Here is a 72,089-nt window from a genome sequence, read left to right on the forward strand (position 1 = left end):
CGTTTTTCACAGTAAGGGGCGGTGTTGCTATGAGTGAGACCCAGAGTGTGGTGCAGTGATTCCCGTGTAGCCGGGCCGCCCTGTTTCCTCTCCTCCCGTGAATCGTAATGAGGGGGACAGTTTGGCTAAATAGGCAACAAGCGACGCTTGATTTCAAAGTGTTTTACTGGTAGGAACCTCCTGGTTACACCAGCCCACAGGGGATTATTGTGTCCGTCCGTCCGTCGTGCATCCAAAAATGGGAGGGGTGAGGCTGGGTGGAGAGGGGAGGGTGGGGAGGGGCTGGGTGGGAGGGGCTGGGTGGGAGTGGGAGGGGTGGGGCTGGATGGGGAGGGGCTGGTCACCCCGCGGTGCCCTTATAAAACTCAACGTTTAACCTACTCACGCCGGCTTGTGCCCGCCCTCACAGTCGGCCATATTTACTGCGGAATACACCACGCCGCCGTTGACCCTGGCCATTGACCGAGCAACCCAACGTTCCTACCAGCTCCCTCCGCAGGAATGTGTTTCCGATGAGCATTAATTATGTTGCTACTTTCTATACGCATGCTGTTGATAATATCCCCATGAACATTGTTGGTATGTCATTGTTGTTGTTCACATGAACAGCAATCTTAATGTTAATGTTGTTCATGTTGTTAATATGTTAAATCGTTGTTGCTGTTGATATTGTCATAATATTGTTAATGTCGATGGTGTCAATTGAAAGTAGGCTGCCAGCGAGTGTCTTTGGGAAACGAATAGCAAGGAATCCACATCGCTTGCAATTCACTTAAGGTATATGCCGCGCATATGGCGTGGGCAGTGCTTGCCAATGATAAGAATGGGATTTAGTTGAATACAATTGTTGTGTGGTGCAGGACGACTCGTAGACTTAACTCTTAGTAAGGGCTTGCGCCGGATCATTAACACATGGGTAACAAAACACACCAGAGGTAGGTGTCCCTACACTGGGTCCTTCACGCGGACCTCAGGCTCTATCGGTCCCTAGCCTGGGCGATCTCTTGGGCTTTCTCACTCGAGTCGGGACGGGGGTTCAGCCAACACCGCCTGACCGAGGAGAGCAGCACCCCACGTAATCTTAGTCGGCTCTTGCAGGCTTCTCTGAGCCCTACCCCTGGCTATATCTTCGGCTCTCCTACTTGTAGAACCCGGACGGGGGATCAGCCAACACCGCCTGGTCATGAGCAGGAGAGACCTCCTTCAGACGCTCTCCTTTCCGGGCTCCCACAACTACCCCCTTTCGTCACGGGGTCCGCCTTAAGTATATCCCGTGACATGACGTCATCGCGCCTCTCAGCGCTCATGACGTCACGTCGTCATACTCCTCTACTCAATTTTCAGACAAGCTGCAAGAGGGAAGTGTGTGGCTGCCATCTCTCTCTGTACCTCCACGCGCCGGTAGTCACCCCAAAGCGCCCGTGTCCGTGACGCCGCCGTGTTCCTCTTCTTACCTCTTATCGTCTTCTCAAGTCTGAGCTCCTCTTGCGTGGGGTAGACATACGCGGTGCTCACCACTACCATTTGTGGATCATTCATAGATCACCATCCATTGCCATGATTTTTCTGCACACGTCTACATTGATGTACTAACTCTTACCACTATTTTATCCTGATTGCACTGTCCGTGTAATGTCTTGAGAAGAAGAATGCAATTCGAAATTCCGTAGAGCAGTGCAATACCCTCTGTTATATAACAGTCGATAAATAAATCACTTATATTCTACAATATTTCTGAAACCTCTGGGTATAACAGCTGCTCACCCGCCTCACGTAATTAAATTAATATTTAGAAATGTCATACAAAATGTATTTCCCCGAGTAAAGCTCTTTGAGCCAAGATACTATTTTTCAAGGGCGACTTGGCCGGCAGGTAACATCAAAGAATTCCACTATTACATCCACTCACGCACTCACTGGCAAACTCACACACACACTCATGCACTCACCCACCCATACACTCACTCGCCCACTCACCCACTAACTCATCCACCCACGCCACGATTCACATCCCCACTTTCCCACTCGCCCACTTACACACACACACTTCAGAATCAGAATAATCAGAAGTTTATTTTCCGAGTAAAGCCCTTTGAGCTAAGAAGCTATTTTTACGCGTGACTCGGGCGGCAGACGTCGTCATTCTTTTGCCGTTGGCACAAGAGACCTGGGTATTGCCTCTAACTCCAGTTAGGTGTTGGGGTTTGTCACTGACCAGATAGATCTTCCACTCAGGCGACAGCGGGTGGAATGCGTTGTGCATATTTTGTAGGAGTGGTAGAACCAGCGAAACCTGTATTTTTTTCCTAATAGGTTGATGGGCTGCATTTTGATGGCATATTTTGATTCTCCATGAATTTTTTTTTTGCTGTGTGTGAATTGACACCCTGCACACCCTTGCAAATGTGATGTCCCATCTTGGGGAATTTTCCAGGTGAAATATTTGAATATATTACCTTAGCTATCCTCACTGGTGTGGATTCGGTGGTCATACAACCCACGTAGGGGCCAAAAACAAGTTGACTCAGCTTGTGCAAAATCACACAACATTCTAAAGGAACACAAAACTATACGATGGGAGCAAATGCCATTCCAACATAGATAGCTTGCCCACCACTCGCACGGCGAGATGAGTTGATGGCAGGGTTTGCCACTTGTTTCAGAGGTTCACGGTTTCAGTTCATGACTGCAGGTGCGATCACCGTGCGTTTCCGCCTACCGCACAGTCGACGTTAATGATCCTCGCACGTCATTAACAAGAGTAGACCCATTGAGTGGCAGTATCATTTTCCAAATGCAAATAATAACATCACAAATTACTCAATTGGGATACACACAACAGCGGCAATCATCGTCCCTTATTGGCAGACTCATTCGCCATTTTAAACTTGCATATGAGACTCATTCTGGTCTCTCCAGTTCTCGCCTGATTACATTTTTATTACCTATTCATGCACCCATCTTTTGACGAACAGAGAGCAATCAAGGGGGTTACCAAAGTAGAGTTGAAGTGGGTGGTAACCGCAAGATTTTAGACAGGGGACCGGTGAAGTTGCCTGGAGAGGCCTAGACGCAATGAGAGTGCCCACCAACCCAGAGTAACGTAGAGACCCACACGTGTACAGACCCATAGAACAGAACGAGTATGCAAAACCCACTCAGAGGAACCTCCATAGACTTGTAAAGACACATTGACAAACACTGTTGTGGAGCTGCAGCGGATCCTCGGATCAAAGGAGTTCTTGGAGTAGAAGAAGCGGACTGGATGCAAGGGTTGTTGGATCACAAACTTAAAACGTCATTACCTGTGGGCATCGAGATGACAATCGCTTGGCTTACCAGGTTATGCCAGTACAGCAAGTGAAATGTATGTCATTGATACAGGGATTTTTGTCTCCCTAAGTGGCGGTCACGTCACTATGGCGATTGTGCCAGGCTAAGTAGATTTTGAGACCACGTGAAGTGGCGAAGGCTCGCTGGTAGGTCACGGGACAGACCCAGGTGCCATGAATTGACTGATTGGGATGACTGGCATATGCACCACTTACTGTGCCAACTGGCTTTGTTTAAGCCACCTAGCGCTCCACTCATTGTTGTGAGCGTCGCTCCTCTGACATTTACTGTTGTTGGAGGGTGACTTCCGCCAACTGCGCAGCAGTGTCCTTCACGTGCCTCCTCCACAGAGCCGACCTTGACACCAAGTTAATTAAGCTCCATATCCTCCTGTACCACATTAGTCCATCTCTTTTTTATCTCGTGTTGTGCCCATTAAGCCCCCTCTATTAAGCCAAACAAAGCCGTTCTACCATACGGTTTCTGGGCATCCGGGCTACATGACCCAGCCAACGTAGCCTTGCCTACCAGAGGAGCTCTCCAATGGGACTGTGTCCAGATCTTTCAAGGATTTGTGAGCTCCTCACACAATCCAGCCTGGTTAAACCCAGGATGGATCGTAGGCAGGCCAGCCTGATGTTTCTCACCAGCGCAGATGTTCTATTAGGGGGGGGGCTCATATTGTGCAAGCATACAGAAGGCAAGGCATGACTGTGGCAGAGAAGACCCGAAGCTTCATGTGAAGCGTGTTGTGTATATGCCCCCCTTTTTAATATTTAAAATTAAATTTTTTTAAGAATTATTCTGCCAACATAGATAATATCATTTTTTTTAATAGACGCGGCAACGTGGGAACGAACACGCCCCCACACTCCCACAGAGGCCCCCACACACTAACACAGATGTGCGCACACCTCATTTCAAAGGAAAGAGGGCATGAAAGAAGGGTAATCAAGATCATAAAAACTCCCCGAATTTCACACAGGAGGAACAAGGGAGGGGGGGATGGCAGGCAGAGGGTCGAAATGACACCCTCTCGTAAAAAAAAACCTTGCAGGGCCGGGCACCGCGGAGGAAGAGATGGTTATGTTTTTAACAAAGAAACAGCATTGACGACAAAAAGCACACACGGGTCTTTGAACCATGTTAGATGCACAAGTAAACTTAGCCATGAAGATTAAGCAAACAGTATCCATCCTCACTCCAATTGGAAAGCAGACTACAGTCTGCACCAAAATCGCGACTCACCATTGTTAATTAAATACTGACATTATTTACCTTTAAAGAATTTCTACACGGCCGGGCCGAAGCATCGAAGAACAATTATGGCATCTATTTCGCTCCAAAACAAAATTCCTAGCCGGGATAGCAGATTAAATAATCACAAGAAGTAAAATAATAAGTACGGAATTAAAGTGAATATCCTAGGAGCTAATGGCGAATAAGGCTCTCAAAATTAACCAAACACAACGACCCAGGGGAAGCAGCAACACGACCGTCTTTGTCTTTCCGAGAGGATCTCCACACGCAGGCACAAAAGCAAGGAAATGAGACCAATAAAACTCCCGGGCAATGGCTCAAAGGAAATTAACACGCTCTGGGAAATAAATAAATAAGTGCATGCGCCGGGTGCTTCCACCGTGGAAACAACCGTCTTTGTCTTCCCACAACACGGACAGCAAAAAATTGCACACGCAAGGAATAACATCTCCATGAGAGATCGGGTCACGATGAAACATCGGGAACACGGTTTCGGCAGAACTGGGGCATAATGGAATAAGTCGCATTTCAACTTCCAAACCAAAACAACTTAAGCTGTGTGAGACAAAAGATATGATCCCCGAGCGAGGGCGGAAATAATTAAGCTCGCTTAACGCGTAGGTTGTCGCGACAAATATTATTCAGTAACAAAAACATGGATTCGAATATCTCTTTTATATATATAGAACTCGACGCGAATCATCGGTCTGGCTAATGGATATCTGCGTTGGCGCCGTCACGAGCCCCCTCCCCCTTCCAGAACGACACACAGCTGTGTCTTCAAAGCTAATAAACACACGGACAAACACGCACGCGAAACACACGGACGGACACACACAAACACGGATGCAGATGGCCCCACCCACAAGAAGGTTTTATGACAGACTTTGAACAACTCGGGAAACTGAGTGGATATTCTCGATATAAGGCAAAAAAAAATCCATTCAACACAGATCGTCAGGGCCTCTGGCCCCACCACAGATCGTCAGGGCCTCTGGCCCCACCACAGATCGTCAGGGCCTCTGGCCCCATCACACATCGTCAGGGCCTCTGGCCCCATCACAGATCGTCAGGGCCTCTGGCCCCATCACATATCGTCAGGGCCTCTGGCCTCATCACTTCGTCCGGGCCACGGGCCCCACCAAACAGATCCTCACCGGGGCTCCGGCCTCCATCTCTCTCACCGGGGCTCAGGCCCCCCATTTCATCTCGTCGCCAACAACGAATGAGCTCTTCCGTCATCCAGAATGACGATGTTCGCGGGGTAGCGACGTGCATTGACAAGCTGAGGTCTGCACCACCTAAGAAGAATTACTACACTGAGCCGCCGAGCTGCGAGTGAAACGGACGGAGATTCCAGCTATCACTCTCGAGCCAACAACTTCAACCCAACGTCAATACCAGCAACGAACGAAAGCATCGTTCATCGCCAGAGCAACAACCAACGGGAACCGACTCGTCATCCAGCAGTGGAGAGAAAGAGCGAGCCACCGCGCCGTCAGCTACAAGAGCGCGCCACCGCGCCATCAGCTACCGAGATCGCGCCACCGCGCCGTCAGCTACAAGAGCGCGCCACCGCGCCGTCAGCTACCGAGAGCGCGACACCGCGCCGTCAGCTACAAAGAACGCGCCACCGCGCCGTCAGCTACCGAGGGCCGCCAAGCGCCGCCAAGCGCCGCCGCTCACCTCCCTGCGGAGAAAGTCGCGGCTGCAACCTGCACGGGCGAGAGGAATCTGCGAACCAGGGTCGTATCACCTCCCCCACTCACAACCTCCAGGAAGCACATACACACACACGCACACACCTACTTCCCGCGGGGCATGCAAGAATTTATCCAAGAGACAATCCACCTCTCTCACAATGGGACCAACCCTAGACAATCATCAGAAGACTAATTATAAAGTTTGAACACCAGCTGGCCGTAAGGAATCGTGGCCCTCTGAGTAATTAAGAATCCGTCGGTTGTAAGAGGGTGAAGTTTTTTGTTTCTCTTATCGCATAAACGACCAATAGATTCGTCGATGCAAACTAAAACCTCCCGAAATTCTCATTACAAATCGACCGTGCACAGAGAGAGAAAATCTTGTCAAACCAGTTCCCCTTTGTCAGAGAATCTCGCCGAAGAATTAATTAAAAAAATCAGACTCGCTCTCCCCACACCCGCCCTCACATAGACCTTCGCCTCTGGGATACAATAAGTGCTGTTTATTACCGCAAAATGAAGTGTGTCATGCTTGTTTTCAAACTCGGCCAGTCGCCGATTGTGATCGATACAAAAACGAACTAATGAGATGCCTGGTGGAGAGGTAGAGGTTACGATTGCATAATAATTTTTGGTCATTCAGTTCGTTAAATGCACAATATCGAAAATGCATAAGAGTTTTGAGTTATTCAATTTAGTAAATGCATAAGTGTTCATTCATTCATTTTAGTCAATGCTTAATCTCGTAATTGCATAAGAATTTTAGTTATCCATATTAGTCGAATGCACAATATCGAAAATGCATAAGAGTTTTGAGTTATTCAATTTAGTAAATGCATAAGTGTTTATTCATTCATTTTAGTCAATGCTTAATCTCGTAATCGCATAAGAATTTTAGTTATCCATAGTAGTCGAATGCACAATATCGAAAATGCATAAGAGTTTTGAGTTATTCAATTTAGTAAATGCATAAGTGTTTATTCATTCATTTTAGTCAATGCTTAATCTCGTAATTGCATAAGAATTTTAGTTATTCATATTAATCGAATGCATGTTATCGCAAATGCATAAGTGTTTGGTTATTCATGAATTATTGACGCATGTTTGACCTGCATGATAGAATGTCACATGCTTGTTAGAATAAAATTGCTTAACACCAACTGTTCGAGTGCTTCTTTCCAAGTCCATGCAAAACCATCTTATTCTTGATAACTGTATCCTGTGATGAGATATGAAAATGGAGACCTAAATATCATAACACACACTAGGATAATCGGTAAACGTTCAATCATTGATCATCGTGTTATCCTGATTGACATAACTCTGGATAAACGAAGCTGAGCCTAATTACCACAACTGCTCACATTAACATCATCGCATAAATTACTACGATTATCTCCGCGATTATCATAATTTATGCATACAATTACTCACACCATCATAATGTATGCATATCATTACACGCATTATCATAACTTATGCATGTTAATACACACATTAACATAATTAATGCGATTTGCGCATTTTTCGGAAAATTATTAATTTTTATTATTTTCATCAAAATTTCATAACCCGACACATACAACAAGCGACAGACCAGGTAGTTTCCACACAGTGTTGCACAGCCGATGGAAAGATAATGCCACCTGACTCGTTCAGAGTGAGACCTTTGCTGTCAAACTGGAACTGGTCATTAGTACACTGCCCAAGTATGGAAACCTCTGCACTCTCTTCAAAACTGCTCCATTACCAATAGGGAAATTTAGATTTAAAGCTTTCGTGACTGCAGGAATTCATCTTCTTGGTTCTTTCGGTAAAGTCACGTAGAAGGGAAGTAATAAAATAATAAAAATAAAACATAATAAAATTATTATGTTTATTTTTAATAAAATTATGATGTTTATTTTTATTATTTTATTACCTCCCTTCTACGTGACTTTACCAAAAGAACCAAGAAGATACCAATAGGGAGTTGAGTGGGTGGAGTGTTTGATGACAAAAAATACCCAGGCGGATGCTGAGTTTTAGTAGAACTGATTGTAAGGCCCCATGTCTTAGTAGCATGCTCTAGATCAAGCAGCAGTGACTCCAAATCCTTCTCTGAGTGAGTAGCAATCACCAGATCATCAGAATACTCAACATAGTTAACTGATAAGGAGCCATCCCTCGACTGCAACCTCACATTTTATTTGTACCAAATGAAAATTGCTCTGATACAGTCATGGAAAGCTTATCAAACTACTTGGTATAAAAATATATTAAGTATTTATATTATATTTTGGATGTAAAAAGGGGCTTTCACCAAGGTGCTTGACAATGCTTACCAACTATGACACAAAATGGCAAGATAAGGAATGGGGATTGAGTAGTGACGAGGGTGGAGGGAGCGAGGTGGAGGCTGCTGCAGTGAAGGCGTTAGGGTGTTAGGTGGTGCTGGTAGGGGTTACGGAAGAGAAAGGGAAAGGCAAGAGAAAAAATATAGGATCTGACGGGAGTGCGAAAGAGGAAAGTGAGGGGGAGAGTCGGAGGTGGAGAGGGAGTTTATTCCAGTGTAAGGGGGCAAGCAGAGAGAAGGAGCGAAAGTGAGATTGGGCGCAGGGTGGAGGAGGGATAGCAAAAATATAGGCAGCTTGTGACCAGAGCAGGCGTGATGAGACATTTGAACCTTATGGCAGGACCCCGAGGTCCCATACGCCCCCGGCTCTCGCATGCACTGCATTGCGACGTAATTTTATGTCCGTTGAAGGCGAACGATACGGCAATCTATTTCTCTCGACGAGCTCTACGCGATGCGCTAATCAAAGTTTCGTTTGTGACTACAGCAATTTTGGCAACGACGGGTGCTTGGTGAAGAACGAGAGGATTGATTTCTGGTGGGTTGCAGCATTTATGTGCGCGGTGGGATGAAGTCGCCAAAAATAAATATAATTAATTAATTGCGCATTTTTCTTTTTCTATCTTTTTTTCGTTTATTCGGGACCCCGGCGCAAATGCGCAGTTTTAAATCCCATTCGAGACGATGTTGAAAGAAAAGGTAAAATAACGGAAGTGGGCGGGCGGACGTGGCGCTGTGGACTAGAGCTGCACCAGTGCGAATTTCGGAAGGCCGTACCACGGCACCGTGGTTTTTTTCCGGGTGAGCGAGCGTGTGAGGGAAGTGCTGCTACCAGTTAGGGGTGCTGACTCGCCTGGTAGACAGGAGGTCATGGGTTCGATTCCGATACCCTGACGCTTGCATATTTAGAGTCTGCGTGTTCTCCCCGTGGTCGTGTGGATTTTTTCCGAGTCCTACGGGTTTTCCTTCCACATTTAGATTCAACGTGCATTTAGAGTATATTTGGCTGCTATACATTTGCACGGGATAAGCCACTTTGTTGAGCTATCATTTGTGATAACCAGGTCGCTTCTAAAAAGAGCTCAGTATACCTTACCACACACCCCTTCACCCATCCACTCAGCCACTCACCCACCCACTCACTCAAAATCACAATCGTCAGGAGTTTTTTTCAGTCAGTTAGGATTGTAATTCCCTAGTAAATAGCATCAAAGTATGCCACACAATTTACAGATTCACAAAAACTAACTTAATTTTAATAACGTTGTACGATAAGTCATCGACTTACGAACACCGGACTTACGAACACCCGACTCACAAACACCGGCACTTACGAACCCGCTTCCATGATTTTTTTTACATTGACTTAAAACGCGAATTCGCACTTGCAAACTGAACCATTGAACTATTTTGTTCAGCAGAGTAATTTTCCGCGAGATGTAATGAGTAAGCCTCGCGCTGGGAGTGTGTGTGTGTGCACACGTGTGTTTGTGAATGTGTGTGTGAAAGTGAGTGTCGACTCAGCCTCAAATGAGTACCTGGTATCTATAGTAGTGTCGTGTATAGTAGTGTATAGTAGTGTATATTGTAGTGTATAGTAGTGTATGGTAGTGTATAATGTAGTGTATAGTGTAGTGTATAGTAGTGTATAGTGTAGTGTATAGTAGTGTGTAATGCAGTGTATAGTGTAGTGTATAGTGTAGTGTATAGTGTCGTGTATAGTGTAGTAGTGGGGAGCAGTGGCGCAGTGGATAGCGCGGTGACGCTACGAACCTGGCGACCTGAGTTCGATTCCGGTCACGGCCAACGCCGGAGACGATTATCTGAACCGGTCCGAGGGTCTCCCCTAGGTCGACTCAGCCTCAAATGAGTACCTGGTGCAGTGTGTAAACATCGCCACTGGAGAGTCAAAAGCGCTACTCACCCCCTTGTGTGCTATGCCGGCCTTCATAAGCACTGCTCTTCAACGGTTTGTTATGGGGGATCGATGTCGTTGGAGTGTGTGTTTGTGTGCGTGCTCGCGTGCCCAGTGTGTCCGTGTGTCTTTGTGTCTGTGTGTCTGTATTTGCACGCATGCCCCGTGTGTGTGTTCACGTGTCTGTGGGTGTGTGCAATTGTCGTGACTCACTGCACCCCTTCCGACAAGCAAGCCAGCATCAGGACTCAAGGTAAGAAAGTAAAACGGATTTTTTTCAATGTTACTTTATTTTATGTTGTATTTACTAAATAGTATCTTTCACAGTGTTAATGCAAATGTACAATATTTCTTATTTATGAGTTTAACAATGCTTTATTTTGTTGAACCGTAAAACATTCAATAACAGTGACCGTATGAGCATTTAAATACCGTACATTGCTGTGTTCCGACTTACGAAGCGTTCCACTTACGAGCGGGTCTCAGAAACGAATAATGATCGTAAGTCAAGGACCGACAAAAAAATGACATTCGCACTTTTGGACTTTTTTTGACATTTTAATGATAAGAGTGAGTTTAAATGGGGGTGCCAAGGTGTATATATTGTGATTTTAAAAATGTTAATTAAATATGTTGTCTAGGGGTAGGTATGTGCGATTATGTGTGTGTGATCTCGTGTCTAGAGGTATGTATATGTGATTGTGTGTTTGTGTGTGTGCAGTTATTATGTGGTGCGATTATAATTATTAATGGCTCTCTCGTTGTCTATGGGTATGTATCACCAATCGTGATAATGTCAATGATTCTTGCTTCAACATGTATGATTCTCACTTTAACAATTGTGTTTAATTATGTCAGGTCTCTGGATGCAGATCTCACCGCAGGATACAGTTCGTCATTACGGCAATGAAGCACGGATTTAAGTAACTTTCATCTCAACTTACCCTAACATCAAATTCTTATAAAAATAGCGACTACAGTACCCATGCAAAAATACGTACTTATCATTCCGTACTTGATTATAAAAGCATCAATGGTCAAATCTCACGATCACGTGGTTAAACCAGAACAATAGGCAGAAGCTCAAAGTGTCAATATTAGCACAGAATGCGTTGTCATCGAATACGTATCAAATAGTTAGAAAACATCAACGATCGTAGCTCACAATCACGTGATTCAGATAAAACAATAGGCTGTCTCGTGGTAATGCGACCATACACAATTCCCTCGTTATGGTGTGTGAGGCATGCAAGCTGAGATTCTTATTGGCCCACAATCTGTACAAGTTACCGTTAAAATAGTGAGTGTAAAGTTAATGTTTCTCCTTCTTTCTTCTTTCTGAACAATACCTCAAGTCCCACAACGATGTGTAGAACAGCAAGCTTGGTCCACAGTTATAGTGCGCTCGTGGCCCTGCTGCTCGCTGCTCCTTCACACTCTTGTCTGTGCATCGTGCTCGATCCACAGCTGGAGGGTGCTCGGGGTTCCCGAGTCAGCTCGCTCGTGGTCAGCCGTTAGCTGCTGCTCTGCACGTTTGCAGGTTATCTGTACGCCAGGCTCGATCCGCAGTTGGAGTGCTCTGTGGCCACGCTGCTAATTTCTTGTCAGCAGCTGCCTGCTTAGCACGAGCACCCTTGGTGCCCCCCCCCCTCCTCAGGAGGTCTCCTGCTCCTCCCTCACTCTCCAAAACTCATTAGGCTCATAGAACATCAGTCACTTGGACAATACAACTTTTCCAGCCTTGGACAATATTTCATGCTCATTCAATGTTGGTGTATAACTCAAATCTTCACTTAACTTCTCACACGTATTAGCTGATCACAGTATTATATTAAATTACATTCGCATACGTCTTAGCTTCTCACAACTCTTAGCTAAAACTTATCGAAGTCCTTGACTCTGCAAGTGACGCAAAACATAAGGAAAAACGCCAGCGCAGAACTCTACACTGAACGACACAGAGCCTTTGCCTCTGCAAAACTCTTGACACTTGGCTGGTTACGGGAGCCCCCGGGGTTTGCCTCTGCAAGACTCGAGACTCTGGTTGCTTATGAGGACCATACCCCGGAGTTTGCCTCTGCAAGACTGACTTGTATGATTTTGGGTGCTGTTTATATAGAATGTGTAGCTCATGTGATTAATTACCTAAGACACATTACGGGTCAAAGTTCTCCTCCCATCTTTGCGCACGTGGTGCATCCATCGGATCACCCTGAGTTCATTCCTGCTTCTGGCTCCATAGGCATTCTGGGACCTGATGTCATAACCCCGATCAAACTTCCCCCTCTGGAGGTCATCCCACGACTTGTGTCGGCACACACCCACTTCATCGCCCCTAGGCGTGGTGTGTGTCTGTTGCCTTGTTTATTGTGAAACGGCCTTCCTCCCTCTTTAGGTCGACTTATCCTTAATCTGTATTTTTGCAGCAGTATGTAATGACAGTTACAGGGAAGGCAAAGGCGGTCGGGCAGTCTCTGGTTATACTCCTGGATTACATATTATTTTGGTCGTGTAGATTTTAGATAATTCGTATTATGTATATTTTCTGAATTATCCTTTGGTTCAATACTTTAATACAAAACTTCCATAATTCGTTATCAAGTTTATATGCTTCACCCAGATCTCATGGCACTCATTTATGTGTAGTGACATCGGGGATGTCACTGTACGGTGCAGGGCCGGAAGGGCCGTGCCGTTCGATGTTCCTACATCGTGGACAGCACCGTGGGTGGCGGTGTGTAATACCAGCCCTAGCGGGGCTTGGCGAGCACTGGGATAGTGCGGGCACCACACGCAGCGTGTGGTGGGGGCTCCCCCGAGGAGGACGGGGGTGAGTGTTAGCCCAGGGGTAGGGTTGCCCCGGGCCATGGCACTCTGGTTGACCCCATAGACACGTGATCCAGTGTCCACACAGGGGGTCCAGGTGGGGGGGGCTAGTGGGTGATCAGGTGTCCGGGGGGCGCTCTTGAGGGGTATCGAGAGGGAACGAGAATGCTCGAGAAGGCGGGCGGGGCCGAGGGCGGAGCGGCCCCGACCGTAGGGGGATATAAGGTGAGTCCCTGAGAGGGACCGGGGTCGCTGCATTATACAAGCTGGAAGCTCAACATCTACAAGCTGGAAGATCAACATCTACAAGCTGGAAGCTCAACACCTACAGTGGGAAGCCTTACGTCTCAAGCTGAAGCTCTTCGTCTTACGAAGCAACCGCGTGGTTAGAGACCCGAGTGAGGGTTCGACCCTTTGTAGCTGCAAATCCTCCGTGTAGGGTGTATTCTGGAAGAGGGGCAGTTACCCCTTTCTATTACGGTGTTACAATAAAAGTGTTGCCTCTAAAAGGAACAACGTCTATGACTCAGTTGGACCCACTACATATGGATGTTAATAAAACATGCAACTAGTCGTATTCAAAACCCCTGACTATGTGCTGTATTGTCCTGTAAGAATGTATCCTATCACAAAAGTTAACGTTTAATATCGCAATGTTTAAGAATATTCATATGCAGTGGTTGACATTTGACCGTTTCAACTTTCCCGGCACCGGGTTTGTTAATTCAGAGAGTGAAATGGCAAGGGACATTCTTGTCTCTTTGCCCTGTATTTGCTCTCTCAGAAATCCCCTGGGTCACTCCTTGCCCATGCAAGGGTCATTCCTGTATTGCCGGTCATGAACGTGTTCCTCCTTTGCTACATGAGTGAGGTTAATTTCTGGGGAAGCAAATATACTTAAGCTTCAAGGTCCTCATCAGCTCTAGTTATTCTCATCATGCACATCTGATCGATGTCTCTTGTATTCTGTTTACCTACTGCTCATTCTAGTGCTGGTTTGGCTTCATCATCTGTTTTTCCGACTTTCGGCATCGGACCCATATTTGTCTCCCTGGAGCCATGACATTTAAAATAGATAATATAATACTTAATATATATATATCTTTTAAAGGCATATATACAACGTATCTCCCTTGCCTGGTATACAGGAGGACCATGGGTTCGATCCCGACCCTGACGACACCTGTTGTATATTTGAAGTTTGCATGTTTTCTCTATCTCTCTCCCCGTGGTGGTCAAGTGGATTTTTCTCCGAGTCCTCCGATTTTTCCCTCCACACTTAGAATCGAGGTCACGCATTTCGAGCACAGTAAACCCTCTCTATCAACGAGGGCTACATTCTTGAAAATGCTTGCGAATACAGAATTCGCAAATGCAGAAACCTAATGGTAAAACATTGGTTACGTTCCTGGTATGAGTGAACATAGGTGGGAAATGGCAAACGTTTAATAACATAGACTACAATAAATAATACATTGTTCGCAACAATGTTTTTTAATTAGCTGTGATGATAATGATGATGATTTGACTATGGAGGTATTGGCGATGGTGAGGAATTCAGGACAACTCCTCAGGAGATACAGGCACTTGATAACAACGCCGCGCAGCTGTTATCATTATAGCACTGTGGGGAGCGCTCGCCGCGACACTTTCCCCGATTGCATTCACGCTCTTATTAATGGACCTCGCAGTCGACTCATTGATACCAAAGCGTATAAACGAGTCGACTGTCGTAAGTACGTGTAAAGTAACAATCTATATATAAACTTTATCTGTGATGAATGCTGCACTTCCCGTCCTTATCATGCAGGGGCACGTAGGTTTGAACGACAGCGGCACATGGACAGACGTTCGATTACGTTGGAATCGATCTGCAGAACGAGGCGATTCGGTGTTGATTTACTTGTTCGGAGGCACCCCCGAACAACTAGTGCACAATAAGCGAGTTGAGAGCGGGATTACTGTGAGACTGAGGACAAAACGTTCTGGTCTGGCACTACGTACGCTCGCGAATACTGGAGTACGGCGAGTTGCGAATAAGGAATTAGTATACTGTACCGTTTAGCAGCTCGCGAATATAAGAAACTCACGAATTCAGAACTTGCGGATAGAAAGGAGAGGGATTACTGAATTTGGCTGTTATGCATTTGTAGTGACATCGCAGGATGTCACTGTGTATGCCGGCCCTAGAGAAGCACGGCGTGCGGTGTCTTGACATCGCGGACACCACTATGATGTGGGTGCAGTACCGGCCCTAGAGGGGCTCGGTCAGCGCTGATTGACAGCGCTGGATGCCATCACGCCTGGCGTGCAATGCCAGCCCTAGAGGATCAGGTGTGCGAGTGCTGGCCATAGGGAAGGGGTTACTGGAGGTCGTGCACTCTGGTTGACCCAAGAGGACACGTGACCGGTCAAGTCTACAGAGGGGCCCAAAGTGGGGGCTGGGTGGTGGTCACGTGGTCTGGGCCGAGATTCTGCTAGAGGGTTCTGGAAGGTGGTCGTGGCCAGGGGCGGAGCCGGCCCCGCCGCAGAGGATGTCAGCCGAGTCCCCCTGAGGGACCGGCTGGTGTTGTTCATCCTGAAGAAACCTTCCTCTACGTTCTACGTCCTACAGAGTCTCCAACACGAGGACCTGGACCCAAGCTGCGGTCCGGTCCGTTGTAGCTAGTTACGTTATAATTAGTGTAGTTAGCCTGGTGGTCACCACCATACATTATTATTCTTATTCATTATTATTCTGTTAAGGGGCAGTTACCCCGTGCGTTGGTATTAAGAAATGTGTTGCCTCCAAAGAGTACGTCTGCGACTCGGTTGAACTCACTACACATTCGCACACGATGATGATAGCCACTTCGTCGAGCTATCATATCTGATAACCAATTCGCTGAAATAGAGCTACATAGCTCAGTGGGTCTTACCTGGTCAAATAAACAAAGTTAATAGTTTGTTTTAGTTTAGATTGCAGAATGATGGAGATGTCAAGAGAGGGAACATCGTAGGCGTTCCAATCACTTTGGGGAAGCAAAATTTACTGTTTTTGATCCCAAATTGTGCGTTAAATCTGGCGAACTGTTAGCAATCAGTGAATGAGTGGATGGGTGACTGAGTAGGTGAGTGAGTTGGTGGCCTCTAGTAGGGTTGTAGGGGCAGGTTCTGTGAGTAGCAAGTAGCAGCACACAGACAAATATGCCCTGGATAGCCTCTAGCGGGCTGTACGGGCAAGCACTGTGAGTGGGTTGGTAAGTGGTTGGATGGGTGAGTAAGTGGGTCAGTGGATGGCTGGGTGGGTGAGTGGGTGGGTTAGTGCGTGAGTGAGTGGGTGGGTCAGTGAGTGAATTAATGAGTGGGTGAGTGAGCGGGTGAGTAGGTCATTGGGTGGATGCGAATATTAATGAGTGAATGAGTGGGTAGGTGAGTGAGTGGGTACATGAGTTAGTGAGTGGGTAGTTGAGTGAGCGAGTATATTAATGAATGAGTAGGTGGTGAGCAGGTGAGGAGTGAGTCAGGGCGCTCGCCGCGGTCGTACGGTGAGCAGCGCGGTGAGCGCGGTAAGCGAGGCCAGGCAGATGCACGCGCTGCTCACCAGGGCTAATGCCATCACTGACACTGTGCAGTAGGGGTCCGCCCTGTGGATTTTGGAGGGCTGACTCCGTGGATTGTGGGGGGCTGACCCCTTGGATTGTGGGGGGCTAATTTTGTAGATTGTGGGGGGTTGACTGCGTGGGTTGTGGGGGGCTGACTCCGGGGATTGTGGGGGGCTTGTCCTGTGAAGTGGGGGTTGCGGGGGGAGGGGAGGGGTGTGGGGGGAGGGGACACACGTGACATAGGTAAAGGTTAAAGTTCGCCCCCTCGCTGTGGCACCGATCTCTCCCCTTCAGTCGAAACCACGCTGTGGGGCCTGACACCTGTGGTTCTGATTATTTTGACCAAATTGGAAAGACCACGAACTGTCCCCTCGTGGAAACAGTGGCATAGCTCCCTCCTCGTCCTTGCAAACATCGAACACTTAAGCCACGAGCTTCAATACAGAGGGCGGAGAGTTCGAAGCCTAATATGCGGTGTGCCCAACTCGCCCCTATCCACCAAACCCTGCCATGCTGTCGATCTCGAGACTTTTGCTTGCAGGATTTATGCCCCACACCTCCTTCTTGTTCTGTGATGGGTGCTGTGTGCCGGGCTCGAGCTGAGTTGAAATAAAAACAATAAAAACGTTCCCTTCTTTCCTAAATAGGGTCTCATAGGCTGGTGGGGCAAGTGCTGTGAGTAGCGAGTAGTAGCAGCAGCACCTGTACACACTCACTCACACACTCATTGACTCATCAACTCATCAACTCACTCAATCTCTCACCCACTCATATATGCACACACTTACCTACTCATATATACACACTCACCCACACACCCACTCAGTCACCCACTCATATATACACACTTACAGAGTCGCCTGCAGATCTGCCTAACAACTTGTTATTGAGTCTCGCAAATTGTTCTATGGCTCTGCGCATCAATCATTCGGCTCGTGCACCCCTTGCTCTGTGGTGCGTCGTGAAGGGTCCTGTTGCACTCCAACCACCCATCAGCGAGTCAACCCGGTCTGTGCACAGCACTTGCGACGTTCATTGCCAATAAAATAGTAACGATTAAGACGGCAGTTTTCAACTTGAAGGAAACGGATTCTCCCGGTCTGCCATCTGAGTTCTATCAACATGGAATTGATGCAAAACTCGAGACCCTGGCACTAATGTCGGTGGTATAAGTGTCGATGTTCATCCAACGGCTGCCAAATTAAACATCGCCGCTCGACTACATCCACACATTGATTCTCAAATCATGCTCAGATGCACTTGCGCCACTGACTGTTTCCCAGACACCACTCCTGAAAATAATTGGTTTGAGCGATAGTGATCCTGGAGACTATCGCACAATCTCAAACCTGAGTATGATTTCAAAGCACCTGTGTCCGAGGCGGTGGCTTCTCCACATCGCTACAACGGGCAGATTCAGCATATTGAAGTCGGCATACTGGAAGACCCACAGCACTGCGACAGCTCTATTAGAAATCACTGATGACCTCTACAAGATCATGTCGCAGTGTTGGTTGGCTGCGATCTCTCAGATGCCTTCGACAATATCGACCATGATATACATATTGGGCAGCTAAGGTCAAGGTTCAGTGTATGGGGTTCGGCACATGAAGTGGATTCAGGCATACCTACATGGTCGATCACAGTTCGTCAAGCTGGGCGACGAACACTCATTGCCGATGCCATGCCTAGTTGGCGTACCACAAGGGTCCGTCATCAGGTCCTTCCTATTTTCAAAATACGTCTCTCCCATCACCAATGTCATCCCATAAATATGCAGATGATACACAAGTGTACGCTGCAGTGAAGGGAAAGTTAGATATGGAGAGACTCGGTACCTCAAAGATTGCACGCGAGTGGTGCACGTGTGGTTTGCACGAAGCAAAATGTTACTTAATCCAGAAAAATCGGAGGTCCTGTTGGTTGGTGTGTGGAAGGAACAGGTGTGGTGGTTGCAGACTCCATGATTCAGTTTACTACTCATCTTGAGCATCGGCACCATACTCAACCAGAATATGCCATCTGATCACCAGGGGAAAAATCTCGTCAGGTCCTGCAATTTTCATTTCAGGGCTCTAAGACACATTCAACCACTTTTGAGCCGTGAAATAGCCAACACGGTGGCGTGTAGTGTAGTATCGACAAGGCTTGATTATTGCAACTAACTATGGGACGTCTGGAAAAAGCATTCCCAAGCTGCAGCGTCTGCAAAATTCGCTGGCACGATTGCATGATCCGACGATGTCCATCCAGTGCTCGCCGAGCTGCTTTGGCTTCCAGTTGATGAACGAACGAATACATTATAAGGTCACACTCATTACACAGAAAATGTTTGTCACAAATGAACCACAATAACTTGCTGATCTCATCAAGGAGCATAAACCATGACGCAAACTCATCATTGCAGTAGCTTTTGGCTAACAGAGCAAAAACGATAATTGCATCGCGTGCTTTCAGAATTGCTTTTGCAGCCGTCTGGAATGCTCTTTCTTTTCCTATCAGGACACCACTGGAGTTATCCACTTTAAATCGTCCAGATTGAAAACTCCTTTCTTTAGAACTGCTTGTTGTGTTTAGTTTTGTCCTTCTCCCGCACCTCTGATTAGCATGGGTGACTACATACAGTGCCAAAGAAGTTCAAATAGTTACATACATATACACACCCACTCATATATATACACACATTCACCCACTCACCGACACACACAGTCACCAACTCACGCCGATTAGCAAGGTTCGCCTCGTACGGTGCGAAAGAAGTTCAACATACATACAAACACACTCACCCACTCACCCACCCACTTACTCACCCACTCACTCAATCACGATGTGGTGGGTAGGTGGATGAGTGAGTGAGTGAGCCAGGCGAGGGTGATGGATAAAAGTGAAGGGTTAGGAGGAGGCTCACCGCACCCCAGAGTTGTCTTTCGCAGGCAGCCAGATGTCCCCTGCGGTACCTAGTGGTAGAAGAGAAGTGAGTTGGTGAGTGGACGAGTAGGTGGGTGAGTGAGTGTGTGGGTGAATGGGTGGGTAAGTGGGTGGGCGGTTGAGTGGTTGAGTGAGTGAGTATGTGAGTGGGCGGGTAGTTCAGTGGGTGAGTGAATGGGTGAGTGGGTGAGTGGGTTGGTGGGTTGATGGGCGGGTGAGTGGGTGGGTGAGTGGGTTTGTGGATGGATGAGTGAGTGGATGGGTGGGTGAGTGGGTGGGTGAGTGGGTTGGTGGATGGATGAGTGAGTGGATGGGTGGGTGAGTGGGTGGGAGACTCAATGAGCTAAGCTACAGCTCCTCCTGCACGCTCACTCACCCACCCACTCCAGCCACCTGCTCACCCACACACTCGCCAGACCTCACCTGGGGCTTCAGCGTGATGGGGGTGTTGCCATAGACCCAGCAATTGCACGGGAACTCAACGGTGACTCCAGGAGATTCATCAACCTCCACCCGTTCGAGGTGCCATGCTGAGTAATATCCAGAGCCGTCGTGCCAAACTGTGACGTCAAAGAGGGGCCCCACGTGGTCCCCAGTCACGTGGAACTCGTCTGTCTGAGTAGGAAAAGGCGATTACGGGTGGGTGAATGAGTGCGTGGGTGTGAGTGGATGGGTGGATGAGTGAGTGGTTGATCTACACAACTTAATAATATAAATGAGATAAAAATTTGACTTTTTATTCATACACAAAAGTTAAATTAAACATAATTTATTAAGAATTACAATTGCAATAATTATATATTTTTCTGAAAATATTTTTTCCAGGTAAGGCCCACTGAGCTATATAGATGTTTTTCAAAAGCGACCAGGCTATCACAAATACAAGCTCAACCAGGTGGCTGATATGATCATCATCGTGTAGGAATGTATAGCGGCCAAATAATCTAAACATCTTCTTGGTTCTTTCAGTAAATTCACGTGAGGACGGCTGCTTGCGTTGTGGCCGAAACGTCGTGAGATTTTTTTTTTATTATGTTTTATTTATTTTATTTTATTATTTTCATTCTACGTGACTTTACCGAAAGAACCAAGAAGATGAATCCCTGCAGTCACGAAAGCTATGAATCGAAATTTAATCTAAACATGTTTCTACACTCACAGAGACCAACTGAGACCCATTCTATCAGAGATCCATAGACCCACATAAACCCATACTCATAGAAACCCACAGAGACCCTTACAGACCCATTCTCATAAGAGACCCATAGACCCCCAGAGACCCATAGACCAATAGGGACCCATAGAGTCCCATACTCATAGAGACCCATAGAATCATACTCACAGAGACCTACACACCATAGTGCCCATAGATCTATATAAAGCCTGAGGCCTAGTCAAGACCTTGCCTCCACCCAAGCCACAGTAGTCTCATAACACATACAAACATACACCACTACAAAAGACTAAGCTGCCCTGTGTAGCCTTAACAGACTGTTGGGGTAAGCACTGTTAGCGAGTAGCGCCTATGAAGGCCGGAACAACAGACGAGGGGGGGAGGCGGTCAGCATCATGTCCGATCGCCTTCATCTCCCCAATGGCGATATTTACGATACACCACACCAGGTACTCATTTGAGTCTGAGTCTACCAAGGCAGGCACAAGGCCGGTTCAGATAACCGTCACTGGTGGTGTTGGTCGTGAGAGGGACTCGAACTTCGGTTGCCGGGATCATAGCGCAGCGTGCTAACCGCTGGGCCACCACTCCCCACTCACACACACTCACTTATGGACTTACAGACTCACACAGACACAGACTCACGCACGGGCTCACAGACTCACTCACATGCTGACTCACACACAAAGACTCATAGATTCACGGACTCACATTTATTCACACGGACTCACAGTCTCACTCACGGACTCACTCACGGACTAACATACACAAGGACTCACATTCATACACACGGACTCACACTCATACACACGGACTCACAAACTCACTCGCCGACATGGAGTGACACTTGGTACCTGTCCGTATAGGAAGGGGGTGAGTCCTGTGGTAGATGAGGAGAGGGTGGCACTTAGGGTGTCGCACGCTCCTCTAATCTTCACGCTGATCTCAGCGCCGGTCCCAGCACCCATCCAGTCGCTCGTGAGAGTCCTCACCTTGTACCTAGAACTCACCACTGGCCCCCCTGGGGGTGGTGAGTGGGGGGGGGGGGGTGAGTAGGCAGGTGAGTGAGTGGGTGAGGTTCTTTACCTTATACATAGCCTCCACCACTGGTTCCCAGGAGCGTGGTGAGTGGGGGAGTGAGTGGGCTTTGTGAGTGGATTAGTGGGTTGGTTAATGGGTGAGTGAGTGAATGAGTGGGTGGATGTGTGAGTGGGTAGGTTTTTATTAACCTTACCTGGGTAGATGGACGCCAATGCTAGTAACATAATGGCTTGCACCAAAATCACCTCCATTTCCCCAACTTTAGTGCTGTTGAGACACTGAATTTGGAAACCACTCCTGGACTATTATATGGTTGTGATTACAATAGCTATATATATAGGCCTGGTACATTTGGTGAATAAAATAAATATTTAATTCAAATGTTCCGTGATTATAATATTTTTTATTATATTCATATTAAATATATATTTAAGATAGTGCTGAGTTGCATAAGTAACATGTAATTTCCTGGAAATACTAAACCACAATTTGGGGAAGTTGTAGAATGTGGTGTACTGTGGATGGGTGAGTAAATTGGTGAGTAAATGAGCGAGTGGATGATTAGGTGAGTGTGAGTGTGAGGATGAGTGTCTCCATTAGTGGGTGAGTGGGTGAACAATTGGGTGAGTGGGTAGGTAAGTGGCGGAGTGGGTGAGTTCGTGGCGGAATGGGTGAATTATTAGGTGAGTGAGTGGTGGGTGAGTGGTTTGGTGGGTGGCCGAGTGGTTGGGTGGGTGGGCGAGTAGTTGGGTGGTTGGGCGAGTGGTTGGGTGGGTGGGCGAGTGGTTGGGTGGGTGAGCGAGTGGTTGGGTGGGTGAGCAGGTGAATGAGTCGGTGAGTCGTCATATACCCAGGTTTTGGAAACGGCCAATGTCGAGTCCACAATCATAGATCAGATCCTGGATCAACCTTGATCAATTAAACGTTAAGGTCCAGGGTATGGCTCGATACCCGATATTAGCAACAGTATGGCAATTAAGGTGTTCTTACATGATCGTCTGGATGTAGGGCAGAGGAAGAACTGAAAAAATCTGCAAAACAACTGGTCGGGTAGGGTCGGCATTTCCGCAGCAGATTGTAGCACAGCCGGCCGATCAGCACTCCCTTCTGGACGTTGGATGCTGGGCCAAGGCTGCTGGCGAGTCCCACCACAGTATCGGCGATGTTTAGACGAGATAGAATTGGTTTGTCGATCCAGACCAAGATAAATTCTGGGTATGGCCCCCCCATTGTCCGGGGAAGAGGGGGGGGGCATTGCTTGACCAAACCGCTCAGCTCGCTCAGTTGGAGTCGCTGCAAAGAGCAAGGCGACCTGCAAGCAGCAGCAGAAGTAGCAGCGTCACCATCGCAAGGTGTTGTTGCTGTTGCTAATGTTGCTGCTGTTCTTACTACTGCTGTTGTTGTTATTTCAGTTGTTGATTCTGTTTTTGCTGTTGTTGTTGCTATTGCTGCTGTTGTTACTGTTACTGCCTTTACTGCTGCTTAAGGGCCGTCCATAAATGACGTCACGAAATTTTAGACGTTTTTTGACCCCCCCCCGTCACACGGCGTCACAAAAAAATCAGACCCCCCCTCAAATATGACGTCACAAAGCTCTGCCCCCCCCCCACAAACCATATTTTCATTTTGAAAATAAAACATGCTTCAAATCGCTTTAAACTATTGTCATTGTCGTGTGTATTTATTTAAAGTTGCGCATTTTGATGTGACGTCACATTTCTCACCCCCCCCCCCCCTCGTCACAAAGGTCTGACCCTCCCCCCCCCCAGGTGCGTGACGTCATTTATGGCCCCTTATGCAGCTTTTGTTGCTAACGCTGTTGCTGTCATTACTACTATTGCAGCACCACAAGACAAGTTCAGGCTGAATGTTGCAGCATCACGGGAAGCACACAACAAAAAGTAGTCCGTTTTAGCCCATCTGTGTGCTTTGAAACAATTCAATTTGAATCGTTAAGAAGTTCGAAATAAAAAAGAACAACACAACAAGAAAAAAGATGAATCTCCTCTGTGGGTCGGCTCGATGTGAGTCTATGGGTCTGTGTGGTAAGTCTATGGGTCTCTGTGATAAGTCTATGCGAGTCTGTTGATCTGTGTGGTGAGTCTATGGGTCTCAATATCGAAAAAATATGTAAATCACGAATAAACTGATGTCTAAAAAGTAAACAGTCGATTTTCGAGCAGATTACTGCTTCACCACAGCTATGATGGATGTGTAGTATAGTAAACTACGGCGGGAGACCACTTGACGGGTAGCACACTTTATTAACACTTGTCTTGCCACAATAACACGTGTGGTCACTACAGCTCACGCTACACGTTCCACCCGACACGTGTGGTTACTACGGCTCACGCTACACGTTCCACCCGACACGTGTGGTTACTACAGCTCACGCTACACGTTCCACTCGGCTACACACACACAGGCATTCCAGCCCCGTAGCATCCGGGGGAACCTCCAGACCCACCCCAGCTTGGGTACGGGTCACGACCACTGGGTCCCGCGGCCCGGCCCTCACACGGACGTCCGGCCCCGGGTCCCAAGGTCCCGCCTCTGAGCCACACAGGGTCCTGGTCCTTACAAGGACAGCGGGACTAGGTGTCTCAGGGCCCTATCTCTTCCTCCTCCGTCTTCCGTCTTCACTGGTCACCACATCCCCGAGCGCCCGAGCGCACCGCCTTATATAGCCCTCCACTCCGAGGAAACGGAGCCTATGCGGACCGCGATGTGAGCACCCACCCTAGTCGACCAATCACCACGCGCTGCCACACGATCCCTTCTTCCAGCTTGTGTCAGCGCACACAACCAATCACCACGCGCTGCCACACAATCCATCACTGTCAGCGCGCGTCACCAACACACAGCCAATCACCATCACATAACCCATGACCCCGCGCTGACCTACGATCCCTCACTGTCAGCGCGCGTCACCAACACACAGCCAATCACCACGTGCTGCCCCACGATCCCTACTGCCAGCGCGTATCACCACTACAGATGTATTAAAACATTTTTTCTTCAGTTACCTGGAAAAACGGGCACTATTCCTTAACTTGTCAGAAGCCTTTGAAACTGTTGACCATGGTGCTCTACTCACAAGACTTGGTCAACTGAAATGTTCAGACAGTACAATCAAATGAAATTTCGATTTAAAGCTTTCGTGACTGCAGGGATTCATCTTCTTGGTTCTTTCGGTAAAGCCCTGTTCTTCACCTGAGGACGGCTGCCTTCGTTGTGGCCGAAACGTCGTGAGAATTGTATTTTATAATGTTTTATTTTTATTATTTTATTATTTCCCTTCTACGTGACTTTACCGAAAGAACCAATAAGGTACAATCAAATTGTTTAAGAGCTATCTGTCAGACCGTTCTCAAAAAGTTACATTGTGATAAAATCTCGTCCATACATAGTCCACTTGCACTGTAAGTTGACTCTTCTGTCATTACACATATGTAGTGGTGATACGCGCTGGGGTAGCGATCGGGTGCCAGCGCGTCGTGATTGGCTGTGTGTGTGGTGACGCGCGCTGACGGTGAGGGATCAGGGGTCAGCGCGGGGTTGTGGGTTGTGTGGTGCTGATTGGCTGTGTGCCGGTGACGCGCTGGAGAGGGAGTGATCGGGTGGCAGCGCGGCGTGATTGGTTGGGGAGTGGAAACACGCGCTGGGGGAAAACGGATCGTAGAGATAGCGCGTCGTGATTGGTTCACTAAGGAGCGATGCTCACGTCGAGGTCCGCATCCGCTCCGTCTCCCGGGAGGAGGGACTATATAAGGTGATGCACACAGGCGTACGGGGAGAGTGTAACCAGCGAAGACTGAAGACGGAGAGGAAGAGATAGGGCCCTGCGGTACCCAGTCCCGCTGTCCTGTGGGGACCGGGACTCTGTGTAACCCAGAGGCGGAGTGTAGGGTAAGCATGCAGTGTCAGCATGCAGAGTGTGTAGCCAGAGGCTTAGGGTCTACACGAGACGAGTGATGTGTGTGTAGCCAGAGGCATAGGGTCTACACGAGACGAGTGAAGAGTGTAGCCAGAGGCAGAGAGTCTACACGAGCTAAGTGAAGAGTGTAGCCAAAGGCAGAGAGTCTACACGAGCTAAGTGAAGAGTGTAGCCAAAGGCAGAGAGTCTACACGAGCTAAGTGAAGAGTGTAGCCAGGGGCAGAGAGTCTACACGAGCTGAGTGAAGTGTGCAGTCGGAAGAATAGAGACCACACGTTGTATTGTGACAAGTCAAGATTTAATAAAAAGTGTGTTACCCGTCAAGGAGTTTCCTGCCGTCATTTCCAATACTTCAACTGGCGTCAGAAGTGAAACTGTCTTCCAAGCATGGATACAAGGAAGACCAGTCGGACCCACGGGATTGACCGCGAGGACAACCTTGACGACCCGGGCCAGCTGCCATCGGGGGGCGAGGACGAAGAATGGCCCACGCTGCAAGATCCGCCGACGGCGCCGGATGAGCGACTGGGGACCGAGGCCGTGCTCCGCGAGGCGCACTCCCGTCTGGCGGAGCTGCTGCTCGCCGCCGCGTCCATCCTGGCAGAAATCAGCTCGTCGGCTGGAGCGGGGACGGCGGCGGACATTCTACAGGGTCGCCCCGCAGATTCCCGCCAAAATGACTTGGCGATTCCCGCCATTTCATCTGCGTCGACTTTTGGCGGGAACGGCGACCGCCACGTGGCGGCGGTTCTCCAAGCGCGCCCTCTTACGTCATCAACGCGCGCGGTGGACCGCCATCAGACATCCGCCACTGGGGCCGCCATCTTACACACCGACGGGGTGGCGGGAAGGAACCACGAGGCAGAGGACGACTTCATTTTTCAACAGCGCCTTCCCGCATTGTCAGCCGTCAAGGCGGAAGGTGGGGACTGGGGCCAATTTCAGCGCTGGTTTTTGGCGCATCAGGAGATGTCTGCCTGGTCCGATGCTACGGCGCTGCGGGCACTGCCTGCCATGTTGGACGACAACGCGCTCGCGGCCTTCATGTCAGCACGGAGGTCGGACCGCTCCACGCTTAAGGCAGCGCTGGGTCTCATGGCCAAGGTCTACGGACCTCCCTCGGCGTGTCGCCATCATTTTTATGCAAGGCGGAAGGCGGACACGGAGACCGCGCTCGCCTATCGCACGGCGTTGCTGGCCCTCGCCGATGCTGCATTCCCTCGTATGGACGAGAAGGGCCAGGATGTGATGGTTTTGGAGCAGCTGCTTAAGTTGGCGCAGGACCTGGGGGTCCCCATCAACACGGCCGACGAGATCGATATTTCTTCCTTGCGGGTCGCTACGAGTATACAAGCGCACGAGGTCCTTCAACGCAAACAGGGGGTCGTCTGCAACGCTGCCGTGGCCTCAGCTCCGGGTCCGGTGATCACCGAACCCCAAGTCGTCAGTCCACGAGAGGAGGCGTTCACCGCGGGACGACCAGGGGACTGGAGGTCGGGGGGTCGGTCGCCTCTACGATCGGCCCGCAAGCTGGAGCAACCGAGATCACCGACGACCCTCATTACGTGTTATAACTGCGGCCTCCGGGGCCACGTGGCGTCCGGTTGCCGCGCTCCACGTCAGCGCGCCATGGGATCTCGGCTGGACGACGACCAAGGCCCCAAGTCATCCCTACAAACCCCGGCAAGTCGCGGCACCTCACATGCTCGGCCCACACACTCGACACGCATGGGCCGTCGCGGGGCGACGGAGGAGGGCCGGTTAGGGTTCGGGGATTCGGTTCGGCGAGGGGGGTTCGGCCGGGACCGGGGAGACATCGAATGGTCGGAGTTGGGGCACAGAATTGTGGCTGCTTCAGCGGGTTCATCCGTCGTTACGGGATCTATTGATGGGGTCGAGGTCAGGGTGTTGGTGGACACGGGGGCGTCGGCGACTATTATATCGGACCTCATTTACAACATTCTCCCCGTCCAATGCCGTCCGCTGCTCCCAGTGGATGTGCCATTTTACGCCGCTAATGGGGGATCGTTGGGCATTATCGGTCAGATTAGGGCGTCCATTTGCATTGGAGATATCAAATTGTCGGGACCCGTTTTCGTTTCGTCTTCTTTGGTGGTTCCTTGTCTATTGGGCACTGATTTTTTGGCTAAGATGCCCATTAAAATTCTCATCGATCAGCGTTGCATTGAACTACCATCGGGTCGCCGTATTTCATTTTTGACGAACCCTACTGAGATTCGGACGGCGTGCGCTACGATACAAGCGTTGGCGACACAGACCGTGCATGTGCCCCCGGGTTCACAGATGTTAATTCCCCTCCGGTTGCGGAAACCCTGGGTGGGGTTGACTTCGGAATAAGGCATGCTTTTGGGTCCTTCTAACAGGGCTGTCGGGGGGGTCGATTTGTCGGTGGCTCACACTTTGGTTCGGGCTGACAAGGATCCGTTTGTGATGGTTTTAAACGCTGGATCGCGGCCAGCCGTCATTCAGCAGGGTACCGTGCTGGCTCACGCGGCGCGGGTCCCTGCGGATGAGCGGCTGGTTGCGCACGTTGATCCGAGCCCCGCGCAGAACATTGAACCGAGGGAGGACCTTGAATGGGTCCATTCGCTGTGCGCGGGCTCGGACGATTTGTCAGCGGTGCAGTTGGGTGCGCTGCGCGAGTTACTAATGGAATTTTCTGATGTGTTCAGTAAACATAAATATGACATTGGGTGTACGGATTTGTTACGCCACCACATTGACACGGGCGATGCGGCACCGGTCAGGCTAAATCCCTTCCGACTGAGTCCTGCTGAGAAGGAACATGTTCAGTCGGCCGTTAACGATATGCTTGAAGCCGACATTATTTCGCCTTCCTCCAGTCCTTGGGGAGCACCTATTGTGCTGGTTAAGAAGCAGGACGGGTCCTTGCGATTTTGCGTAGATTTCCGTCGCCTGAATAAGATCTCTGTGGCTGACGCGTATCCGCTCCCCAGGATGGACGAGTCCCTCGATGCATTGTCTGGTGCGCGATATTTTTCGACTCTTGATTTATTATCGGGATTCTGGCAGTTGCCACTCGACGAAGAGTCTAAACCTAAGACAGCATTTCGGACTCCAGGGGGCCTGTTCCAGTTTAACCGGTTACCCATGGGACTTCACTCCTCTCCAGCGACGTTTCAGCGCCTTATGGAGTTGGTTTTGTCGGGCTTGCAATGGGATACGTGCTTGATTTACCTTGACGATGTCATTGTTTTCAGTAAAACATTTGAGGAACACCTCCAGCGATTGAGAGGGGTGTTCTTACGAATGCGATCGGCTAAATTGAAATTTAAACCGGCCAAATGCCACCTTTTTCGTAGGTCCGTTAGATACTTGGGTCACATTGTCGACTCTTCGGGGATCTCTACCGATCCCGCGAAGACGGACTGTGTCAGTTCATGGCCGACACCCACGTCAGTTTCAGACGTGCGCAGTTTCATCGGTTTTGCTTCGTATTACCGCCGATTCGTTGAGCACTTCGCCACTATTGCAAAACCCTTGCACGCTCTAACGGCGAAAGGAGTGAAATTCCGATGGGGACCGGAGGAGGAGGCCGCGTTCTGCTCCCTCCGGGACGCCTTGGTGGGTGCCCCACCCTTGCGCTATCCGGATTTTGCGAGTCCCTTCTTGCTAGATACGGATGCTAGCAACACGGGCATTGGGGGGGTACTATCCCAGGTCGTTGGGGGAGTCGAAAGGGTGGTCGCTTATGGTAGCAGGGTGTTGTCTCCGGCGGAGCAGCGCTACTGCGTCACCCGTCGCGAACTGCTTGCCATTGTTTTTTTTGTACAACAGTTCAGACCGTATCTTTATGGTCGTCACTTTACGGTCCGGACGGACCACGCGGCGCTACAGTATTCATTGAGGGTCGCCCAACCCTCGGGCCAATTGTCACGGTGGTTGGAAGTCCTCCAAGACTATCAGTTCACGACCACATACCGTAAGGGGTTGCGACACACAAATGCCGATGCCCTGTCGCGATTGTTGCCTTGTCAGAAATGTGCGTGTCTATCGGGATCGGCGCGCTGTAAACCGCCGGTTGTGGAAGATATGGGGGCATTGGCTGCGACCGCGGGCGCACCAATCGGGGATGTCCCCGCTACCTCTCAGGATCAGGACTCGCTGCTCTCACTGTCGCTGAGTGAGTGGGGCCGCCTCCAAATGGCGGACAGCTCCCTGCTAGCATTGCGCCGCAGGGTGGGGGGTCCTAAAGAGGACCAGGAGCGAACTGGCTCCTACGTACTTAAACAAGGCATGTTAATGAGATGGGACAGTTTGTCCCGGCGGCATGCACTGGTGGTGCCTTCTGCTGTGAGGGGGAAAGTTGTTTTGGCCGCACACGAACGCCTCTTGCATTTGGGAGTAAACAAAACGCTTGCCCTGCTTCAGCGTGACTATTATTGGCCGGGAATGGGGAGCGACGTGGTAAATATTCTGAAGGGATGCGTTGAGTGCGCCAGGCAAAAACCACCGCCCGTGGCAGCTAATCCACCGCTGCAATCTATTCAAGTCTTGCGCACTAACGAGCTCGTTGCGCTCGATATTCTGGGGCCCTTTCCAGTCACGCCTAGGGGTAATAAGTACCTGTTGGTGGGGGTCGAATATTTTACCCGGTGGCCTATGGCGTGGCCACTCGCCAACCAGTCGGCGGCGGCTGTGACGGATGCCTTTGTCCAGGGCTACGTCCTGGACAAGGGGGCTCCCGAACGCTTGCTGACCGACCAAGGGAAAATTTTTTCAAGTAAATTGCTGCAAGAGGTGTGCGATCTGTTGGGTACTAAGAAGGTGCGTACCTCCCCGTACCACCCGCAGACGGACGGGATGGTGGAGAGACTCCACAAGACCTTGACTTCTATGCTGTGCCAGCGGGTGTGTGAGGCACATGTTGATTGGGACCTGCAGGTCCCAGGGGTCCTCGCCGCGTATAGAATGGCCCCCCATGCAGCGACGGGGTTTTCCCCATTCTACCTGATGTACGGTCGGGAAGCCGACCCGCCCATGGAAACGCAGCTTGGCCTGTCCGCACCACGAACTAATTCTAAATTGGCAGAACATATTACATTTAATATTCATAAGCTGACAGAGGCAAGGGAGGCCGCACGGCTTAATTCGCGGGCTCGCCAAATTGCTAACGAGCGGTTGCGTGCACGAAAGGTGTCCGTGCACGACTGGAAACCAGGTGACAGGGCCTGGCTGCATTGCCCTCAGGCACCTTTGGCTACGTCGCCTAAATTGTTGAAGCCATGGCGGGGACCCGTGGAGGTCGTGCGTGTTGCACGCCCCCAGTGCATACAGATAAAATGGAGAAAGCGACGGTGGTACGTCCACCCCTCCCGACTGAAACCGTTCTCGCCTCCATATGGCCTCCCCTTGTGTCGTGAGGGCCGAGCATGTGACGTGACCGACGACCCAAAGGGGAAAATGTCTCTGCCTGATCCTCACATGCTTCCGCCTGATCTCCTCCCAGGTGTCTCGGAACTGACAGCTGCCGACCACCGGCGGCCGGATCTTCGCGGCGGGGTCGGTCCTTTCAGGCCCGATCCGCGCCGTCTAGAGCAGCCGGAACCACCGGACGGTCGTCAGCGTCCCGTCCCATATGACGGACCGGCCAGACGGACTCGCGCCAGGTCGCGCTACTTTTCATGACCTACCATGTGAGGAGTCGAGGAAGCTGGAGCGCCTCGTCACTGCGTTAGTCACGGAGACGCTGGGCGCGTTCGTTTTCTGGAAATCGCTTTTATTATGTTGTTCGTCGGGCTGTATATAGCTTCTTATAAGGTGTTGTGTGTGTTATTGTTGACTTTTCTTGTGTTAGTTGTCAAATTGTACATAGGTTGCTGTTGTGTTGTCGTTGTTGTGTTACGGGGCACACTGGGGGGTGGGGGTTTTGTTGTGTTAACGTTGTGTGATGTTGTTGGTTAGCAGCCGGGCCGGCTGCGAGCTATGTGGGAGGGGGTGATGTAGTGGTGATACGCGCTGGGGTAGCGATCGGGTGCCAGCGCGTCGTGATTGGCTGTGTGTGTGGTGACGCGCGCTGACGGTGAGGGATCAGGGGTCAGCGCGGGGTTGTGGGTTGTGTGGTGCTGATTGGCTGTGTGCCGGTGACGCGCTGGAGAGGGAGTGATCGGGTGGCAGCGCGGCGTGATTGGTTGGGGAGTGGAAACACGCGCTGGGGGAAAACGGATCGTAGAGATAGCGCGTCGTGATTGGTTCACTAAGGAGCGATGCTCACGTCGAGGTCCGCATCCGCTCCGTCTCCCGGGAGGAGGGACTATATAAGGTGATGCACACAGGCGTACGGGGAGAGTGTAACCAGCGAAGACTGAAGACGGAGAGGAAGAGATAGGGCCCTGCGGTACCCAGTCCCGCTGTCCTGTGGGGACCGGGACTCTGTGTAACCCAGAGGCGGAGTGTAGGGTAAGCATGCAGTGTCAGCATGCAGAGTGTGTAGCCAGAGGCTTAGGGTCTACACGAGACGAGTGATGTGTGTGTAGCCAGAGGCATAGGGTCTACACGAGACGAGTGAAGAGTGTAGCCAGAGGCAGAGAGTCTACACGAGCTAAGTGAAGAGTGTAGCCAAAGGCAGAGAGTCTACACGAGCTAAGTGAAGAGTGTAGCCAAAGGCAGAGAGTCTACACGAGCTAAGTGAAGAGTGTAGCCAGGGGCAGAGAGTCTACACGAGCTGAGTGAAGTGTGCAGTCGGAAGAATAGAGACCACACGTTGTATTGTGACAAGTCAAGATTTAATAAAAAGTGTGTTACCCGTCAAGGAGTTTCCTGCCGTCATTTCCAATACTTCACATATTAAAATAACAAAGGGTGTTCCACAAGGTTCCGTGCTGGGTCCAATTGTTTTCCTTATATTTAAACAATCTTGGACGAAACTTAAGTCGCTCAGAATTAAATCTTTTTGCTAATGACATTGTCATGCTAGTGTAACCAGCTTGTCCTATCCCTCTCCTCCCATGTTCATAACGAAGGGACAGGCCGGTTAATAATGACAACAATAATATACCATATTCTTTGGTTCTTTTGGTAAAGTCACGTGGATACTCTGCATTGTCTTCTGCCCTCCACTTTCGGATCGAGCGACTCCACCACCGAGGGACACCAAAGGGTTGCGGAACTGCAACTCTTTATTTCAAAGTGTTCTGAGGAGCATTCCTGCAAATGTAATTATGACCAGATGCACACCAATCGACCCCAGGTTGCACAACACCTCACTGCTCAATCCCTGGACAGCGTCCATCTGAATCTGAATAGATACCTGGTAACCATGAATTGATGACTGCACTGGTGGACGTGGCCTACCGTGCAGTCACGTCAGTCTATGGGTCCAATCCATGGTCATGATTAACTCCATGGATAATTATACATGTGATTCATTACATTACGCTCATACTGGCTACATTCACCCCTCCCCCCTCTTTCCTCGACCACACTACAATTGCAGCACTCCTGTTTTAAATAAAAAAATATCTATTTAAAAAAACATTTTTTAAACCCGCTTTTAGCTTCTTTTTGCAAAACCTACCTGGCCACAAACGATAGCTCAACGAAGTAACACATCGTGTAGAGATTCATAGCAGCCATCCAGCAGTAGATCGATCGTCACATCGTAAGCATGAATGTAATGTAGTAATGGAAGAATTCCACACGACTCCAGGAAGTGGCCCCAAAGTTTGCCATAACGTAAGGGACCGTGGCAAGGCAAATTACAGCCAACGACTGTGGACAATTAGACCCAAGCCGAAACATAACATGTGTAGAGGAGTAGAGGTGAGTAGTGGCGTCGTGTGCGCTGTCCAGTGCGATGACTTCACGGGACGTGGCGTCACGCGCGCTGGACAGTGTACATGACGTCACGTCTCCTAGGGTACTTAAGGGATACCCCGTGACGTACGCGGGGTCACTGTGGGAACAGGTAGAGTAGGAAGGGTGAAGAGGGAGCCAGGGGTAGAGAGAGGGGATCGAATAGTGAGTCTGGGGAGAAGCCGGTGGTAGCCGTAGAGGTGCTTCTCTCTCCGGTCGGTGGAGTCGGCAGAGTCCACGATCCGACACGAGAGAGAGATCGGAGCTAGCCAGCAGGGACCCGGACTCAGAGTAGGACCCCTAGCCCCTGGGAGTTGTGTACCCTGTGTAATATTGTAATAGCTTTAATAAACCCTGGCGAAAGCCGTCTCCGAGTACGTCCATCGGAACTACTCAACACATGTAAAAAAGAATGTTTAAAAATATATATTTTTATTTTTTATTATAAAATATAGTAGTGTCATCAGTATGACATAAGTATATCAAGTTTGCATTCGATACCACATTGGGAAGTGGGTTAAAATTGAGTTACAAGATTTTAAGATACAACAACGACAACAACAGACAGAGTGAGATAAATAAAAGCGTGTAAAAAGTAGAACCCATTAGCATCTCTTACGACAGAGGCCACTAGACGACCCAGTATCTGGACCCAAGTATACCTCTAGGACTTGGTCTCCTTAACACAGCTTAGTAGCTACTCGATTTACAAGTACGGAGAACATAGAGGATGATCAGTCCCTGGTGTCTCCTAAGTTGAATGTGGTGCCTTATACACCCCACTGAACTTGGTCACTCTTCTGCCTGAGCCTCCTGATGCTTTTTGCTTCACCAAAATAGCCTACCCCTCCGAACAGGCAATAGGGGAATAACAATTAAAAATGTGTATAGTAAATAAAAAAACTCATGAAATCCTCAACAAATATGATAATGGCTACCCATATTTAGCATTGATTGCGATTTCCTTTGCCACAAACCCATCTTACCCAATTAGTCGGGTTATTGTTCGCACTTCCCTTCTAGCCCTTCTTCTATATGAACCCCCTGGCGCATTGTCATTTCCATCAGTCCCCACAACTTGTGTCACTCGAGCTACATTGCAGCTAGTACCCAAGTCCCTGCCAGAGGTGGGCGATAAGACACGGGTCTCATTTTGTCGAGTATTATCCAGAGCAACTCAAGTTCCCGACACTTCAATTTCTTGAGCACTCACATCTCCCGGATCCACAGAACCTCGAACCAAACACAAATCCTGAGAATCCTGAGTAGTCCAATCTCCAGTATTCTGCAGCACCTACGATATTGTGCGCTCAAAAGGCTCTTCATTCCCTAATGAAGCAATTGAGCTGTTGTATATATGCCTTTTCAAAAAACATATATTAAGAGTGATATTGCCTATTTATAATGTAATAGTTTTTCTTACTATATGGATTCACGGAGTAAAAAAAAATGCAGTGACCCATACCTGCGACTAAGCACATCTGCCACCACATTTTCCCGACCTGCAATACGATTGAGATCAAAATCATCAGGTGGAAGCTTCCCATTCCATCTATGCTCACAAGCATCCAGCTTAGACTCCGTGAGAACATATGTCAGCGGTTTGTTGTCCGTCCACACAGTGAACTTGTGCCCCTTTAGCCAGTGACTGAACTTGTCACAAACACTCCATTTAAGTGCCAAGAACTCCAGCCTATGGGCAGGATATCACTTCTGGGCACCACTGAGAGTCTTGGAGGCAAACACTATTGGGCGTGCCTTGTCACACCTCTCCTGAGCTTGTGACAGTACTATATCCAGACGCATCCACTGATACAACGGTTTGTCGAAATCTGGATGAGCCAACACCGCGCAGTCGACTAGGCCACTTATCAAGTTTTCCAGGACCTTGTCACACTCAGGGGTCCAGTCGGCAACATTCAACTTTCGGTACGGCACACGAGGGTGTGGGTGGCCAACACCACGCCCGGCCGCTTTTGATTCCCCAGTGGCGATGTTTACACACCGCACTAGGTACTCATTTGAGGCTGAGTCGACCTAGGGGAGACCCTCGGACCGGTTCAGATAATCGTCTCCGGCGTTGGCCGTGACTGGAATCGAACTCAGGTCGCCAGGTTCGTAGCGTCACCGCGCTATCCACTGCGCCACTGCTCCCCACTACTACACTATACACGACACTATACACTACACTATACACTACACTATACACTGCATTACACACTACTATACACTACACTATACACTACTATACACTACACTATACACTACATTATACACTACCATACACTACTATACACTACACTATACACTACTATACACTACACTATATACTACACTATGCACTACTATACACTACACTATACACTACTATATACTACACTATACACTACACTATACACTACTATACACAGGCTCTAGGCTTTCCAGGGGTATTCCCAGCGTGTCCTGGGTTTGGCCCGGGGTCTTCGCCCGTTTGGGACGTGTTCAATGTGTATTCATATTTAGTGACTTGCTTACCATATTTCACTATTGTTGCACTCCAACCGTGTGTCTGTGTATTGTTACTGGTTGGAACCTACTGGTTACACCAGCCCACAGGGGATTATTGTGTCCGTCCGTCCGTCGTGCAGGGAGGGGCTGGGTGGGGAGGGAGGGGCTGGGTGGGGAGGGGAGGGTGGGGAGGGGTTGGGTGGGGAGGGTGGGGCTGGGTGGGGAGGGGAGGGTGGGGAGGGGCTGGGTGGGGAGGGTGGGGAGGGGCTGGGTTCGGAGGGTGGGGAGGGGCTGGGTGGGTAGGGTGGGGCTAGGTGGGGGGTGGGAGGGGTGGGGCTGGGTGGGGAGGGGCTGGGTGGGGAGGGTGGGGAGGGGCTGGGTTCGGAGGGTGGGGAGGGGCTGGGTGGGTAGGGTGGGGCTAGGTGGGGGGTGGGAGGGGTGGGGCTGGGTGGGGAGGGGCTGGCGCCCTTATAACACTCAACGTTTAACCTACTCACGCCGGCTTGTGCCCGCCCTCACAGTCGGGCATACTTGCGGAATACACCACGCTGCCGTTGACCCTGGCCATTCACCGAGCAACCCAACGTCCCTAACAGCTCCCTCCGCAGGAATGTTTTGTTATAGCTTGCTGATTGGAACGTCACGGCGAATCAGGGCGGGCGAGAAACAGTGACTGCGTTTCCTCCACGTATCCCGTTCGTCTTATTAATCAGTTGTTTTGATTGCACATTTTTGTTTCAATACAAATAAAACGTGCCGTACGCGCTCGTATGTACGTTTTCGTTAATGTACTCCATTCGATATTGTCATTAAAAATCCCTCAGTGAGCCAATATTCTCGAGTCTGGACATTCTAAATGCCGGGAATCTGCGTGCTTCAATTTTTGTAATGTGAGTTGTGATGACGTCATCGCGAATCAATGGTTACGAAATCTCGACTGTGTCCTTCACGTTGTAGCTGTATTATGTATACATTTAAAACAATTCACACATTATAAATATAATTTAACATTATTATAGTTGTGTAGAGGTCGTTATTTACTCGTAAAAGTGTTTCATAATTGTACTGTGTCATTTAGAGATTGTGTAGTACACTACAGATTCGATGGTCGCGAATCTCAAGACTGCGTCCCCTTTATCGTGCACTTGAATGCGGGGAGTGTCGTCGTCGCGAATCAGCGTGGGCGGGATAAGCGACTGCGTCCTCCGCTTCGAATTACAGTTATATTTATTCATTCAATACTTTGAAGGCGTCACATGTATTTTTTTTACCATCGGTTACACCTCGCTGCGCGGTGTGTAGTAACATTATTTTTTTAAGACGAACAAATCGCGTCGGTCAAACGGCGACAGCCGATTCGCCGTTCCTAACACATTTCAACGAGGGCTGGGGGGAGGGGTGGGGGCAAGGGGCGTTGCCGAATCAGCGCGCGCGCGAACCCGCGGCTTCGCCCCTCCCCCTCGCTCGCCCCTCCCCCTCGCTCGCCCCTCCCCCTCGCTCGCCCCTCCCCCTTCGTCTCTCTCTCTCGACGCGGCCATCTCGTCTCGCAGGCGCCATGAAGTGAGAGCTCCCGCGCAATCCGCCCGCATCCTCGCCCTGCCGCCTCCCCCGCGAGGCCGCCACGGCGCGCAGGGGACGCGCGAGGGGGCCGCGATACGGCGCGGCGGGTCGTGGACGCGCGATGTTGGCGGCGCGGGGGAGTTATTTCGGGGCTTGGGTTGAGGGATGAGCGAGTGTGCGCTGCCTACCGGCGTGCCGTGTACAGTGTCTCTGGGATCGCTCTGTGTGATCGCGACTTGTCTCTCTGTGCCAACACTCTCGTGTCTCTCTCTCTCTGAGTGTGTGGGGAGCGGATAGCGCTACGAACCCGGCGATCGGAGTTCGATTCGCGCTCACGGCAAACACCGGTGACGATTGTCTGAACCGGTCCTGGGCCGCCTCCCCTAGGTCGACTCGGCCTCAAATGAGTACCTGGTGCGGTGTAAAAAAGTACTGGGGAGACAAAGGCGGCCGGGCGTGGTGTTGGCCACCCACCCCCTCGTGTGCCACTGTGCTGGCCTTCAATAGGCGCTCGCTAGCAGCACTTGGGGGCGAGCAGTCTTACACGGGGATCTTTGTATTGAGTGTACAGTGTCAGTAGGGTATAGCATTTAGTGTGTCTACATGAGTATTAGTATTTGCGTTTGTATCTGTGAATGTACTGTAGTGTGAGTTAGTGTATCTACATGAGTAGTAGTGTATGAGTTTGTATCTGAGTGTACTGTAGTGTGAGTTAGTGTGTCTACATGAGTATTAGTGTATGAGTTTGTATCTGAGTGTACTGTAGTGTGAGTTAGTGTATCTACGTGAGTATGAGTGTTTGAGTTTGTATCTGAGTGTACTGTAGTGTGAGTTAGTGTATCTACGTGAGTATGAGTGTTTGAGTTTGTATCTGAGTGTACTGTAGTGTGAGTTAGTGTATCTATATGAGTATGAGTGTTTGAGTTTGTATCTGTGTGTACTGTAGTGTGAGTTAGTGTATCTACATGAGTATTAGTCTATGAGTTTGTATCTGTGTGTACTGTAGTGTGAGTTGGTGTATCTACATGAGTATTAGTGTATGAGTTTGTATCTGAGTGTACTGTAGTGTGAGTTAGTGTATCTACATGAGTATTAGTGTATGAGTTTGTATCTGAGTGTACTGTAGTGTGAGTTAGTGTGTCTACATGAGTATTAGTGTATGAGTTTGTATCTGAGTGTACTGTAGTGTGAGTTAGTGTGTCTACATGAGTATTAGTGTATGAGTTTGTATCTGTGTGTACTGTAGTGTGAGTTAGTGTGTCTACATGAGTATTAGTGTATGAGTTTGTATCTGAGTGTACTGTAGTGTGAGTTAGTGTCTACATGAGTATTAGTGTATGAGTTTGTATCTGAGTGTACTGTAGTGTGAGTTAGTGTGTCTACATGAGTATTAGTGTATGAGTTTGTATCTGAGTGTACTGCAGTGTGAGTTAATGTATCTACATGAGTATTAGTGTATGAGTTTGTATCTGAGTGTACTGCAGTGTGAGTTAGTGTATCTACATGAGTATTAGTGTATGAGTTTGTATCTGAGTGTACTGCAGTGTGAGTTAGTGTGTCTACATGAGTATTAGTGTATGAGTTTGTATCTGAGTGTACTGTAGTGTGAGTTAGTGTGTCTACGTGAGTATTAGTGTATGAGTTTGTATCTGAGTGTACTGTGGTGTGATACTGTATCTACATGAGTATTAGTATATGAGTTTGTATCTGTGCTGTAGTGTGTATACACACACAAGCGGTCGTCATCAGGCAATGACGATTTGTTTTTATTACCGAAAGAACCAAAGAGTATGGGCCTTAACTGGTAAAATAAAAAATATCCGTACACGTGTTCCACACGTGACACGTTGAAGGGAACCGGTGTAACACGGAACTTACCTTTAATTATAATGCGCATCATTTTATCTCATCACTATAAAATGTACATCTTATAACTTTATCTCAGTTTATCATCACATTTTCTCTCACTTAATTTCATCACTTGATTTCTCTCTCGATGTAGTAGTGCAGAGTTCCAGATGCAATTCGTGGATAGCCAACATCGCTGATAGCGAGTTCGTGAGTAACGAGGGAATCCTGTACAGGGACTCGTCTACTTACGAACGTGTTAGGTTCCAGAGGTCTGTTCGTAAGTTGAAGTCCAACTTTACTCCTGTCGATACACTAAACACGGGTAATGGCTTTAAAAGTTGTATACTCTACTGTAGATGTAGATGCCACTGGTTCTTCATGTTCTGCAGATGTAGATGCCACACCACCATCCATCTATTGCGTGGCGGTTGAACTTACGACACTTGGTCCGAACAGGCAACTGGATATACGGGCAGGTCTGTTCGTATCTTACAAAGTTCGTAAGTCAAATGTTCGTAAGTGGAATTCCCTGTACAGTGATGCCTTGATATACAAAGTACAGCAACAGCTCTCAGCTGGCATCCATTGGTAATGGGGGGTGCCGGTTAACCAAATGTGCCGGTTATCCGAAAGTCATGCTTATGGTTCACCACATTATTCAAGTACATGAACACTTTTCAAGAAATAAAGCCTATGGTTTAACTACGATGTAAAAAAATATATATTATTTTACAGAGGTACTCACAAGTTTAAGAGTATTCTAAGTAGATTGTACAGAACCAGTGTGGGGCCTTTTAGAGTAGTACAGTATACAGTAGTACAGTATACAGTGGTAACAGTACCGTATGTATAGATTTGTAAGAAGCAACACGGCACGGTAAGATGCCGGATGGCCATTGTAGTGTTTCTGGATCTTTCATTCACCATTCAATCCATCATCACTTGTTATCAATTTCGCTCTCACCGATTTCAAGCATCACAGATTTGCCCATTGCTTCCTCTCGTCTATTTCATTCACCTCATCTCCACCAGTACGTTCATATGTACTTTTGTTAATTGTGTAAAGCGCCTTGGGTAAGCCACGATATAAATTATAAGATGAGCGAGTGGTTAGTGCCGCACTACGCTATCAATTCGGCATACCCCCAAGTTTGAGAGCAACAATCTGAACCTCTCCTTGACTTCCGCGAGGTTTACAGAGCCTGGTGCGGTGTGCAATAAACATAATTACTACTGGCCGGCCGCACATTGTTTTTACCAGACCACTAACAACGGTCTGTGTGCTACTCGTGAGAGCTTTGTTATACGGTTCAGTGATGGTGATTGGATGAGCGTGTGGGTGAATGAGTGGTGATGGTAGTAGCTATAGAAAAGAGACCGGGATGACTGGCTGTGCGTGTGTGAGTACTGGTAGCGAGAGATGAGAGACACGGGGTGACTAACCATGTGTGTGTCTGCGCAGGCTCGAACTGTGCAGTTTCAGTGGCTACAAGATCTACCCAGGTCATGGGGTCAGATACGCCCGCGTGGACGGCAAGGTCAGAAACCATACCTCACCACTCGTGTTACTGCCGTGTGAGAGTCCGTATGAGTCTGTGACTATCTCTGTGAGTGTCTCCTTGTGGGTCTGCGGTGTGTATCTATGCGAGTGTCTTTCTGAGAATCTGTGTGGTCTTTGTGAGTGTCTTTGTGATTATATGAATCTATGTACGAGTCTTTTGTCACTGAATTTTGTGTGCCTGTAAAAATACGTTTATTGGTCTCTATACGACTGTCTCAGCACGAGTCTGTGTCTGTATGTGTCTAAGTTTATGCGTAACCATTTTGTCTCTGCGAATCTTGTGTCTTTGTAAGCCTGTCTCTGCGGCTGTGTGAGCCTATGAGCCCTATGACTCTCTGTGTGTGTGTTTATTTGAGTCTTTGTGTATCTGGTGCCATGGTGGTGAGATGTTAACTACCTCGCCTGATATTCAGGAGGTTGTGGATTCCATTCTGATCCTTACACCTGTATATTTGGAGTTTGAATGTTCTCCCCATGGTCGCGTGGATTGTTCTACGGGTCCTCTGATTTTTCCATTCACATTTAGAATCAACGTGCATTTAGAGTTATTTGGCTGCTCTAAATTTCCAGATGATAAGCCACTTCGTTGAGCCATCATTTGTGGTCAAGTCCATTCTGATAAAGAGCTACATAGCTCCAGTGGGCCTTACCTGGTATAAGAATAGTTTAATAATTAATATTAAATTAAGTTTCTTGCACAAGTGTGCGTGAGTGGGTCTTTGTTTTAATGTGCCTCTCTGTCACCGAGTCTGTGTCTTTGTGCGTGTGAGTCTGCAAATCTGTCTGTGAGTGTTATTCTGTGCAAGTGAACTCTGTGAGTCTTTGTCCCTTGAGTCTGCATCTCTCTGTGCGAGCCTGAGTCTCCGTTTTGCTCTGTCCCCAGGTTTTCCAGTTCCTCAATGCCAAGTGCGAGTCTGCGTTCCTCTCCAAGCGCAATCCGCGGCAAATCAACTGGACGGTCCTCTACCGACGCAAGCACAAGAAGGGCCAGCAGGTGAAGTGGCCGTCTCTCTGTCTCGCCGTGTCTCGCTGTCCCCCCCCCCCCCCCCCGTCTGTCTCTCTGTGTCTCACTTTGTCTTTCCGTGTTTCATCGAATCTCCCTGTGTCTTGGTATGTCTCTGTGTGTTCCTATATCTACGTGACTGTGTGTCTAAATCTACTTGTGTCTGCGTGTTTGTTTATTTATACATGTCTGTGTGTATCTCTGTCTATATGTGCGTGTCTATCTACGTGTCTTTGTCTATATCTGTGTCAGTCTATCTCTGTCTCTGCGTGTCTGTGTGTCTATGTGTGTCTAAATTTATTTGTGTCTGTGTCTCTGTCTATATCTCCTTGTCTATGTGTGTGTCTGTGTGTCTCTGTTCTATATCTGTGTGTCTGTGTGTGTGAGCAGGAGGAGGTGTCTAAGAAGAGGTCTCGCCGTGCCGTGAAGGCTCAGCGCGCCATCACAGGCGCCACGCTCTCCGACATCCTCGCCAAGCGCAACCAGAAGCCCGAGATCCGCAAGGCTCAGCGCGAGCAAGCCATCCGGTGGGATTGGAGGGGTGTTTTTTGTCGTGTCTGTGAATGCAGCACGCAACGGGATTCATTACGTCTTGTATTTACAAAAAAGTAGGGAGGGAGGCGAGGGAGAGAGAGGATGGAGGGAGGTGAGAGAAGGGAGGGGGTGGAGTAAGGGGGAGGGAGTTTGGGAGGGATGGGAGGGGAGAGAATCACTTTATTTATATTGGAGGGATCTGGTGAGCTGTATCGCTCTTTTTCACAGATGTCCAGTAAAGAGGGAGGGGGAGGTACTGGAGGAAGGGGAGAGAGGGAGCAATAGCAGTGGGCATCTATGAAGGCCGACACGTACACAAGATGGCCAGCACCATGCCCGGCTGCCTTTGTCCCCCTAGTGGCGATGTTTACTTACCGCACCAGGTACTCATTTGAGGCTGAGTCGACCTAGTGCGGAGGTCCGAGACTGGTTCAGATAATCGTTGCTGGTGTTGATGGTGGTCACGAGCGGGAATCGAACTCGGATCTTTGCCGGGTACCGAGTTTGTAGCGCAGCGTAGCGCTTAGGAGAACTAAACTTTTTAGTTTACCAGGTAAGGCCCATTGAGCTGTCGAGATCTTTTTCACAAGACATCCGGCGATCACAAATGATAGCCCAACGAACGAGAAGTGGCTTACGTGGAAATTTATATCGGCCAAAAATACTCTAAACGTGTTTTCTAAATGTGGAGGGAAACACTGGAGGACCCGGAGAAAATTCCACGCGACCATCGGGAGAGACACGCATACTCCAAATTTACAGCATGCGGTCAGGGTTAGGATTGAACCCACGACCCCCTGTATACCAAGCGAGGTGGTTAACGTTTCCTAGCCACTGCACTGCCCAAGCTACATCCGCAAGCTTGGTCTTGTAGGAGTGTGTAATGTCAGTGGCATTAGTTGCCTCAAGACGAGCGACACTCTGGACCGGTTTTGACATTCATTGCCTCATCAGCGGAGGCGGACATGCAGTGTCTTGAGACCGGTCCACCGGAAGTCTGCTCCTCTTGAACCGATGTCGTGCGCGCGCGGCTGAAGGGATGTGTAGAATAAACGCTTCGATGTAGTTTCTGTTGAGAGAGAGCCGTGTGGAGGAGGTGATGGTGGTGAACGATTGAGATTGTTAATCCTACTGGTGGACATCTGTGACGAATGGGTGAAAAATATCTTCATAGCTAATTGGATTCTAAATACAGATTCTCTTTAAGATTCTGATACTTGACATCGGTGACAGAGCATCATAGCTCATTGGATTCCTCCTCAAGTCTAAATAGAGATGCAGTGGCTAGGGGCCCAGCGTCGCGTTCAAATTCAGACCCCCATCCCCCAGGCCATGGACTGAAGTCTCCCACGCCCGCTCTCTGACCTCGCCGTGCCAACTCTAAAGTAGGGCCATCGCCCGAAACGTTGCCTCTTGCATTCCTAACGTGCGCCTGGTGTTACGGAACAACGCGTTGAATTTATATCTCCCATCTGTCGCGTTCTCTCAGAGCTGCGAAGGAGGCTAAGAAGGTGAAGACTGGAACCAAGAAGTCGGCCACAGCTCCTGCCAAGGTGAGGCTCACATTGGCCACGTCGGCCTCCAGGCTTCAGTGTCAATCACCGAGACTCTCATACACCGAGGCTCCCATAGGGTTCAGTGTTAATCACCGAGGCTCCCATAGGATTCAGTTCTGATCGGCGAGGCTCCTGTAGGGTTATCACGTGTTGGTGGCCATGAGTGGATATTGAACTCCAGTCGGGTTCGTAGCGTAGCGCTGACCACTACAGGACTGCTCCAACAACAACTGCCATTCGCCACTAAGTGGTGGTGACGTCACCATGGCGCTTGTGCCATGCTATGCACTTGAAGCGCGCTAACCGTTGCACTACACTGACACACTACACACACCACCCAGTGTGTATGTAAGGATGTATTGATACCCATACATACACACGACACACACCACCCTAAACACATCCACACAACAACCGTCATTCACCACTGTGACGGAGACGTCACCATGGCGCCTGTGCCAGGCCATATGCACTTTAAGGCCACGTGAAGTGTCGAACACCCGCTGGCAGGAGGTCATGGGACAGACCCAGATGCCATGGGTTAACTGACTGAGATGACTGTCAAATGCACCACCTGTGCCCCCTACTGTGCCAACTTTCTGCGTTTTAGCTGCCGCATTTACTCACACACTCTCTCACGCACTCACACGCACTCACACACGCACTCACACACGCACTCACGCACTCTCACGCACTCTCTCGCACTCTCTCACACTCTCACACACACACTCTCACACACTCTCACACACACTCTCACTCATGTACTCACTCATATTCTCACGCACTCACACTCCGAGATATTCGTGGAGCCAACCCTCTCTCCCCCTCCCTCTTTCTGCCAACAGGCTGCAGTTAAGGCTGCCCCCAAGCAGAAAATCGCCAAGACGATGAAGTCGGCAGCTCCCAGAGTGGGGGGCAAACGCTGAGGTGGGGGGGTGGGAGGACATCCCTCAAAATGACCCCTCCACAGAGTGAACATCATGGAGTTACCATCACCGGGGGGTTGATTTGTTTTGTTGAAAATAAACAAGTTTGAGTTCTTGAGTGAATCTCCCATTAATGTTTTGATCGAGTGAGTGTCTATGCTGACGATTTGACGATGGTTGCTGCTCACTCAGAATGGGTTGGACGTTTCCGCTAATGAACCCTGGAGCATGCCACTAAGAGAGGGGGCTTCTTACCATCAGCCCCACCAAAACGAAGCACCTGCCTGAGTATTTTATGTAATGAAACACTCCACCCCTCATCTCCCCATTGGTGATGGGGCAGTTGTGGAGACAGTGGAGAGTTTTCTATACCTGGGCAGTGTGCTTATGACCAGCACTAGTATGACAGCAGAGGTGTCACCGCCCGTCTGATTCGCTATCTTTCATCAGCTGCTTAATACTTTATGAAAGCTACCTGGCCTGTCGCTGTACACGAAGCTCTGGATCTTCTCGGCCACAGCAGTGATTCCCTCCATGCTTCCAAAAAACTTGAATCACGAATGCAACATCTGCACCGGTTAGAAATATTCAGGCTGGTCTGCCGACTATCCTGGGCTTAACCAGGCTGGGTTTTGTGAGGAACTCGTTTTCTGCTTGACAGGTGAGGTTGCGTTGGCTGGATCATGAAGCCCGCATTCCCAAAGCAGCTTCTGTTTGGTATAATAAGAGGGGGTTAAATGGGCACTGCACAAGCCGGTACAAGCAGTGTCAAGAATGGCCTCTGGAGGAGGAGGCTCGTGAAGGACGCTCCTGGGCAGTCAGAGGCAGTTACCCTTAATAACTGGACACAGTCCCATTGGTGAGCTCCACGAAGCAAAGCTGCCAGCAGGGATGAGTAATGTTTAGACGTAACTCCCATCGAAATTTAACCTTCTTTCGTTTGCAAACTTCCATCCCTGAAAAGTATCTTTTTAATTAATATGTAAATGTACCGTGGACTCGGTGTCTCATTCATACTCAGCTGGTGGCATTCCCCGGAGCAAACAGACCTGCAATCATGAATCCTTCCACCATTGTCCCAGAATTCCACAGGCCAATCGCGTTACTAAATAAACCTTCACAATGGTTCGACTCCTCAGGGGTCTGTGGTTGAGTCATGGCTCAGCACTCCGTTATTGGGATTGATGCGTGATTACCCCACCATCTTGGATGTATTGCATCCCCACCCCCCTCCCTTTGGCGAGATGTTATCTCTTACCTGGTATGCAGGAGGTCGTGGGTTCCATCCCGACATGATGACTGCTGCTACATTTTTGGAGTTTCTGCGTCTGCCTCTCCGTTTTGGTCACGTTGGTTTGTCTGGGAGTCCTCCATTTTTTACCTCCACATTTAGAATCAAAGTGCGTTTAGATTTGAAGCTTTCGTGACTTCTTTCGGTAAAGTCACGTAGGTATAAAATAAAATTATTCTACGTGACTTTACCGAAAGAACCAAATTTATTTGGCTACTAGTATACATTTCCACATGATAAGCCACTTCGGTTGAGATATCACTTGTCAGATCGCGTCTGAAAAGTAGCATATAGCTAAGTGGGCTTTACCTGGTAAAATAAAACATTTTAGTTTTATTGATGAAAACTCCCTGGGGGAGAGGCCATCTGGTACCGTGTCTGCCGTGTGTATTTGATGCATGAAACCTGACTCCGGCATGCACAGCCTCGGCGCCACAACTTTAAGAATCTTGCACCGATTTTGCAACGTTCCGACTGGAGATTTCCAGATTGCAAGAAAAACAGTTTCTGAAATAAACCCACTGAGTCAGGTACATTGCAGCATTAAACCGCGACACCAGTGGCAGCATCCACGTGGATTTACGTTGCATTGAGTGAGGCTGTCCCACAGTACTGTGCAAAACTTGTTAAACTCTTATTTTACGAGATAAGGGGCCGTCCATAAATGACGTCACGCACCTAGGGGGGGGGGGGGTCAGATATTTGTGACGGGGGGGGGGGTTGAGAAATGTGACGTCACATCAAAATGCGCAACTTTAAATAAATAGACAACACGTTCTACCTAATTAAATTGACTTTGTAATAAATGTTTTCTCCTACAACATCAGAGTGCAGCGCCACATTAAATACGCACTACAATGACAATAGTTTAAAGCGATTTGAAGCATGTTTTATTTTTGTGGGGGGCAGAGCTTTGTGACGTCATATTTGAGGGGGGGTCTGTGTTTTTGTGACGCCGTGTGACGAAGGGGGGGGGGGGGGCAAAAATCGTCCAAAATCGCGTGACGTCATTTATGGACGGCCCCTAAGGCCCACTGAGCTATGGAACTGTTTCAGAAGCGATCTGACCAGCAATAGCTCAACGGAGTGGCTTATGTTTTAGAATTTATAACACCAGCCAAATTATCTAAATTCACCACGCAGACATTCATAGACTCACATCGATCCTTAGACTCACCACGCAGAGACCCATACACTCATCACACACACGAATAACCTCACTGCACAGACCCATATACTCACACAGAGCCACACACCGACACTGAGATACAGACTCACCAAACTGATCCAAACACTCACCACACAGACCCAGACTCACTACACAGATCAATAGACTCACCACACAGTCCATAGACTCAATACACAGAGACCCAGACTCACTGCACAGAGACCCATAGACTCACCACAGAGACCCATAGACTCATCACACAGAGACCCACAGACTCACTGCACAGAGACCCATAGACTCATCACACAGAGAACCATAGACTGACCACACAGAGATCCATAGACTAAACTAAAAACTTTACTTTCATTTGACCAGGTAAGGCCCACTGAGCAATTAGCTGTTTTTCAGAAGTGACAAGGCCACAAGTGATCGCTCAACGACGTGGCTTTATCGTATGGAAATTTATAGTAGCAGCTAAATAATCTAAAGATCGGAATATTTATGTATACTGGAGGAATCCGATGAGCTATAAACCTCTTTATCACGGGGAACGGGGTTAGCTTCTTTTTCAGAATCGACCTGGCTACAATGATACAATTATCGCTTGCAACCTTCCACAGCGAGCTGAGATCAGACCACTGTTTCAATGAAGTCCTGGATGTACACCCACCACTGGAGTGGAAGAATGGAAGGCGCATCTTACAGATGACAAGCTTGTGGTCAGTGGGCAGATCAGCTCCACGTTAGGTCCTGGTGTCAAGGACATGGACCCACATCCACTGTTGCGTCACTAGTCCAGAAAATGTTCTTGCTTGGACCTGGCATGCATCCATGATGTTGTGCGGACACACCGATGCCAGAACAGCGTGTTGGTAATTACAGGCCCATGGGCTGCACAGAAGTCTAGCAGCCTCCTACCATTGTTATTGACTGATCTGGCCCATGCCTTCCAACAACACCAGCCTAGGTTCCAGCATCATGACCCCACACGGGCATTAAAGCCACCCAACAGCATGACTCTATCCCGAGGGGCCACTTTAGCGCACACCTGTGATAGATTTCGATGTAAAGCTTTCGTGACTGCAGGGATTCATATTCTTGGTTCTTTCGGTAAAGTTACGTAGAAGGGAAATAATAAAAATAAAAAATTCTCACGTTTCGATTGCAACACAAGCAATCAACATTAGGTGTGAAAACTACAGCAAGACAATTTGAGCTGAAGTGGGAAAGATGCTGTGGTAAGGGGTTATATAAGTTAGAGGGGGGAGGAGCAAGGGAGGGGGGGAGTAGGGGGAGGGGAGCGTTGCGTGGAATACTACTGGATGGGAGGGGGGGGAAGTGGGCGGGGCTAGAAAGGTGCAGAAAACCAATGCCTTTCTAGCCCCGCCCACTTTCTGACTCATCAGCCTTGCCTGGATCCTTCCACTGATGTTCATCTTCGGTGGGGGCATAAGTAACAACCACCACCACCTCTTGCCACCGGTTGATGGGAAGGCGAGCCCACAGTAACCTGGGGCTTCCAGCTTCCCACACCTCACCGCCACACTGCCGCCCCCTTCATTCTTTGGGTCAGAAGAACCACTCGCTGTTGTTTGGCAGTTTCTTGCCTCGAGTAGAGGACTGTCCACCTCTGGCTGGAGCCAGAGCCAGTCCACCGGACCTCCTGAATACCAGAGATCCAGGTGGTACCAGTCCAGCTCCCGACAGAGGAGTGACAGCCTCTCCTCCGCAGTGAGCATTCAAACATTCCACATGGCCACCCGTAGTGGCATTTTGATGTTTCTGAAGAAACCCCGAGGGTAAGGAATTAGTCTCCTGGCTCAACCATGTAAAAATATATATATATCAACACACCACACACAGACTTGCACACACAGACACAAGCCAGTGGTGTTCTCTGTTAGTCTGATGAGACCTTTAATAATCTTCATCATCATCATCATACATTTTTTTTGTACAAGAGAAGCCCCACTCATAAATACAACCGCTTCAAGCAGCAGCAATACCATCTACAACTACTACCACAGAGACACACAAAGATGCAGAGACAGCAAGAGCGACGGACAGAGATACGGTGAGAAAAGTGATGCACAGATACATACGTGGTGTGTGCATGTCTCTGTATTCACATGCAGATTATATTGAGTTTTTTTTAAATCAATAACTCTAAACTAAAAATAAAATAGATGCCCCCATAGCTTTGGGTCCCTGTGTACCGTCTCCCAGTCCTCGTGTTTTCTTGCTCTCATGTCTCTGTGTCTCCATGTCTCCGTCTCCGCATATGTGTCCCTGTGTATGTGTGTCCCTGTGTGTGTGTCCCTGTGTGTGTGTCCCTGTGTGTGTGTCCCCGTGTGTGTGTCCCCGTGTGTGTGTCCCCGTGTCTCAGACTTGGTCTCGCAGTTTTGCCAAACGTTGAGACAATTCATCCTGAAGACACAGAAATGGGAAAATATGGTTAGTGAGCGAGAGACAGTGGGTGAGTGGATGGGTGAGTGAGAGTGAGTGAGGGACATTGGGTGAATGGTTGTGTAGGTTGGTGAGTAAGTGGCTTGGTGACTGAGTGGATGAGTGTCTGAGAGAGTGGGTGAATGGGTGAGTAGGTGGTTGAGTGGGTGGGTGAGTTGGTGAGTAGCTGAGTGAGAGGTTGAGAGTGGGGGGTTAAGTGCATAAGTGAGTGCGTGAATGGGTAAGTTAGTGAGTGGGTGGGCATGCGACTGAGTTGGTGAGTGGGTGGGTAAGAGAGTGGTTAAGTGCATAAGTGAGTGGGTGAGTGGCTAAATGGGTGAGTGGGTGGGTGAATGAGTGGGTCAGTGCATGAGTGGGTGGGTGCCTGAGTAAGCTGGTGAGTGGGTGAGAGAGTGTTTAAGCGCATAAGTGACTGGGTGAGTGGGTGAGTAGGTGGGTGAGTGGATACGTTAGTGAGGGAGTGGGTGAATGAGTTGGTGAATGAGTTGGTGAGTGAGTCAGGGGGGTGAGTGGGTGAGTCGGGGGATGAGTGGGTGAGTGCATGAGTGGGTGAGTGAGTGCGTTAGTGAGTGGGTTGGTGAGTGGATGAGTGAGTCTGGTGGGTGAGTAGGTGATTGAGTAGTTGGGTGAGTGGGCGAGTTCATGAATGGATGAGGGAGTGGGTGGTTGAGTGAGTGGGTGGGTCAGTGAGCGAGTCAGTTTGCAAGTAGGTGGGAGTGGGTGGATGAGTGGCTGGGTGAATGGATCGGTGAGAGTGAGTATGTGAGCGAGTGGGTAGGTGAGCGAGTATGAGGGTGAGTGAATGGTGAGTTAGTGCATGGGTGGGTGAGTTGGTGAGTGGGCGAGTGGTTGAGTGGGTCAGTGGGTTAGTAACTCTCACCTGCTCTGTGGAAGCCACACTTGACCCAATGGACCCAGCCTGACCCTGAGGCAGCTCCATGTTGAGATCCAACCTGAAACGACAGTCGACACCGAGTCACGGAGCCGCAGCTGCATTGCCATGGCTGGTGGCAGCGGTGGTGATGGGAGTGGTGGTGATGGGGTTCGTGATAGTGGTGGTGATCATGGTGATGGTAAAGACGATGGTGATTACAAGCCCATGGGCTACACAGAAGTCTAGCAGCCTCCAGCTAACCATTGTTATTGAGCCGATCTGGCCCATGCCTCTCAATAACTCTAGCCCAGGTGCCTGCATCAAAACCCAAACCGGCACTAAAGTTACCCAAGAGGATGCCTCTATCCCGACAGATCATAGAAGGGATCCGACTCATCAGCTTTGCCTGCATCCATCCACTGATGTTCATCTTCAGTGGGGTCGTAAGCAAAGACAACCACCACCCCCATCATTCCTCACCTCCTGCTGATGGCGAGGAGAGCTCAGTCACCTGGCACTCACAGCTTCCCACACCTCACCTCCACGCCCCCATTAATTATTTTATTCAGAAGCAGAGCCACCACCGATTGTTTGTCAGTTTTCTGTCCCGATTGGAGGACTGTCCACCCCTCAGTAACTGGAGGCAGAGCCGGTCCACTGGACCTCTTTTAATCCAGAGGTCCAGGTGGTACCGGTCCAGCTCCCAACAGAGAAGTGGCAGCCTCTCCACAGCGAGGAGATATCTGCCTATTGCCCATCGACTTGTCATCTGTATGAAGAAGTGCCTGCTATTCTTCTACTACAGTAGTGGGTGTTCACATAGGACCCCAATCAAACACTCAATAGGGTTTGCAGCTGGGATTGGCATTGTCCTCCACTCCTCCCGATGCCGAAGGGATATGGGCAAGGTTCAGGACTGGCTCAAGCAGCTGCAATAAGGTTTATCGTAGCCTCCACTCAGAGGTTCGGAGAGCCATGCGATGCTGCAAGGATGAGTGGGGGTTGCGGGTTGCAGAGGAGATGGAATCTGCCTCAGTAGCTCGTGATCACATAACACTCTGATTCCATCAAAAAAGTAACTTGCAGTGCCACACTTATCTCCAATCTTAGGGTAAATAATGGTGATCCGATCTCCAACCCCCAGGGGTAAGTTTGCTGGTTTTCTGAGGATTTCTGTGAAGTCTTGGGAGAAGGGAACCCCTCAGTTCAGATCAAATCATGGGGGCAAGTGGGGATGACCCTGCTGGGGCTGCTGTGCCTCAAAACCTAAAAGTAGCCGCTTCCTGCGAAGTTGTTTCATGTGCAAACTGTTGAGGAAGTATGAAGGGATATCCAGAGTCTAAGACCTGGTAAAGCGCTGGGAAGAGATGGCTTCTAACTGCGGAGGGTGGCTTTTGTGTGCAGACTGCCCTACATGACATCATTACAACAGTCTGGACCAATGGATGGGTTCCACATAATTGGAAGGATGCCCAGGTGTTCCCTATTTAAAAAAAAAGGTAACCGCACTGATTGCAATAACTACCAGGGCATCTACCTCCTCAGTGTGCTGAGAAAGGTCCCGGCCAGGATTATATTTTATTCAACATCGCCTTTCCAGGCACACTGAGGAGAGGCTTGCAGAGCCTCAATGTGGCTGCAGGTCAGGGCAATCCTGCACAGACGCCATTTTCCATCTCCGTCTGCTACAGCAGAGGTGTAGGGAATTTCAGTAGGTCCTACATCTTTGTTTTATTAACCTGGTCGAGGCCTATGATACCATCAATAGGCAAAGGCTCTGGGTTGTTCTCTGTGCTTTCGGGATCCCTGACTTTGCTCACAATCATTAAGGACCTTCAAGATGGTGGGCAGGCCCGGGTAAAGCTACTTGGCCCGAAGTCCCGGAGTCAGAGCCATTCCCTGGTCACCCCCTGTCACACCTAGTCTGGCACAAGTGCCGTAGTGATGTCACCGCCACTTGGTGGTGAATGGCGGCTGATGTTGCTGATGATGGTGGTGAGATGATGAAGATGGTGGTTATGATGGTGCTGGTGATGGTGTTGATGATGGTGCTGGTGATGACGATAGTGGTAATGATGACGGTGATCGTGGTGGTAATGGTGATGATGGTAATGATGGTGGTAAATATGGTGATGATGGTGAGATTGATGGCGATAGTGGAAATAATGTTGATGGTAGTAGTGATGGTGATGATGGTGATTTTAGTGAGGATGGTGTTGATGGCGTTACCCAGCCTCGTCCGCCATTTGGTGCATAAGCCCTTCAACTTCATGCTGTGAAATCACAAAACATCACCATCAGTAAAAGCAGCTGCATCACGATCATCATGCTCCTCACTACAGCATAACACACAGCATCCCGAGGGCATTACTCACAGCATCACTACAACTACAGCATCACTCCAGCATCACTAAAGCATAGCACACTGCATCCCTACAGCATTACATAAAGCATCACACACAGCATCACTCTGGCATCACACACAACATTACACAGCATCACTATAACATAACTACAGCATCACTATAACATCACTACAGCATCACTATAACATCACTACAGTTTCCCACTACAGCATCACACAGCATCACTATAACATAACTACAGCATCACTATAACATCACTACAGTATACCACTACAGCATCACACACAGCACCACGACAGCATCACGAACACCTTCAGTCGTCCCATTACAAGAAACCACTTGACTCAGCAGAGTTCAGGGTTGAACCAGGAGCTGCATCTATCAGAGGTGCAGCTCTGGCCTAGCTCAGGCACAGCCTGGCCCTGCTGATGAGTCACTGAATGTCGAGACCAGTCCTAGAGTGATGAGTGTGTGAGTGGTGAGTGATTCGTGGCGAGTGATATTTGGTAAGTGAGCAGTGAGTGAGCAGTGAGTGGTTAGTGAGTGGTGAGTGATTAGTGAGTATGTGGTGAGTGCGAAGACAGTGATGAGTGATTGGTGGGTGAGCGGTGAGTGAGTGGTGAGTATGTGGCAAGTGGTACGTGGTGAGTGCGAAGACAGTGATGAGTGATTGGTGGGTGAGTGGTGAGCGAGTGGCAAGTACCTGTGGAGTGGTGAGTGTGGTAGAGCTGCTCATCGTGTCCTCCATCTGTGCAGTTTGAACGTCCAGGGTCTCAAACTGAGATTCAAACTTATCCATGAGTGCCGAGATCTGGGACACGGGGAGGAGACATAGTGAGTTGACACAGTGAGATTCAGGGAGGAGATACGGGGAGACAAGGAGAGAAATGTGGAGGTATGGGGAGACACAGTGACCCTAAACCGCCAAGGTGGCTGAGAAGTCCATGACAGACATCGGTAAACTTCATCCTCGAGCATTTATTGTTCTGGCTGTCGATTTGAAATCTGTTTGACCCCTAGATAACTCCGAGTGCACTGGTTTGTGCCCCATCGTTACCCAGCCTTCTAGAGGCCCAAACATCCTCGACTACATCTTTGTTTCCAGGAAACATCAAGGCCACGTGAAGGTCGTGAAGCCTGTAATCAAAACTGACCATCTGACAGTAATCGCGCATTCTGGCCCCACGCAAATGCCAGCCAACAAAACCAGATTTCCCTACACCTTCCGGAAAAGGGGCCCCACTCAACATGGCAGGTTTCTTGCCAATGCTGATAAACAAGAAACTCAGCTCCACCTGTCATCCGAATCCGACACTCAAGCAGCCTTCGACCATTTTTATACCGCCGCACTCGCTACCCTGAATGAATTCCGCCCAGAAGGCTCTGTTACCCTCACCGCACGTGATCCATCTTTTGTTCCACCTGAAATGAAAGCTGACCTGCGACTCAAGAATAAATTGATGCAAGTAGGCCCACTTGAGGAAGCCATTGCACTTGCAACTCGCATCGGCAGAAACATTACCAGTCGCAATACCACTGCAACTTGTCACAGCAGATCCTGGACTGGATGCGAAGGGGATGTGGGCTAATGTTCGGCGCCTCTCTCGCCATGACTACTCACGTGAAGTACCCGCATCCATCACTGCGCACACCATTAATGCCCATTATGCCACTATTTCCCATGATCACTCATACACTCTCACCAGTAGGAAGTCCCCAGCTTCAGCTGCCAACCCAAACCACCACATCTCTGAGCAGGAGATATTCACCATTCTGGACAAGCTTTGCCACACAGCCACTGGCCCCGACAACCCCCAGCCCAGTTTCTCTGTTTTGGTCCCTCGATATTTTGCCGGCCCATTGCGCAGCTATTTCATTTGTCTCTCTCCTCCTCGACTGTTCCTGACTAGTTGAAGCGAGCCTCCATTAATCCATCAATCCTATAACGAAGATGTCCACCCCTTCCAGCCTTTCTGACTTCAGACCAATATCCATCACTTGTTTGATCTAGCTATCTAGGATGCTTGAAATGATTGTTGTAAGGACATTCATCTATCCCAGTCTGCGCAACCCGCCACCCTCCTGGACTTTCTCTGATAAATTTGTTTTCCACCCTTCAGGCTCCACCACTGCTGCCCTCGTCGCCACAAACAAGTAGGTTTGTGTCATCTGCCTGGACTTCAGCAAAGTCTTTGACACTGTCCATCATGCTTGTTGACTTGAGAGACCCTCAATCGTGAATGTGATAGACACGAGGAGAGACACGGTGAGAGAGTCGGTGAGAGAGTCGGTGAGAAACACGGTGAGAGACACAGTGAGACACGGTGAGGCACAGTGAGAGACACGGGAAGAGATATGGTAAGAGATACGGGGAGACATGGTTAGGCACAGTGAGAGACACGGTGTGGAACAGGGAGAGACACAGGGAGAGACATGGTGAGAGAGACGGTTGAGAGAGATGGTGAGAGAGATGGTGAGAGACACGGTGAGAGACACGGTGAGAGACACGGGGAGAGACACAGGGAGAGACATGGGGAGAGACACGGGGAGAGATAGAGACGGTTGAGAGAGATGGTGAGAGAGATGGTGAGAGACACGGTGAGCAACACGGAGAGAGAAACAGCGAGAGAGACAGGGGGAGCCATGGGGGTGGCATAGTTAGGCACATCGAGAGACACGGTGAGAGACACAGTGAGAAATAGTGAGAGACACAGTGAGAGACACAGCGAGAGACACAGCGAGAGACACGGGGAGAGACACGGGGAGAGACACGGGGAGAGACACGGTGAGAGACACGGTGAGAGACACGGTGAGAGACACGGTGAGAGACACGGTGAGAGACACAAGGAGAGACATAAGGAGAGACACAAGGAGATACACGGTGAGAGACACGGGGAGACACACGGGGAGAGACACGGTGAGGGACACGGTGAGAGACACGGTGAGAGACAGTGAGAGACACAGTGAAAGACGCGGTGAGAGACGCGGTGAGAGACGCGGTGAGAGACGCGGTGAGAGACGCAGTGAGAGAAACAGTGAGAGACACGGTGAGAGACATGGTTAGGCAGTCAGAGACATGGGGAGGCAGTCTCACCTTCTCTAGGTTCATGCTCTTCAGAGCAGCGTCCATGCTCTTCACTACCCCAGCCATAGACTTCGTGACCTGAGAGAGGTAGAGAGATACACAGGGAGAGAGACACGGAGCCATGAGTGATTGTCTGAATGTGGGGAGTAGTGGCGCAGCGGGTGGCACGCTGCGCTACGAACCCGACGAGCCGGGTTCGATTCTCGCTCACGATCAACAGCAGTAACAGCAATTATCTGAACCGGTCCTGGCCCTCTCCGAGGCCAAATCCTCAAAGGAGTATCTGGTGCAGTGTGTAGTAAACATCGCCACTGGGGAGACAAAGGCCGCCAGGTGTGGTGCTAGCCACGCACCCCCTCGTGTGTCACAGTGCAGGCCTTCACGGGTGCTTGCCCCAAAAATCTGTTAATGGAGGAGCACCTGGCCCGGAGTGCACCTGGCCTGGCACAAAAGCCATGGTGATGTCACCGCCACTTAGTGGCGAGTGCCGGCTATTGTTTGCTTTGTTGTGTGGGGAGAAGTAGTGCAGTGGTTATTGCACTGTGCCACAAACCCAACGACCCGAGTTTAATTCCCCGCTCACCGAGGTCGACTCATGTTATGTATGCTGATGAATTGGTAATTGCTGCTAATTCTGAGGAGTTGGAGACTCTACAGACGAATCTGGAGTGTATCACTAAGAGGTTGGGCCTTACCATCGAACCTGACCAAACAAAGCACTTGCCTGGGTATTTTATGTCAAACACTCCACACCCTCCACTCCCCATGAGTGGTGGGGGCAGTTTTGGGGAGAGTGGAGAAGTTCCTGTAGCTGGGCAGTGTGCTTATGACCAATTGCGGTGTGGCAGTGCAGGTCTCACTCCAAATCAGACGAGCGGCATTATGTTTTCATCGGCTGCGTAATGCTGCTGTGTCGAAGCTACCTGGTCTGTCGCTCCATACGAAGCTCCGGGTCTTCTCGGCCACAGTTATGCCCTCCCTTGTCTATGCTTGCAAAACGTGGACCCCCTTTCAACGAACATCTCTGCTGGTTTGAAACATTCAGGTTGGCTTGCCTACAATCCATCCTTGTATTAATCAGGCTTGATTGTGTGAGGAACCCACAATTTATTGAAAGATATGGAAACAGTCCCATCATTGAGCTCCTCTTGCAGATGAGGCTGTGATGGCTGGGTCATGTAGGCTGCATGCCCAGCTACTGCATGCCCAAGCAGCTTGTTTGGCTGGATAGAGGGGGCTAAACGGGCATGGCACGGGCTGGAGTTGAGTGCAGCTGGTGCATCTGCCAGTGATTTCAGTCAGTTAATCCATGGCACCTGGGTCTGTCCCTTGACCTCCTGCCAGCAGGCATTCGACACTTCACGTGGCCTTAACATGCACATAGCCTGGCACAATCGCAGTGGTGATGTCACTGCCACTTAGTGGCGAATGGCGATTGTTGTTGTGTCTGTACAAGTGTCTTTGTGTGCCTCGATGTGTCTTTGTGTGAATGTGCATGTCTGTACATGAGGCGCGTGTCTGTACGCAACTGTAAGTGACCATGTGTCTCTACGTGCACGTAGCGTGCATGCGCAGTGTCCATGGGTTTGGCACCTTGCCCATGGTGACGGCTGTCTGCACGCGGGCCGACACGGCATCCACACGAGCGCTCATGCGCAAGTAGTTGAGCGATTGGTTCTTCTGTCGGATCGCATTCTCCGCGTGGATCCGCGCCACCTCCATGTTGCCCTTCGCGATCGCCTACACAGCACGCACGCGCCAGGCTAGGTGCACACTCATTCACAGATACTCACATATACTCATGTGTGCACCAGGATAGGTACCATGTTCACACTCGCACACAGATATGCATACATGTGTGACAGTCTAGGTGATGCTCATTCACAGACATACGTGTGTGCCATGCTAGGTCAGAATCAGAATTTTTCAGAAAGTTTGTTTATCCGAGAGGAATCTGTTGTATACTAACCCTTCTTCCAAAATTGATATTAATAATGTTTGATGATATTTTTATATATTATCTTTTTACTTGTTTTTTTAATGAATGAAAACACACCAAAGCGCAGCAAACTGCAAAACACCAGGTGTTGTTAAGTAATGAACTGGAGGAGGGCTAGGATGGCAGAATTTGCAACCTTGCTTCAAGGAAAGATAAGGCCTGATGAACGGGCACATGTCACCCGTGCAGGCGGCAGAGACAGTGGGAGAGTCAGCCAGACATAGTTAAGGCAAAAAGCCCAACCATCCTGCATGGTTTTAAAGTAACGTCAAAATTCGAAATTCAACAACAGAGTAGGCTAAATTATCGATCCTCGCGCTCGCTCAAATTGGAGACCAGGCTGCGAGCTACATCAATGAACCATTGCCATTTGCTAATCCAATACTGAATGTTAATATTACTGAAGTCAAAACGAATTCTATGACCTCAGCACATGGGTGAATAATAGGGCAGTGTCAACTCAAAGGCAATGGAAGGAAGCAGAGGCGCCTTTGTCTAAATCACAACCACAGAAAGCCAGGAATCATCACTGATTGTGTGTTTAGGGATTCCGAGCTAGTTGGAACACGTGCACACAGGGAGGAGGTAGAAATACGCCTTGTCCTCCTGCAGCTGAGGGAGCAAAGATAAACCCAAAAAGGCCAAGGAATTAAATTATTAAATCCAGGGTGAGTGGTCAAACGAAGTGGGTCAGCTCAAGGCTGTGTGCACAGGGGAGGGAGCTGATTTAAACAACCCTGCACGTCTGAACGTGAGGGGGCCTTTGACCTGAAATTAAGAATAACACTCCCAGAGCAGAAGGTTGGATGGCCACAGTGAGACGAATAAGAGTGTTGTATATCTCAAGGATGCAGACTCAGCTGAACAACAAGGCTGCGGGGGTCACCAGAAGTTCGCGTTCGCCTAGTTAAGACAAAAAGCTCAATTATTCTGTATTGCTATTAAAGTAACGTTAAAGTCGGAATTTAACAACAGGGTAGGCTAAAGTTATTGATATTCACACCCACTCCAATTAAACCAGGCCACAAGTTACGCCTACTGAACCATCACCATCATTAAGTCAATATGAAATGTTATTTCCATCTATACAACTCGACCCGAAGCATATGACAATCAGAACCTTCCTAAGTCAAAATTGAATCGCACCCAGACAGGAGAGAATAGTCGATATAAGGTTGAAGAGGGAAGGAAATTAAGAGCACGGCGAACTGCAAACGTAAGCAAAAAGCCGGGAACGACACCAACCCAGCGACCCACCAGCCCAGCAACAGCGAGTCGGGCTTCGACAGGCCATAAAAGTAGAAATAATAACTCCCGGGGTCAGGGGACACAAGAAGAAGCAGGCAGACAAAAACCAGAACTGACTCCAAGGTTCAACCGCCCTCACCTACAAGGAGTGACGGAAATTAATGAGGCCTTGAGTTAACGGCGTCAGCTGGACAGCAACAACAACGGCGAGCAGAGATAGGGTGGGGCAAAGACTGCGGGGCTATGAAATGCAACTTCATGTCAGTAAAGCCCTGACAAACAAGTTAAGTTAAAGACATCACAATACATAATATCGTACATAACATCAATGTTAACGCTATTCACCGTAAACTATATTCCGCTTATATAACCATGCAGACACCAAGGAATACGAATTCCTAGGATCAAGAAACTTACCCCTTAACCTAAGATATCGGAAATAAATTAATAATAATAAGCATATGCATGAAAAGACAAAAGTAAAACTTATGGAAAAGCCAGGATAACGGGATGAATCACCACCAGGTCGAATATAAAATACATAATAAAAGAGCGATGTTAAACCCAGGGTCGGAGAGAAAGGGAGATCCCGGCCGTCTTTGTATCCCCGCAGCGCGGGATAGGAGTGTGTATACGCTCGGGGAAACACCTCCACTTGAGTCAAGCACCACGATGGGAAACGACAGACCTTAGGTTACATACCGAATCATAACTGTGAAATGGTAAGGGACAAATGTTAAAACTTTTTAACCATTTCTTTGTGCGTCGGTGAGGGTCGGAGGGAGTGTTGCCCCTCCCTCCAGGTCGTGCAACACGGACAAAGACGCCTATGAGACGATTTGTAACGTCTGTGTTTTGGTTCATGAAGAAGGCCAGACAAGAGATAATATCGCACCCAGACAGAGAGACGACTATGAGGCAATTTGTAACATCTGATTGTTTGCTCGTGGATTTTATGGAGGGAGTATGACAACGGAATATACCGTGGGTGATGCACACAAGGACAAACGGACGTACGGACACACACATGGACACACCTACCTACGGACAGATCCTGACACAGCAAAAATCGAAAGAAACCCCGCCTTGTGGGCAGGATCCAAAGGGGTTTTTCGGCATAAAAGAAAGGACCCTGAGCATTGGAAACCAGCTCGACCGGGAGGGTCGACTCAGGAGCGAGCTGCGACCAGCGGGTCGGCTCGACTCTTCAGCTCGTCTGGGACTCAGCCGAGTTTGATCGGCTCACCGGAGCCGGCTCTCGGGGCTCGACTCAAGCGGCTCCCCATCTCCTCTGTAGGCGGGCAAGACCCGCTTGACAGCTCAACTCGGCCTGCGTGGGTCAACCTCTGCCGAGTCGGAGGTCTCTGCTGCCGCCGGAGTGGGGAGGGTCGCGGTTTGGCGACGAGGCTCCGTGCTCACCCTGGTCGACGACCCAACACTGCACGCTGCGAGCGAGCTGTGGGCGCCACCTACCGACCGGGTTCCGAACTGCGACAGCATATCAACGGGCATCCGAACCCGTTCACCACGGTGACAGGGGAGCGACTGATACGTATGACGCGCACCGCCCCCTCACCACACGACCACCAGGCGTCTGTTTGACATAAAGAACCGACTCCGAACACTGACTATTCAAGACAACTCTTACCACTCAAACACACTCGAACCCATAAGCCATCCGTGGCTGTGAAGGCATCACAACGAGACCGAGTGATGGCCATCCGTCGTTTATAAGTGTATTCGTAATTTTTATCTTTAATATTTAGTGGGCTGTACTCTTAATCGCATAAATTCCCAACAGATCCATCAATACGAATTGATTCTTGGCACCTCCTTCCGCCGAGCCACGCTCACGTGGGGAGTGGTGGCCCACCAGATCCTTATCAGGTGATCTGGTCCCCAATTAGTAAACTTGGTATAAGATAACGATCTTCGGAAAAGGAGCACCGTCGCAGGCCCTTACTCCGAGCCATTCTGTTGTCAGATAACCTGCCGATGTATTTGTTGAGATTGGTGCCTTTAAGAATAATAACTGTTTTTGATTGTGTTTTTTTTATCGCCGTATAATCTTTCAAGTATCTTTCAGTCATAATCGCCGCACGTACTCGCATCCTCTACAGAATATTCAACTGTCCCGTGACCCAAGGTGCTAACAACGTGATAAGGGTTGCGTATGATCAATAAGGAGTGCGGTACTGCGTGAACAATATTGAGTATAATCATTCATTAACGTTAAGGTTTTTCTGAGCATAGTATTTGCATATTTTAACGACTCTCTCTCTCACTAACAAACCATCGCGTTATGCGGGATCCATGTGCCGTTGTCAAAGTGAAATCAGACAATCGTTGATGATACTGTATTGATGCCGTGTTGACGTTCCGGGATTGAGAGTTCGCATACTATATCATAGTTGAGGTTGAATTAGTAATAAATTGATTAATACAGAAGTGGTTGTGTGATTCTTTCCTGAAATCTATGCATAAGATCTGCTTCTGCGTTGAGATCTGAACTTGGTGACCTTAATAAACACACTAATACATACTCAGTAAATGTTAAAGCGATAACGGGGTGAACCGGGGACCTAAAATATAACCACGAATACCCACTCTGGGAATGTTAAAGCGAGAATGAGACGAACCTAGACAACGATGCCGAGTTAATCTAAGTCAATCTTGCATACTTACACCACACCTGCATAACTGCATACGATTAATTGCCTTATTCCGATCGATAACCCACCCTCGTCACCGAGGCGGGGTCTGGTTATCATAACGACTTGCATTATCATAATTACACCCACTCGCATAATTACTACGATTACCTCTCGAATTGGCATAATTAAATGTGCATAATTACATAAATTAACATATTTCCGGATAATTACACATTTGGCCAAATTTCATTTGATTATTATTATTTTCACTGAATATTCATAACCCACATATACAACATAATAATTTCACCCACGCACGCATACAACATAACAAATTTTGATAACCAACATATACAACAAATCCGATGACCTATAAAGCTCTTTGTCACAGATGTCAAGGTGCACACTCACTCCCACTCACTCACTCACAGACACGCATGTGTCTGCCAGGCTAAGAGAAAGCTCACATACTCACAGTCTAGGTGCACAACACAAAGATCTCCCCGTATAGCCTTGACATACTTTTGGGGCAAGTGCTATGACAGAATAGCGCCTATGAAGGCCAGAACAGTACACGGCAGTGTGGGTGGCCAGCACCACGTTTGGCCCCATTGGTTTCCCTGCTGGTGATATTATCTCTACACACCGCTACACCAGGTACTAATTTTTGGGGTTCGTAGTGCAACACGCTGCTCGCCAAATCACTCACAGACACGCCCTTGTGCCAGGCTAGGGGCATGCTCTCCCTCTCCGCCCCCCCCACATCCCATGCCAGGCTAGGTGCACACTCCCTCACCCTTTTCACTTTAGCCTTTTCAGTCTTCTCCTCCTTGTCGCACTTCTTGGAGCTCCGGGTCAGCTCCTTCGCCGCGAACTTCAGATTGAAAAGGTGCTCTGAGGTCACGGTCAAGGGGTCAACCGTCATCAGCAAGACCATCGCTCTAACCACAACCACCACCACCACAGTCAACACAACAGCCACCACCACAACCATCACCACCACAGCCGCAACAACCACCAGAGCCACCACAACGACCACGCCCATCACCACAACCATCATCACAACTCCCATCCATCACAGTCATGGAGCTCACACCAGCACAACCACAACAGCCACCATTCGCCACTAAGTGGCGGCGACGTCATCACGGCGCTTGTTGCCAGACAAGGAGCACTTTGAGGCCACGTGAAGTGTTGAAGGCTCACTGATAGGAGATGACGGGACAGACCCAGGTGCCATGGGTTGACGGAGATGACCGACAGATGCATCACCCGTGCCCCCTACTGTGCAAACTTGCTTCATTTTTTGAGTGAGACCTCTGCTGTGAAACCAGGGTTGGTCATAAGCACACTGCTCAGGTATGGAAAGCTCTCCACTCTCTCCACAACTGCTCCTTCACCAATGGGGAGTTGAGGGGGTGGCATCTGCAAGTAAATGAAAACAAATATAATTTACAACCTTCACTAGCGAGCCGAAACCAGCCCACTGTGGGTTTAAATGGGGTCCTAGGTGGACGGCTGGACGCCCACCACCGCAGTGGAAGAATGGCAGGCACAGATGACAATCTGATGGTAATTGGGCAGATCAGTTCCCACGGTAAGTCCTGGTGTCAAGGACATGGACCTGCATCCGCTGTTAAGTCACTTTAAAACTATTTTAAACTAATTTTTTTTTTATTTTACCAGGTAAGGCCCACCAAGCGATTTGCTCTTTTTCAGAACCACAATTGACAGCTCATGAAGTGGCCAATCTTGTGGCAATGTATAGCATCAGCCAAATACTCTAAAAAGCATGTTTCTAAATGTGGAGAAAAAACCACCAAGGGGAGAGACACGCAAACTTCAAATAAACAGGTGTCAGAGTTGGGATCGAACCCACGACCTTCTGTATACGAAGCGAGGTAGTTAACATCTCGCCACCATGGCACCCGACCTTTTGTTGATGGGAACACGAGCCCACAGCAGCCCGAGATGTACAGCTTCCCACCTCACACCCATGCTCCCACACTCCCTTCATTATTTTGTTCAAAAGCAGAGCCACTCCCTGTTGTTTGGCGATTCCCTACCCTGAGGAGGACTGGTGTTGACCACTCAGTGACTGGAGCCAGAACCAGTTCACCGGACCTCCTGTATTCCAGAGATCCAGGCGGTGAAGTTTTTTGTTGATGAAACCCGATTTAAGAGCATCTTGGCTCACAGGGTAAAAACAATAAACTAAGCTCCCAACAGAGGAATGGCAGCTTCTCCACAGTGAGCATTCAAAATACTTCACTCACATCACCAAAGATCCCCCGTGGAGCCTTAACAAATGGTTGGGGCTGGTTAGCGAGCACCTATGAAGGCCGGCACGGAACATGAGGGGGTGGTGTGGATAGAACCACGCCAGACCGCCTTTGTCTCCCTCGTGGCCAGGTTTAAACATCGAACCAGGTACTAATTTAAGGCCGAGTCAACCTACGGGAGGCCCAGCACTGGTCGCCGGGTTCGTAGCGCAGCACGCTAACCACTGCACCTCACAGCATCAACACCGTCACCAACACCACTAAAGACAAAAGTTCCCCGTATAACCTGAACAGGCTGTTGGAGGAAGTGCTGTTAGCGAGCACCTATTAAGGCCGGCACGGCACACAAGGACGTGGGTGGCCACCACCACGCCCGGCTGCCTTTGTCTCCCTAGTGGCGATATTTACACACCGCACCAGGTACTCATTTGAGGCTGAGTCAACCTAGGGGAGGTCCAGGACTCATTCAGGCGGAAATCGAACTCGGGTTGCCAGGTTCGTAACGCAGCACGCTGACAACCTCTACACTACCGCTCCACCGACTGACATCACCACCACCATCATCATCACCACCACCATCACCACCCACCATCACCCACCATCATCACCACCATCACCACCACCCACCATCATCACCACCACCCACCATCATCATCACCACCACCCACCATCATCACCACCACCACCACCCATCGCGCTGGCCATTGTGACCCTCGGTAGTTGTTGTAGTAGTGGTAGTTGTTGCAGTAGTGGTAGTTGTTTTAGTGGTGGTAGTTGTAGTGGTGGTAGTTGTAGTGGTAGTTGTTGTAGTAGTGTAGTAGTGGTAGCAGTGGTAGTAGTGGTAGTTGTTGTAGCAGTGTAGTAGTGGTAGTAGTGTAGTAGTGGTAGTTGTAGTAGTAGTGGTGGTAGTAGTAGTGGTTGTAGTAGTGTAGTAGTAGTGGTGGTAGTAGTTGTTGTAGTGGTGGTAGTTGTAGTGGTGGTAGTTGTTGTAGTGGTGGTAGTTGTTGTAGTGGTGGTTGTTGTAGTGGTGGTAGTGGTTGTTGTAGTAGTGGTAGTTGCTGTAGTAGTAATAGTGGTTGTTGTAGTAGTAATAGTGGTTGTTGTAGTGGTTGTTGTAGTAGTGGTAGTTGTTGTAATAGTAATAGTGGTTGTTGTAGTGGTTGTTGTAGTAGTGGTAGTTGTTGTAGTAGTAATAGTGGTTGTTGTAATGGTGGTAGTTGTAGTAGTAGTTGTTGTAGTAGTGGTAGTTGTTGTAGTGGTGGTAGTTGTTGTAGTGGTGGTAGTTGTTGTGGGTGTTGTTGTAGTGGTGGTAGTTGTTGTAGTAGTGGTAGTTGTTGTTGTAGTGTTGGTTGTTGTAGTGGTGGTAGTTGTTGTAGTGGTGGTAGTTGTTGTAGTGGTGGTAGTTGTTGTAGTGGTGGTAGTTGTTGTAGTGGTGGTAGTTGTTGTAGTGGTGGTAGTTGTTGTAGTGGTGGTAGTTGTTGTGGGTGTTGTTGTAGTGGTGGTAGTTGTAGTGTTGGTTGTTGTAGTGGTGGTAGTTGTTGTAGTGGTGGTAGTTGTTGTAGTGGTGGTAGTTGTTGTAGTGGTGGTAGTTGTTGTAGTGGTGGTAGTTGTTGTAGTAGTGGTAGTTGTTGTAGTAGTGGTAGTTGTTGTAGTGGTGGTAGTTGTTGTAGTGGTGGTAGTTGTTGTAGTGGTGGTAGTTGTTGTAGTGGTGGTAGTTGTTGTAGTGGTGGTAGTTGTTGTAGTGGTGGTAGTTGTTGTAGTGGTGGTAGTTGTTGTGGGTGTTGTTGTAGTGGTGGTAGTTGTAGTGTTGGTTGTTGTAGTGGTGGTAGTTGTTGTAGTGGTGGTAGTTGTTGTAGTGGTGGTAGTTGTTGTAGTGGTGGTAGTTGTTGTAGTGGTGGTAGTTGTTGTAGTGGTGGTAGTTGTTGTAGTAGTGGTAGTTGTAGTGTTGGTTGCTGTAGTGGTGGTAGTTGTTGTAGTAGTGGTAGTTGTTGTAGTGGTGGTAGTTGTTGTAGTAGTGGTAGTTGTTGTAGTAGTGGTAGTTGTTGTAGTAGTGGCAGTTGTTGTAGTGGTGGTAGTTGTTGTAGTAGTGGTAGTTGTTGTAGTAGTGGTAGTTGTTGTAGTAGTAATAGTGGTTGTAGTAGTAGTGGGTGTTATTGTTGAGGCCTGGGCGCCGCTACTTCCGCAGCAGAGGGAGGATACTCTCCATGGCCGCCGACATGACGACGCCGCTGCTTGTTGCTGCCGCTCCTCGCTTTGTCGTGAGAGGTGTCCGCTCGTCAACCTCGTGTAGCAACTCTGGACTCAACAACTACGAACTCACGACTCTGGACTCAACAACTACGTACTCACGACTCTGGACTCGCCGCTTACAGTTCGCATCCAGAGCTCAGACAGTAGCAGACCACGGCGCGATGTGATTGGTCGAGGCGTTCATGTTATGTTAATTTAGTTACGGACATCCGATTGGTCGCATGTGTGTATGATGATTAATTTATTCGCGGAGCTCGTGTCGTGATTGGCTCCATGCAACATCATTATGTTAATTTATACTCAGAGCAGCCAACCAGAGTTCAAGATGTGGTCGCGAGATAATAATATGCTAATTTATGTTGTGGTTATCACGTGTGGCCAGAGAGCCAATGGGAAACAGCTATCGACCATTCGGAATATATTGATGGTGGATTGCGCAACGGGGGGGGGGTGTGTGCAAGGATTACGTCACTAGCGCGCGTGACGGGGGTTACGTCACCGGGGCGCGTGATGGTGGGGACGTCACGGGGTGTTCCCCCGTACATTGCTGGTGACGTAACCGCGGAGCGTGACCGCGCTGACGTCACGAGGAGGAACCGCACCCCCCGTATAAAGAAGTCATTTGGGGGCTGATGGGATGCGTCAAGAGACAGAGAGACACGGGGAGACACAGGGAGACAGAGAGACACGGGGAGACAGAGACACGGGGAGACAGACAGAGAGACACGGGGAGACACAGGGAGACAGAGAGACACGGGGAGACACGGGGAGACAGAGAGACACGGGGAGACACGGGGAGACAGACAGGGAGACACGGGGAGACAGACAGAGAAACACGGGGAGACACAGGGAGACAGAGAGACACGGGGAGACAGAGAGACACGGGGAGACAGAGAGACACGGGGAGACACAGGGAGACAGAGACACGCTGTGAAGCTCTTTGTCACAGATGTTCAGTACCAAGGCCGTAGCCATGGAGTCAACATTGGGGACGGGGGGGGGGACCAAAACTTCCAGGGCGTCTGGGCCCCCCCCCCCCCCAGAAAAAAAATCTACATTTGAAAAGAATTTCCTGCCTAAAATATAAAAACATTCACTAACACATAGGATTGACTTTTTATTTATTTTTTACAATAATGTCCAATAGCGCATTGTATTACAGTGCTCTGTTTTTTTCTTTTTTACCTTTTCTTGTTTCATGTCATGGCAGAGATTAGGGATTAAACAGGACCCTGCGGGGTGGGCTGGTAGGAATAATACTTAGTACCGGTACAGGGATATCGACCGGGTATAGAGGAGTTAAAGAAAAAATTACTGTATTCTAGTGTAACGTTAATTAAAAGTGTTTGTTTTGACAAGAAACGCTGTGAGATTTAAAGACTCGTAGTCTTTCATTTCCAAACGATCACATCTGAGATTAATTGACCTTAGATGGGGAAACTCGAATGCATTTACTAGTATAAAGGTGAAATAAAATAGAGGGAATAAACGGCACCTTGGTGCATTTTATGTCGTCTACATAGAGTTGAATAAACGGGCGTTTGGCATATTCATATAACAGTACTACATTGAGCAGTGTTTGTTTGGCACTTCGAGTTTTTATTTGCGCGCACGACATGGATACCGAAAACAACCACGACTTTGAAGACCCCAATGGTTGTTTGGACGCCCACGTTGAAAAGATGCTTGCTGAAACAGAGACCGCATTTGCTGCTGGAACCCTTTACAAACTCGCAGTGAAAAGCATCGTTTCCATGGACCCAGAACCAACCGCAGTTGGTGCTGCTATAACGGTAGCATCGCAACCAAACATGCAGCCAGCAGCTAAATAATCAAAGATTGCAGCACAAGTAGAAATACTTGCGTGTGAATACGATGTAGTGAACACGACAGAGATGTGGTGAACACGGCAGAGATGTGGTGAACACGGCAGAGATGTGGTGAACACGGCAGAGATGTGGTGAACACGGCAGAGATGTGGTGAACACGGCAGAGATGTGGTGAACACGGCAGAGATGTAGTGAACACGACAGAGATGTAGAGATGATAGTGAACACGACAGAGATATAGTGAACACGACAGAGATGTAGAGATGATAGTGAACACGGCAGAGATGTAGTGAACACAGCAGATGTAGTGAACACGGCAGAGATGTAGTGAACACGGCAGAGATGTGGTGAACACGACAGAGATGTGGTGAACACGGCAAAGATGCAGTGAACACGACAGAGATGTAGAGATGATAGTGAACACGACAGAGATATAGTGAACACGACAGAGATGTAGAGATGATAGTGAACACGACAGAGATGTAGTGAACACGACAGAGATGTAGAGATGATAGTGAACACGACAGAGATGTAGAGATGATAGTGAACACGGCAGAGATGTAGTGAACACAGCAGATGTAGTGAACACGACAGAGATGTAGTGAACACGGTAGAACTATAAGCGAGTGAATAGCAGCAGCGACGAGGCCTCTCGCTGCCTCTGCTCTGCCGCTGCTGGGCTGCAGATTCAGCCGAGTCAGGCACCACTGCCAATATGCACAACAACAACAATAAACGTGCTGCGTTTCATCTGTGTTAATAAGCCTCCCGCACTAGGCCCCGCGAAGCCTGCCGCACTAGGCCTCGCGCCGTGCTTTTCGTGCACAAATAAGGCGATTAAATGTATCTCGTCTCTGTGTTAATAAATGTTTCTTGTCTCTGTGTTAAAAAAACGTGCTGCGTTTCAGTAAAGTAATTTTTTTTAATAAACGTGCTGCGTTTCATCTCTGTGTTAATGAGCCTGCCGCACTAGGCCTCGCGAAGCCTGCCGCACTAGGCCTCGCGCCGTGCTTTTCGTGCACAAATAAGGCGATTAAATGTATCTCGTCTCTGTGTTAATAAATGTTTCTTGTCTCTGTGTTATAAAAACGTGCTGCGTTTCAGTAAAGTAATTTTTTAAATAAACGTGCTGCGTTTCAGTAAAGTAATTTTGAAGCGAAGTTTAAAGTTTTGCCGTGATGCGCCGGAAGCGACGGCCATCTTTTTTAATTCACATCGCAGGGGGAGCGGGCGGCCATCTTGTCGGACAGGGTCATGCCAAGTGTTTGCAGTAGGGGGCGATGTTGATACACGGACGGACGGACAAACGCGGACGGACGGACGGACAAACGCGGACGGACGGACAAACGCGGACGGACGGACGGACAAACGCGGACGGACGGACGGACGATATAATCTATTGGTGGTCTGGTCCACTTCGTTCCTACCAGTATAAAGTACAACCATATACACAATCTAACCTATATAATTCATTTTTTGTCCGTCCGTCCGTCCATCCGTCTGCGTACGCTCCCTACCGGGGGATTTAGCTCTCGGACCATGGGGTTCGGCGAGATTACATTTTGCAGGTGGGCACGCCCCCGGCCCCGCGGTAAACTTAGGCATTTCCGATTTTTCGTCTCTAAACTTTAAATCGGACCGATTATCGATTTAGTGCGATATATCTTTATTTATTTATTTAACGTTTTATTCATTTATTTACTCTTGCCGACCGGCGCGGACCACGGCGGTTGCCCCTGGCAACGGATAGCAACGCGTTCGCTGCGGGGTGGACGCCATTTTGAATTACCATTAAAAATATGTGCACGCATTAACACGCGACTCTGAGGTAAATTCATCAAAGTTTCACGTCCTCTTCACTCCCCCCCCCACCCCAATGTGTGCAATTACTATTATAGGGTCGGTAGAAAATAAAAATATAGCGATTAGACAGTATTATTGTAGCGCGGGGGGGGGGGGGGCGTAACGGCCCCAGCACCCAGCCTGAGCCGGGTGGGCAATCTAGGCGAGGCCGGAGGCTCTGCACGGTACTAGGCCTCGACACGCAACTCTGTCAGGCGACGAATTTGTGGTATAAACTCGATATACCCAGCGTTGCCCGGGGGAAAATACATTTAAATCTTCTGAAAACTTTAAAACATAACATTCCAATGAAAATACAACTGTGTAATTAAAACTCTAAACCCGACCGCGCCAAGAATCGATTCTCTGAATCGCGAATCGAAGGTTGTAGATTCACTTAGAATCGCCTTATTTCCGTTTAATATAAGTTGGTTATAGAGTTGAAATAAACTGCTACGAATGGGAAATATCCGGCGTTGACCGGGGCTAAAATATAATTAAAAACTCCTGAAAACTTTAAAACATAACATACGAATGAAAATAAAACTCTGTAATTAAAAATGGAAACCTCCTATGCGCCAGGAATCGATTCTTTGAATCGCGCAAAGGAATCATCGAAGGTTGTAGATTCCTTTAGGAGCGCCCTTAACATGTGGTGAGGGAAAGAGTGGTGAGGGGGAGAGTGGTGAGGGGGAGAGTGGTGAGGGGGAGAGTGGTGAGGGGGAGAGTGGTGAGGGGGAGAGTGGTGAGGGGGAGAGTGGTGAGGGGGAGAGTGGTGAGGGGGAGAGTGGTGGTGGTGTGGGTGAGTGAGTGGTGATTGGTGAGGGGTGAGTGGTGAGGGTTAGTGGTGAGCAAGAGTGGTGAGGGTGAGTGTTGAGCGTGAGTGGTGAGGGTGAGTGGTGATTGTTGAGGGTGTGATTGGTGAGGATGAGTGGTGAGTAGTGAGGGTGAGTGGTGAGGGTGAGTGGTGAGTGGTGAGGGTGAGTGGCGGTTGTGAGTGGTGATTAGTGAGGGGTGAGTGGTGAGGGTGAGCGTGAGTGGTTAGGGTGAGTGGTGAGGGTGAGCAGTGAGGGTGAGCAGTGAGGGTGAGTGGTGATTGGTGAGGGTGTGATTGGTGAGGATGAGTGGTGAGTGGTCAGGGTGAGTGGTGAGGGTGAGTGGTGAGCGGTGAGGGTGAGTGTTGAGGGTGAGTGGTGAGTGGTTAGGGTGAGTAGTGAGGGTGAGTGGTGAGCGTGAGTGGTGAGTGGTGAGGGAGAGTGGTGAGGGAGAGTGGTGAGGGAGAGTGGTGAGGGAGAGTGGTGAGGGTGAGTAGTGAGTGGTGAGGGTGAGTGGTGATTGGTGAGGGTGAGTGGTGAGGGTGAGTGGGGAGGGTGAGTGGCGGT

The 72,089-nt window shown here is 49.1% G+C and overlaps 2 protein-coding genes and 1 long non-coding RNA gene across 4 annotated transcripts; 1 reads left to right on the forward strand and 2 right to left on the reverse strand.

Annotated features, from left to right (window-relative positions):
- Window positions 1-10,823: 10,823 nt before the first annotated feature.
- LOC144735460 (uncharacterized) lies at window positions 10,824-22,427 on the reverse strand. The gene is made up of 5 exons (XR_013588620.1): window positions 22,293-22,427; window positions 21,913-22,079; window positions 20,308-20,499; window positions 19,870-19,913; window positions 10,824-17,136 (listed from the first exon to the last, which is right to left on the reverse strand). It is a non-coding gene; the product is annotated as an uncharacterized LOC144735460 (long non-coding RNA).
- A 15,354-nt stretch (window positions 22,428-37,781) lies between these two features.
- RPL24 (ribosomal protein L24) lies at window positions 37,782-45,471 on the forward strand. The gene is made up of 6 exons (XM_078617914.1): window positions 37,782-37,922; window positions 41,236-41,311; window positions 42,218-42,328; window positions 42,728-42,864; window positions 44,361-44,424; window positions 45,273-45,471. Exons 1-6 carry the CDS (start codon window positions 37,918-37,920, stop codon window positions 45,351-45,353), a joined length of 474 nt encoding a protein of 157 aa, XP_078474040.1. The 5' UTR covers window positions 37,782-37,917; the 3' UTR covers window positions 45,354-45,471.
- A 4,234-nt stretch (window positions 45,472-49,705) lies between these two features.
- CHMP1B (charged multivesicular body protein 1B) lies at window positions 49,706-67,223 on the reverse strand. 2 transcript variants are annotated; one of them, XM_078617908.1, is made up of 9 exons: window positions 66,986-67,220; window positions 63,301-63,398; window positions 58,197-58,343; window positions 56,613-56,681; window positions 54,222-54,329; window positions 53,382-53,425; window positions 51,159-51,231; window positions 50,163-50,239; window positions 50,047-50,118 (listed from the first exon to the last, which is right to left on the reverse strand). In XM_078617908.1, the coding sequence occupies exons 1-8, from the start codon at window positions 67,002-67,004 to the stop codon at window positions 50,195-50,197; spliced, it is 603 nt and encodes a 200-aa protein (XP_078474034.1). In that variant the 5' UTR covers window positions 67,005-67,220; the 3' UTR covers window positions 50,047-50,118; window positions 50,163-50,194. The 2 variants fall into 2 exon arrangements, with proteins under 2 accessions (XP_078474033.1, XP_078474034.1); XM_078617907.1 differs by having other exon boundaries at window positions 49,706-50,239; window positions 66,986-67,223.
- Window positions 67,224-72,089: the final 4,866 nt, after the last annotated feature.

Source organism: Lampetra planeri, chromosome 55 (genome assembly GCF_965212315.1).
Source record: "Lampetra planeri chromosome 55, kcLamPlan1.2.h2, whole genome shotgun sequence".
Classification (NCBI taxonomy): domain Eukaryota; kingdom Metazoa; phylum Chordata; class Hyperoartia; order Petromyzontiformes; family Petromyzontidae; genus Lampetra; species Lampetra planeri.

Bases quoted from the DNA above. Each gene is read 5' to 3' on its own strand.
- RPL24 (XM_078617914.1), top strand. The intron at 41,312-42,217 runs GTCAGAAACCAT...CTCTGTCCCCAG, and splicing joins ACGCCCGCGTGGACGGCAAG to GTTTTCCAGTTCCTCAATGC. The intron at 42,329-42,727 runs GTGAAGTGGCCG...GTGTGTGAGCAG, and splicing joins AGCACAAGAAGGGCCAGCAG to GAGGAGGTGTCTAAGAAGAG.
- CHMP1B (XM_078617907.1), bottom strand. The intron at 58,344-63,300 runs GTGAGGGAGTGT...CGTGCTGTGTAG, and splicing joins AAAAGGCTAAAGTGAAAAGG to GCGATCGCGAAGGGCAACAT. The intron at 51,232-53,381 runs GTAACGCCATCA...CTGTCGTTTCAG, and splicing joins CAAATGGCGGACGAGGCTGG to GTTGGATCTCAACATGGAGC.